The sequence below is a fragment of the Coenobita brevimanus genome, chromosome 78 (genome assembly GCF_032717465.1).
Source record: "Coenobita brevimanus isolate Jiangsu-jjx chromosome 78, ASM3271746v2, whole genome shotgun sequence".
In the NCBI taxonomy this organism is placed as follows: Eukaryota; Metazoa; Arthropoda; class Malacostraca; order Decapoda; family Coenobitidae; genus Coenobita; species Coenobita brevimanus.
Genome location: NC_137031.1, coordinates 14,790,361 through 14,862,449, shown reverse-complemented (window position 1 = coordinate 14,862,449; position 72,089 = coordinate 14,790,361).

The window sequence follows — 72,089 nt, the reverse complement described above, 5'->3', positions numbered from 1 at the left end:
TAATCAACAATACAACTAAGTCCCATTAAACAAGTAACAATTCACGAGTATTGTTCACGTAACACTTGAAATGTCACTACGATTATTACTCGTCAACTGAAGATAATACTCTCCTTTACTGAAATAAAACCAAGAGTATTATTGTTAAATACAAGGTAATACTAAAGGTAATATTCTCCTACACATAGAGTAACACTAAGAACAATACTGTAGCATACCATCATCTCACCCTAGCATTGTTACTACTAGAACATTAATCACTGTAACATTTATTCTAGTATCACTTCACCTCAAGTTACTTCAATATATTTCTGCAGAATTAATACCACTCTTTAACAAAGTTATCTGCCCTAACTCAATACTTCTCCATAAAGACACTTAACCCTTAAGTAATCTTTGTTCTTTTCACCTTTGAGCAAATAAGTTAATTTAACAATCATACAAATTATCTGGCCTGTCCTGTTATACCCTACCACGGCTGTACAGTATACTCTCAATATATTTCACAGTGTATTTCACTTTCTTCTCCTTTCTCTCTTTCCTACTCTTTGCAATGGCAAAGCTTTCGCCAAAATCCCGAAAGGAGGATGACCAGGAGTCTGAAAGGTAGGTGAGATGATCACCAGTGGAGCGTCCCTGACGGAACCCGTACTGACAATCAGAAAGAAGGTTGTGATAGGAAAGATGCCTTAAAATTTTTCTATTGAGAATTGACTTGAAAACTTTTGAAATACAGGACGTTAAGGCAATTGGATGATAGTTGGAGGGTTGAGAGTGGTCACCCTTCTTTGGGACTGGCTGAATGAGAGCAAACTTCCAGCAAGAAGGAAAGGTACAAGTTGACAGACAAAGGCGAAAGAGTTTGCCTAGGCAGGGTGTGAGCACAGAAGCACAGTTCTTGAAAACAACAGGAGGGACCCCATCAGGCCCATATGCCTTGCTAGTATTGAGGCCAGTGATGGCAGAAAATACATCAGCTGAACAAATTTTAATGTCAGCCATGAGGAAGTCAGAGGGAGGTAAGTGATGGAGGAACAGCACCGGAATTGTCTAAGGTGGAATTGGAGGAGAAAGTCTGTGTGAAGGGTTCTGCTTTATCAGTAGAAGAAATAGCTACAGAACCATCAGAGTAGAAAAGAGGAGGGAAGGATGATGAGGTAAAGTTGTTAGAAAGGTTTTTGGCAAGGTGTCAGAAGGAGCGGGAAGAATTCAAGTTGGAGAGTTGAGAGCATTTAGTACAGATGAAATTATTTTTTAGCAGAGCGAAGATCAGACTTAGCATGATTCAGGGCAGAAACGTAAAGATAATATGATTCAGAGGTGGGTTGGCTCTGGTACCTTTTGTAGGCCCTTTCCTTGTTGCGGACAGCATTAGAACAAGCATGATTAAACCAAGGCTTTCTTGTGTTAGTCAAAGGAAATGAGAAAGGAATGTATGCTTCCATGCCCGAGAGAATAACCTCTGTAATGCACAAGGCACACTCAGATGGCTCCCGGCCATGAAAGCAATAATCATTCCAGGGAAAATCAAAGAAGTATTGCCTGAGGGCCTCCCAATCCGCAGCTCCAAAATGCCACAGACGACGTTTCCCTGGAGGGTCAACAGGCCATACTGGAGTGATAGGACAGGTTAAGATGATAAGGTTGTGATCGGAGGAGCCCAACGGAGAGAAAAGATTGACAGTGTAAGCAGAAGGATTAATAGTAAGGAAGAAGTCAAGTATGTTGGAGCTCTCTCCAAGGGGGTCTGGGATACGGGTAGGGTGCTGTACAAGCTGCTGTAGGTCATTAAGGATAGAAAAGATGTAAGCATGTTCACCAGGTGGATCAGTGAAAGGAGTGGAGAGCCAAAGGTGGTGGTGAACATTGAGATCTCTTAGAATGGAGATTTCAGAGAAAGGAGAAATGAATAGAATGTGTTCCATTGTAGAAGTAAGATAGTTGAAGAATTTTTGATAGTCAGTAGAATTAGGGGATAAGTAAACAGCACAGATATATTTAGTCAGAGAATGACAGGAAAGCCGACGCCAGAGTGTAGAGAATTCAGAAGAATCGAGTTCAGGAACACGAGAGCAAGATAAGTCGTTGCGTCTATATACACAACAGCCACCTTTGGCTTTGAAATGAGTATAGAGAAAGTAGGAGGATACAGAAAAGGGTTTGCTGTCAGTTGCCTCAGACAATTGAGTCTCAGTTAGAAAAAGAAGGTGAGGTTTAGATAAGGAGAGGTGGTGCTCAACAGAGCAAAAGTTAGAGGAAAGGCCGCGAATGTTGCAGAAATGAAGAAGAGAGTCAGACAGTGGTTCCAGGCACCTCGAATCATCATCGGGAAAGGGGCGGAAGGTGGGGGCATTTATGGTCCCCCCTGCTGGGGACTCCGAGGCTGGGTGATGAGACGCCATAATTTTTTGAATCTTGGAAAAGGAAATGTAATGTGTACTGTGCATGTAGTTTGGTGTAGATAGTTAGAGAAAATTGTATTGGAGAGCATGCTGGCCTACCCTCTGTGTAACTGAGACACTGAAAAAGTTCAGCAAAGGGGGATGGTCAGGAACTAGTCCTGAGGGCTGATGAAACGGGAGCTCCAGCACTCCCTGTCATCAGCTTTCCATCCACCTCGGGAATACTGCCCTGCTTAACTGGTTCTACTGTATAGTCTACTCCTCTCCTATATATATATATATATATATATATATATATATATATATAAAGGTCATTCCCAAAACATGGTGTAATGCAATAGTTATTTTACTTTACAAAAAGGTGACTCAAAAGATCGTAGTAACTATCGACCCATTAACTTATTATCAGTCGTTAAGAAACTCTTCACTTAAGTCCTTATGAACAGAATAACTCATTTGGAGGAAAACCAATCTCGTGAAAAGGCAGGATTCCGAAGATGGGAGAACCGACAGACGAGAAACAAACAGTAAGAAGCAGACGGACGGCTATACCACCCACCCACCATGGCAGTCAAGACCGTAGGTCAAGTGAAGTGGTACAACGTCCGGAGGGGCTACGGCTTCTTGATATGCCATGACACGGGAGATGAAGTGTTCCTCCACTGGTCTTCCATCGTGGCCCCCCAACCCAGCCCACCTGTGCCTTCTGTTGTTGCTGGTGAAGTGGCGGAGTTTGTGGTGGAGGAGGAGGAGAATAAGGGCCCTGCAGTTGTCTTTGTCACTGGCCCTGCAGGCCAGGCAGTACGGGGCTCTCTCCACGCCCTCCCCCATCGTAGACGTCGTCGTCAGCTTCCACCTGCTGCTCCTGCATCCCTCCCTACCTCCTCTGCCTCTACCATCATAGCCATGTGTGTGGAGGTTGCAAAGGCTTTCTCAGGGGGAGATTTGACAGTTTTTGCCCAGCGCCTGCCCGTCATCTTCCAGGCCAATGGGCTCCCTGCCATCTCTCTCCTAGAGTCTTTTTTCTCCACATCCGTGGTGCAGAGGAGGCCTGGGAGGAGGGCTCCTCAACATCGTCCTAGGGCATCTGCAACCCCCACCTTTTTGGTCCCAAGGGTGCTGCCGCTGCAATCCTCTACTCCACCGATGAGGATACAGCTGTCGGGATGTGCTGTCTCTCGCCAGTCTGCCTCTCAGCCCCTCTCTGAGGTGCCCATGGAGGTGGGGGATGTTGCACTCTCCTCGCCATCTGAGGTCGCAGCTCCTGTGTCTTCCGCAGCACATCCTGCTGTGCCTCCACCTCTTCCTCTTCCACCACCACCACCACCAGAGGACCAGGCACCAGCGAGCCCGAAGCCTTCCCGTTCGTCACGGCATATCACTTGGGATGACTTTGCCTTCCTTCCACAGCTGGGCCTCGAGCTCTTCGAGGACCAGCTGAGCCAATATAAGGACCTGGCGCCAGAGGAGCCTGATGAGCTGGAGTTTACCAAGGGGGACTTCCGGTGGGCATTACTCTCCTTCAATGAGCTGTGCCGGCGGCCCCTCCAGACTGTTACCGACCAAAAGGAGTGTTGTATCATCTCCTACACCCTCAGGTCGTGCAATCACACCTATTCGCTGGCCCTGACTCCGACTCTCACTCTGGATCCCGTTCCTCGACAGTGTAACCAGACTATACCATCAGTCTTTCTGCCACTGCCTCCTTTTAGCCTTCAGCCACCAAGTCTCTGTGCCACTGCCTGCCTGCCCTGCTGCTTCTGCTCCATCTTTTGTATTATATTGTGAACTTTGTGCATGCAGATGCTTTTGCATATATGTGTATGTATATGTGTGTGTATATATATGTTTATGTATATATGTATATATATATATATATATATATATATATATATATATATATATATATATATATATATATATATATATATATATATATATATATATATACATGTATGTGTACGTGTATGTATATATGTGTATACTGTAAATAACCGTTTGGCTTAATGGCCACATTATGGCCGATAGCCATTAATCAAAAGAATGTAAGGAAAGACGAAGCGGGAATTCGACCGGTGATCATCTACACACAATGAATCAGCTAACTGAGAAAACTACAGAATATAACAAACCAGTGTGCTTAGGTTTTGTTGTTTACGAAAAGGCTTTCGACTCAGTGGAGCACACAGCAGTTATAAGTTCATTGTGAGAACAATGAGCGAATGAGAACATTGTAAAACTGCTCGAAAACATATATGAAGAGGGAAGTGGTACAGTTAAATTACATAAGGACTCGGAAAAAAAAAATTGAGAGGGACGTGCGTCAGGGAGATACAGTTTCACTAAAATCATGGACAGCATGCTTAGAAAGTATTTTCAGAATGCTAGGTTGGGAAAACAAAGGAGTGAACATAGATGGAGAAAAGATAAACCATTTAAGATTTGCAGATGACACTTTCCTAATCTCAGTAACAGCGACGGCAAGAAATGTTGAGTGGGCTGAACAGAGAAAGTCTCAATGTAGGGCTAAAGATGAACCGGAGTAAAACTAATGTTTAATGCACAAATGCCAAAGAGCGTCATCAGAATAAGCAAAGAAATTCTTGAAGAAACCTAGGAGTACAATTACTTGGGAAAAATACTAAAATTAACGAAAGATTATGATAGCTAAATAAAAAGATGCTGAACAATTTTATGGAAAGCTTTCGGTAAACATAGAGACAATATGATAAGTAGCTTGCCAGTTTGAGTGAAACGAAAAGTATATAACGAATGTATAGTTCCAGCTATGACGTATGGTTGTGACACCTAGAAACTGACAAAACTGATGGAAAACAAATTAATCCGTTCTCAGAGAGCAATGGAAAGGTAAGTGTTGGGAATATTAGGAGACAGGAAAAGATCAAGTTGGGTGAGAGAGCAGACTAATTATTTTTTAGCTGTTAAATACTGACTGGGACAGGGAACAGTTTGAGGACGTGAATTTCATAAAGCAGGTTTTACTGATCTACCAGAAGACCTGCCGACATGTCGTAAAAATTCCCTCGCTGATACCAGTACACATATCCTGTATTAGATAGCCCTAACATGTACTCAGTACGAACGGTGGGTGTTAGCTCCAAAGAGGTGACATGTGTATGTGGGGGGAATACTGGGCCTTGGGAACAGGTATAAAGCTTATGCCCAGAGTCGGACACATAAAAATAATTTTAATAATAATACAGAGCATATTTATTCCTTTTCTTTTCCTTGTTTAGAACATACACTAGTGTTTAGTTAGGAATATTTACTGCATTTGTGGTACTGCAAGGGTGTTGGCTATATCCGACCTTTCTCTAAAATTGTCATCTCACCAGCTAGATTTCTAAATTGCAACACTGGATTAACACTATAATAATATGATGCAAGTCATGAAGAAGGACTAGAGAACGGGTGTAGAATCATCGCATTGTCGTTTTCCATTACTGAGCTACATAAACCTCATTAAAGACGGACAAAGACAGGAGCCAAAAAAAGGCAAAAGAAGTAGGTTGAGAGTAAGAGTATCTTGGACTTGGAAGAGGAAAGAGCAGAAAAAGTTGAAATTGGTGAGGTGGATTCAAGAACTGAAAGCAAAACAAGGAAGGAAAATTGACTGTACTCTCTCTCTCTCTCTCTCTCTCTCTCACTTTGTATATATATATATATATATATATATATATATGTATGTATCTAGAGAGAGAGAGAGAGAGAGAGAAATAGATAGATAGATTCAACCATACAAACATTCATATATATACAGTAGTAGGAAGGGTACCAGCTTTCCAGACCAAAAACGCCAACACTCTAATTCTATTTGTTCTAGATCAATTTTTCTTTCTACTCCAGAAAGACCAAGTACTAACACGAGCATTAGCTTCTTTACCCTCGTTGACGATAGTGAAGTCGAAGTCACGGTTGGAGACGGGCCAGGCGAAGGAACACAGACAGTTCACAATGAGCAGATGTGATTCATTACGACAGAGTCGTTCACTCTCTTGGACTCAGCATCTTTCACGTCGGCTTGAATAGTTATAGCGAAGTTAAAAGGATGTTCTTATATCATCCTGTTGTTACCACTGCCACTGAGAAATAAGCTTCGAGGTTCGAAAGTAGGACACCTAAGACAGATGCTTGAAAGTATTAGACCGAAAATGAGTTGAAAGGGGACCTAGAACGATATCGAGAATTATATATAAACAGTAATGCATACACTGAAGGAAACACTTGTTGGAATCACTTTAAAAACAATAACTAATTCCATGTTGTTTATGGCGGTGAGAGATGAGGGTAATATTGAAGGAAGAGAGCCCCACCAAATCCCATGAAGCATAAACCGACTACTATTGACCGGCAAATGTTCGAATGCATGGCCCGTCCCCTACCGGGACTTTAGACTCCGCTCTTGCCAGGGGGGTAAAGAAACTAATGCACGTGATAGTACCTCTTATGCTTTTGAAGATGGATTATAAGAGGTCCTGGAACTTTCTATTTCAGCTTTTGCAGGCTAACGCACAATATTTGTGCACAATTGTTTACTATTACCTGTGACCTCAAATTACTTCCAACTGGGGACCTCAAATGACCTCGGAGGTCAACTTCACATAGCCTTTGTCACAACTGGAGGTCATGTGAGTCTCCATGCCCGAAATTGGGCTGCAGGGTCCAGTCGTTCAAACATGTATTATGGGTGACCTCAAATGACCTCAGACCGGTAACCTCAAAAGACCTCACATAGCGTATGTCAGAACTGGGGGTCACGTGAGTCTCCATGCCAAAAATTGGGCTGCAGGGGAACCCAGCGATGCCCGGGCCAAAAAAGCGAACACTCTACCGGTGACCTCACATCACCCAGATGTGAATTTTGCCCCCCCCCCCAAACCCATCTTTGGGTCACCCTGATTCAGAATATATATGGGTCTGGTGGTCTCTGGCCCTTGGTTTGGACGTGATTGAAGGACAAACAACAAACAAACAAACAATGTGGCTCATATATATATATATATATATATATATATATATATATATATATATATGAAGAAACCGGCAACAACTGTTTGCTTCCTTGAAGGAACTCACTGGGTTGAGGTGAGAAAGCGCAGGATCAAACCCAAGAAATTTGAAAATATAAACAAAAATTGCGACAGAATACTAACGGGAGAAAAGGAAAAGTTGTAGACTAAGAATGATGGAACCGAAGCAGTAGAAATCATGATTAGGATGGGTGGTAACCAAGGTAATGATTCTGATGCCCGAGAATGTTTATAGTAAAAGTGAAGATGGCTGGAAATAGATTGAAAGGATGCAAAGGTGTATGTACAAATGATACGAATGAACAGTGTGCATTGCACTTCTTCCTGGGAATATGACTTAAAGAACTGAATATGTGTGGCCTATCATCAGTGTGGTGGAGGAAGGCTGTGATCTTGGTCCTGTATTAAAGGTTACTGTGGGAAATATTTTCCCCCAGAGAGGTTGCACTCTCTACATTTTCTATGAGTCGTCCCTGGTTAAAAAGCAGAGGAAAACTAGAGACCATTGTCAATTGTTCAAGCGGTTTTTATAACCCAGAAATTACGTTTTCTTTAATAATTCTTGTTATTGTTAAATTAAATGCTACTGCGTTTAACCCTCGTGGACAACTCTATATTGTAAATACATGAAATTATATGGAATTTTCCACTGACCTAAACTACTTCTGCACATTAGATGACGTGGCGAGGATGAAAAGGTCTTCGTGTAAAGCAGATGTGGAGTTATGATATTCACATAGTTAAAGGGAATATTTGGTTTAACTTTAGTTTAATTAAAACTAAGATTAATTTGTTAGATTCGCCCTGTATATATCATGATGTAATCTAAAAGTATTTAGTACTGTAATTTATTAGTAGTTGGCAACCCTCATTTCTATGAGGAACTGGGGCCTGCCACGTTCACACACACTGCTCCTAGACAAGGTTCAAGTAGCATGTTGTATATACGCACCTTAAGCAATTACACAAAGCAGCCCCATCGTCATCGGCTGTCCGACACTCCCTCTTCACTACCTAAGTAACCTTTCCGAATTGGCCAATTCAAGGGGGGATTAACTAAGAGATAGAAGAGAAACAGTTATTGTATGTGAGTTAAGGTTAAGTTACGGTTCACCTAACCCGATGAGACTTGTCTGAATTTACTTAAGAACAATTTTAGGGACGAGTAATGACCTACGAGTTGTTTATTAGGAAATACCAGAAATTTCTTACATAGTGGTGCCCAGACAGGGATACCGACTTGTATACATTAAATATTTTTCACATTTTGGTGCCCAGAGTGAGGGCCCCGATTTGTTTATATATATATATATATATATATATATATATATATATATATATATATATATATATATATATATATATATATATATATATATATATATATAGATAGAGAGATAGAGAGAGAGAGAGAGAGAGAGAGAGAGAGAGAGAGAGAGAGAGAGAGAGAGAGAGAGAGAGTGGTTATGCAGTATTATAAACATACAGGGAATGAACAATGAGAAGAGGATATAATATTAATTATTATTCCAAATATCTTTTTATGAACATGGAGTAAAAAAGCTGTCACGAGGTCCTGTGGACCTTTTACTAAGCACTGATCACCAACAGTCCTCATAAGAAACTATTTAATACCGAGGTTGATGAAATAATATTACCGGATTTGTGTTTAGGAGATGACAGTGAGATCATACAAAACAACAAGGAAATTATAGTAAGAGTAACAGTCTCCTAGATATGACAGGCTGCTAAAGAGAGAGAGAGAGAGAGAGAGAGAGAGAGAGAGAGAGAGAGAGTAAATGTTGGTGAATATACGGGAAGATTGATGTATGAGTGAAGCACAATGGAGGAGGCGGGGTGAGAGAGTGAGAGAGATAACAGAGCGTGAGAGAAAACGCTGGTGGGGAGCACTGCAGTGTAAAGTAAGGGAACATGGAAGCAGAGGAAGGGAAAGGAATACTGCACAACGGCTGCTGTGATAATAACATGGTAAAACAGAAATTCCTCTTGTCACTATACCACTATTTATTTTTCAGTAGGTTCAAAGAGAATGAATGTATGTCAAAGTGAACAGAATTGCAACAAAATGAAATTAGAAGCAACCTTATGTCTGAGGAATGAATAAATGCTATCTTCAATTCTCTTACCACCAGGTGTATATTACCGAGTCATTTGGTGAAAATTGGTATGGTGTCTGTTCAAGTGCACAGTCAATGCTGCGAATAAAAACTGCATTTGGGAGGAGGAGATGAAGCAGAAAGTTTAAGAAGGAAGTATATAAAAGTGGCACGGACGTCGAAAGCAGCGGCGGGAAATGAGAATACTCGTAAGGGAAATATTGTGTGAACCTCTGTCTGGTAAAAGAGATCACTAGTATGAGTTGTTCAGTGAAATCACCCTAATTGTATCTGTGGAGTGACAGGGAGGGAGGTGTAAACGCTGATGCTTGGGAAGAGTAAAATGAAACATTCTGAACTGGTTTCATTACACTGAGCGGATGAGTGTGGGACACTGCGAAGAGTGCCTGAAAATGAGAAAACTGGAAAGAAACAGAGACCAAATGAGGGATAGATGAGGTTGGTGAGCACAAAAGGATGGTGTGTCACAAGAAGAGGAGTGGTTATTGAGTGGGTACAGTACATTAACTCCTGAAGGATTTTCTGTTGTAGGTAGAAAGATCGATTGGTATATACGTAGGCTGAAGTCGTAGAATAATTGGATATATTAGTTTCTGCCAAAGGAATTAAGAATCCAAAGATTACCATGTAAGGGAACAAATTACGATTTACATATTTGCACCCCTTTTTCTCTGTCCCCATGTAAAACTGATACATGTATTCAGTGACCCCTTTATAATTATATGTAATGAGTTTAACCTATTTCGCCCCAGTCTCAACCAGAATCACCACCATTACCAAGGCTGTGCCTGCATGAACGGCATAATGTTTACCTTGATGTCCCCACAATCATAAGTAGTGGAGACCTATAACTTTGGGAGCGGTTAGATAATTATAGTGTGGCAAATTATAGCGCGAATTAACTAAAGCAAGTTGCAATATTATTTATCATGTTGTACTACATGGTGACCAGTATTGAAACAGCACCAATAAAAATTTCTATACATATTGCCATACCAACAGAGATGGTCGAATATAGTGCTTGTCCTTATGCCAGTCAATCACCCAGTTAATTACTTGCTCACTTACTAACCAAGTTCCTATGCCATTGTGAGGAATGGGGTCCAGACCTTATTGGAAGCTTGTCTGAAAAACGGATATTTTGGACTCTGCTGACCTTACTCCCTCCCAAAAAGGAAAGGGGCTGGTACGAAGGCGGAAAATTACATACATACATACATTCATATATATATATATATATATATATATATATATATATATATATATATCCAGGGGCAGGATCACAATGTTACGTGGCGCGTCCCTGGGTGGCGGATAGGGGAAGGCCATGTAGATATATGAGGTACCGTCTTAGACGGCGTGGACCATGGGACCTCCTGTCGATATATAGGGCTCCACCGAATATAATGAATAAGGTGGCACAAAAATTACATCTCACCAGAAACTATGTGGCAGGGAGGTGAGATTTTTTGCCACAATCTTCCCAGCGAAACATGAGTTCTGTTGCAAATGATTTGACGGGCGTTCCTGTTGGATCATCGTCTCCTAAATGTCCAACCATACTGCCTCTTGTGCTTAAGGACAGTGTGCCACTGAATGTGAGTAGGCACTGTGTTGGAAAATTAGACTCTTGGATATTAAACAAACTGAAATCCATGAAGATCTATGCATACAATGTAAGAAGCCTCGCAGAAGATTACAAACTTGATAACCTAATGGCTGAACTGGAAAATATTTGGGTTATTGTAGGTTTGAGTGAGATCCACAGAAAAGAAGAAAAAGTAAATTCAGCTTAACAACAACCACCTATTTTACTACAGATGATGGGAAAATGAAAGAGTTAGTGGTGTGGGATTTCTAATTAACAGAAATCTTGCAGACAACATTGTTAAATTCAGCAGTGTATCTGACAGAGCAGCATTTGTTGTCATTAGACTGTGCAAGAAAATAACCTGAAAATAATACAAGTATATGCACCAACTTCTCAAAGCTCAGATGAAGAAATAGAAACATTCTATGATGACATTTCCCAGATTATGGAAGAAGAAAAGACAACATATACTATACTCATGGGAGACTTCAGTGCAAAGTTGGGAAGTCGAAGAATGGAGAAGCATGTATGTGAAAATTTGGAGTGGGAGAAAGGAATGACAGAGGAGAAATGCTCGCAAATTTTGCCGAAATGTTTAACATGAGAATATTGAACACATTCTTCCATAAAAGAACAGAAAGAAAGTGCCGAAACGTCAGTTGCCACTGAGAGGGAAGGATGTTAAAATGCAGGTTTTTGTTACACAGATATTTAATAAGGAAGATACTGACTACCAGTATATTTAAGAACACATTTTAAAACGATACGAAACAATGGGGTCAGACACTGGATTTATATCAGAATGGAATGTTGTGGGTAACTGAGGGGTGATAAGGTAACCCTGTCAACACCGAGTAGGACCACACACCACCTTTCCTATCGCCCTGTCCCAGTTGCCCTACAATAACATGTGGTATAATGACAATAGTGAATGTTTTACCAGAGATCTGGTGTTTTAGCCTGACTTACCCTGCAGAGTTAAAGGCTACGTTCAAATAATGTATTATCATCCGCTATTGCACTGCATATCTGATTGAATAACATTTAGAAAATAAGGTAATACTGTGTACTGATCATTAAATGCATATTTGCCATTATGGTTAAACTATAAATATCACTGTTATATGGCACAGTGGTCAATATTGAAAAAATGTTCCCCTGAACTTGCCTCTGTCCTAGCAAAATTATTCAGACTATACATACGTATTTCTTTATTCCCAAATTCATGGAAACAAGCTAATATCCACCCAATTCCGAAGAAAGGAAGTTCGTCTGACCCCTCCGATTACAGATCAGTAGCTGTCACATCTTCTTTTGGTAAGTTATTTGAAACTTTAATTAATAAGCACATTGTTAAACATCTTGAATCCAATAACTTAATTAGTGATAAAGAATATGGTTTTCGCCACGAAAGATCCACCATTGACATACTCAATCTCTTAACTCATACCATCCATCAATCAATTGATCTTTTTGGAGAAACTCATGCAGTAGCTCTTGATATCTCTAAAGCTTACGACAGAGTATGGCACCGTTCCCTGCTGTCCAAACTCCCTTGCTATGGACTAACGTCTTTTGTTCGTTTGATTTCTTCATATCTTAGTGACAGGAAAATAAGAGTAAAAATAGATGATGTATATTCCAATTTCCACTCAATTACCGCAGGCATGCCGCAAGGATCAGTTCTGGCACCAACCCTATTTCTGGTTCATATTAATGATCACTTATCTGTCACCCACAATCCCATTCACTCATATGCAGATGACTCAACACTACATAGTTCATTCACACTTAGACACCCATTTACAAAGTCTAATATCTCTACCTCTCAACTCAGTACAGCCATCTCCATAAATCAAGATCTATCTACGATCAGTGAATGAGGACAAAACAAACTTGTCTCTTTTAATGCTAGTAAAACTAAATATATACAGTTTACTAATAGACAGATATTGCCAGATTCGTACATTACCTTTAGTGCTAGTAATATTCCCATCTCCAAAAGTATTGAAATTCTTGGCGTCTCACTTAACAGTGCCCTCATCTGGACCTTTCATGTCAGATCACTTGCTAAAACCGCCTCAAAGAAACTTGGATTATTGTACAGAGTCTGTAACTTCTTCACTGACAAGCAGTTAGCTATAATTTATAAGAGTCATGTGCGCTCTCAGCTTGAATATTGCTCACCCTTGTGAAATGGTTGTGGAGAGGTTGCATTAAGACAACTAGACAAAATTCAGAATAAAGCTGTTAGAATCATTAACAACCCTGTCATTACATATAAACTACCTCCCCTGCAAGTAAGAAGGAATGTTGCCTCCTTTGCGTTATTTTACAGATATTTTTTTGGCAAATGCTCAGACGAAGTTGCGCCCATGGTGCCACCTCTCCATGCCTTCCCTCGTGCTACACGGGCATCTGGTAGCGCTCATGACTGGAATGTCACTCAGCCATATTGCAGAACTTCTGCCTATCAGAATTCTTTCATTCCCTGAACTGCATCTCTCTGGAACTCGCTTCCCCAGAGTTGTTTCCCTCCAAACTTCAACCCACAGCTGTTCAAGTCTAATTGTTACAGATATTTTATGAATGGAGGACGCCAGTAATCTGGTGTATGGATTGTTTTTTTTTTTTTTTACTCATTTGTTTTTCCTTCCTCCGTTCTATTATTTATAAAAAAAAAAAATATTGTCATGCACACTTCATGGTGATAACAAAGACGTGTTTATTAGAACTGGTGGAAAACACACACACACACACACACACACACACACACACACACACACACACACACACACACACACACACAAGGCAAAGAGGAGACCAGACACACGCCGAACGTTGTTTAGTCTACAATCTACCCCAGGGAATGAAAGTACCATATATACTTTAGTAAAGCAAATTTGGAAGAGAAAAGGGATAAAGGTACAAAGCAGGATGATGATTTCTAACAAGAACTGGTTGAAATGGAGACTCATAAGAAACTGGTTGAGCGAGTACACAGGCTTGAGACTGCTTTTCAAAATGAGATTGATGAAATTAAGAAACAGATGCACTTGCAAAAGGATGAAGTAGAAAAATTAGGAAAGGAAGTCAACAAGAAAGACATAACCATAGGGCAGCTAACAGTTGAAGTGGGTACACTCAGGAGGAAAATTAGTGAAATGGCAAGTACAGTTCAATAGTGATACAAAGACAATTAGGCAAGTAAGCAGTCTGATAGATCAGAGCAGTGGTATTGAGGATAAGATTACACAGGTGAATGAAGCTGTGCAAAGCTACAAAAATGATGTGGAAACCACATATGCTGAAATGGTGAAAGTAAAGAAAGACTTAGAAACAAGGGTGGAGGAAAAAAGCATTAAACAGGAAGTGAAAAGACAAATCCAAAACAATCCAAAGTTAGTCAGAGATTCAGTAGATATTAACAAATCCATAGAAATCACTGGTATAGAAGAGGAAGAAGTAAAAAACAAGATCCCAAGAGACAAAAAGGAGATGGCAAATGTAATGGGCATATTGAAAGAAGTATCAGAGGAAATCTGTAGTAAAGACATAGAGGAACACAAAAGGTTAGGGAAATACGAGAGAAGTAAGTCAAGACCCTTAAAGGTAACCTTCCAGAGTGTAAACACCGTGGAGGCAATACTAAAAAACGCAAAGAATCTAATGGAAAAAGAGGAGTTCAAAAATGATCGGATAAAAAGATATCTAACACAAGAGGAACTGGAATTACTGAAAGAGAAGAGGGAGGAAGCAAAAACAAAAAATGAGGGAAGATCAGAGGAGGAGAACACATTTTTTTACAAAGTAATTGGAATGCATGTACGACAGTGGTACATAAACAGGAGGGAATAAAATGGAGGAAGGTAGTAAAACCATGTCATGACTAGTATGTAAATTAGATGATTAAGTTGATGTACTCAATTATGGATGGAATCATATCTAAATTATTAGAAATGAATGATTATATCATAGAAAATGAACCACATATAATATGCCAAACTGAAACAAAATTAACACCAAGGATATCAAATGACATCCTAAACTTAAAGGAATACAATATATGGGGAAGAGATAGGAACGTAAAAAAGGAGGATGAATTAAAAAATTAACAAAGAATAATCTAAAAGTCAAAGAAATAGAACTAGATATACCCTCACAAGTAGAACTGATTGCAGTAGCGATCAATACATCTGAAGGGAATGTAATTATAGCCAATTTGTACATGCCACCCAGATCAAACACGTGCGAAAGAGGCGAATACGAGGATCTGGCAGAGAGTGCAATTCAGGGTGTAAGAGCATTAGTACATAGAATGGAAGAGAAATCGGTAAAAATTGTACTAACTGGAGATTTTAATACAAATATAAATTGGAATATTCTAGATATAATAAGCCAAGAAAGCTGTTGGGACCAAAAGCTCCTGGATCTCGTGAACGAGTTTTCACTAACGCAACATGTAAGGGAAAGCACTAGAAAAAGAGGACTCGATGCACCCTCAGTGCTAGATCTCGTCACACACACCCCAACTCAGCCAGGAGACAGGGCGTGTGTGCTGGGCATTCCCCAGGCCCTGTCTTCCCCCTTACCTTTACTCAAGACAACCACCAGCAACCGGGCTACAGCAAGGCCCGGTCTCCTCGAATTGAGGAGAGAATCAACAACAACAGCTAGATCTTATATTTACTAGGCAAGAAAACGATATTGACAATTTAATGTATCCCCCTCCATTTGGCAAAAGCGACCATGCAGTACTAAATTGCAACTTCAGGATTGCATATGACATAGATAACAGCAATGAAAAGTTACAAAAAGAGCCTAAAATATAATAAGGGAAACTATCAAGACCTACATTAATACTTCTTAGAAACTGATTGGGAAAAGGAGCTTAGAGGACAATATTCAATGGTATACTGTATATAAAAAATTCTGTGAACTTTATGAAATAGGAGTCCAGAAGTACATTCCACAGCACAAAGAAGCAGAAAGAAAATAAAGAAATGGTTTAATACAGAATGTAAATAATCAAAAGAAAAAAGAGATTTGTTGTGGAACAGATACAGAAGACACAAGAGTGAGAGGGCATATAACAACTATAAACAGGCAAGAAACGATTATGCAGGAATAAGGAGGGAAGCCCAAAAACGGTTTGAGGAGGATATCATAAATAACAGTAGTGAACAACCGAAGCTATTTAACAGCTACATCAGAAGCAAAACCAAAGTAAAAGATAAAATACAATCCATTGCGGATGAGGGGATCACCTATACACAAGAGAAAGACTGTGAAGCACTAAACAAGTATTTCCAATCAGTTTTTACAGAAGAAAAAAAAATTGAGAGGGATCATTTGGAACAGGCATGCCCACACATATTACCAGACATACAAATAATAGAGAATGAAATACAGGAGGAGCTAAGGAAATTAGACAAAGGAAAAACAAATGGTCCTGATGAAATTTCATGCTGGGTGCTGCATGAATGTGCAAAGGAGTTAAGTAAACCATTATTTTTAATTTTCAAGGAATCCTTGGGACAAGGCAAACTACCTGATATTTGGAAGAAAGCAAACATTGTTCCCTTATTCAAGAAAGGGCATAGACAAAGTCCACTCAACTACCGACCAGTATTGCTGACCAGTGTTGTAAGCAAGTTATTAGAAAAGCTGATAAGAAAAGCTTGGGTAAATCAACTAGAAGAACACAATATGATAACAGAAAGACAGTTTGTTTTCAGAAGAGGAAAATCTTGTGTTATTAATCTGTTGAGCTACTATGATAGAGTAACAGAAACATTACAGATAAGAGAAGGATGGGTGGACAGAATCCATTTAGAAAATAAGAAAACATTTGACAGAGTACCGCACCAAAGGCTTGTATGGAAACTGTACCATCAAGGAGGAATTCGAGGCAAACTGTATTGTTGGATGCAAGATTTTCTCAAAAAAAGAGAAATGAGAACAGTACTAAGGGGAAATTATTCATCATGGAGAGAATTGACTAGCGGAGTTCCACAGGGCTCAGTGCTGGCACCAATCATGTTTTTAGTGTATATCAATGATACAGCTAGCAACATTGGAAATGAAAGCTATCTAAATATGTTTGCCGATGGTGCAAAAATACAAAGGTCAGTTGCTAATGCAGACTCTTGCAGAGCTACAAGAAGAATTAAATAAACTCCATGAATGGAGCAATATATGGCAAGTGGAATTCAATGTGGACAAGTGTCATGTAATTAAGTTTGGTAAAAGTGGAGAAAGACCTGATTGGGATGATAAGTTAGGCAATAAAACCCTACACACATCAGAAAGAGAGAAGGACCTAGGTGTGAATATTTATAATAGACTATCTCCGGCTGACCACATCAGTGACAAGGTACGGATCATGTACACACTGCTTGGAAATATGAGAATAGCATTCACATACATAAATGAAGACATTCTAAGAAAGATAACATCATTCATCAGACCAACCTTGGAGCATGCATCAGTAGTCTGGAGTCCTCATCTCAAAAAACAAATAGATTTATCTATCTATCTATTGCCAGACGCAAATAGATAAGATTGAAAAAGTTCAAAGGGCCGCTACAAAATGGGTACTAAGCTTAAGGGATCTAAGCTACGAAGAAAGACTAGAAAAACTGAATCTGCCTACACTACAGGAGAGAAAGAAAAGAGGAGACATAATTATGATATATAATTGCGTATCAATGAAGGAGAAAATAGACTAAATGATTACATAACCTCTGGGGATACAACAACAAGGGAACACTGCAAAAATCTGCATAAAAAGAGAGGTGATAAAGACATAAGGAAATTTAGTTTCCCAAATAGAGCAATTGATCAGTGGAATACACTACTGAATGAAATAGTGTGTGTCAAAACAAGTCATAAATTTAAGGATATGTACGATAAATATGGTTTAAGATACAGGACAGTACGAGCTTGACTCATTCCTGTAAAGATACAATTAGGTAAGAACACACACACACACACACACACACACACACACACACACACACACACACACACACACACACACACACACACACACACACACACTAAGGGTGGTGGCACATTATCACCTAATGCAAAATGCCTCATCTTATGTACTTGTATAAGTTTTCTCCTCTCGCTCTAAGTAACCTTTTAATATTTATGTTATGAAATGCACACGGTTATGAAACCAAAAATCTTTAGCAACACAATAGAACAAATGCATATAATTAATTGAGAAAGGTTTAAAGAGCAATGTCATTTATACACATCTTTACGTATTCCTGATTTTTATTGGAATGATGGAAATTTTTTGTTAGTACACCGTCATGTTATGCAATATTGCCGTACATAAGGAGGCACTCAGTAGATTAATATAACAAAGAAGTAGCTCATAAAAGAATTTACAAGAAATTTGCTTACTTTATTCTTTTTCTTCTTTTTTATGTGATCAGGTAGCAAATGATAAAATTTCAGGTCACTGTTTCAGCTATGAATATACATAACTGATCAGTAATATGGTTACTGATGAACACGAAAAAATTAACGGATGTATGTTAATGATGTAATAAAATCATAATACTGTAGACATGCTTAGTCCAGGCTTTCACACAGTCAAACATTTTCCAACGAATGCGAGTATCGGACGCCATTTAGTATTATAAAAAATAACCACTTATTCACGTTCATGTATTAATGCTAGAATACTATAAACAAAGATAAATCTTCATGAAACATCATGCCAGCGACTAGAATGATTTGCCCGAAAATTGAAATAGTTTGGGGAGCACCATCTCTCCAAGCTCTGTCAGACTCAAACTGAGTATTGTGGTGGGTGGTTTCTCTATTTCATCTTGCGGTAGTATCAGTGTCTGCTATGGCTTACCTCTCGTCAGCAATGAAAACTCAGGGGGCGATTTAAAAAATGAAAGAAACCAACTATCTGAATAACTAACCAGATATTCATTGCAGCACCACTGTGGCGTGTATGAGATTGAATGGGACTCGTCGTGTTTTTTGGGGAGACTAAAAGTGTTATTAACTGACAACAGATGCCAGATATGTTGAATTTCCTGCATGATTTATTAAACGTGACTCTGCAAGGACAATAGCACTGTGGTCACTGTACGTTATTTGCAAGGTTGACAGTCTAATACACAGAACAATTACCGCCTCTGACAGATTTGTTTAAAACTATATTATTCTTGTCAATGTCTTTTTTTTTTCTTTTCAGTAGGGCTAATAAGACTGAGCGAGATTGAGGGTTATGCTGGCTGATGTAGCTGAGTGATGGCACAGAATGGTACTAAAGAGAGAAAAATAGTGATTTAGTGTGGGACGACACTAAAAGGGAAACGGTGAAAAATAATGTTGTAGTAGGGATGTGTGAAATTGGGTCTCGAGGAAGTGTGGAGACCATGGGATGAATTGAAGGTTCTCAGACGAAGTGTGGAGTGGACCAGATGAAGTGGATGTTCTCTGAAAGTATGAAGTAGTGCTGGGATGTGACTGGATAGGTTAAAAATGGATTCCGTAAGACATATTGACGGAAAAGTGTTGGATCTATGTTATGCCAGATCAGATCACTTGTTTGTAATGCTTAGTTACCAATTTAAGGTTGTTATAAGCGAGGGAGGCGAGAGAACCAGCAAGTGAAATTTTATGGTGTTTAGGTGGAAAATAACAATAAGCGGATAGGTTAGCAATGGATTCCATAAGGCATATCGACGGAAAAGTGTTGGGTCTATGTCATGCCTTGTCAGATCATATGCTCGGTTACTGCTTTAAAGTTGTTATAAGTGAGGGAGGCGAGAGCAAACGCAAGCAAAATTTCATGGTGTAGGCTAAAAATAACAATGAACGGCCTGGCCCAGCCCGACCTGACCGTAACGCTTTTCAAATGCTAATAACTTTTTTCCAATAAAGGTAAATCAGGGATTTTTTCCCTTGCGCTACGTCGATTAATTCAGTTTCGTATTTTATGCTTGCACAAACCATTATCACACCATTACATCGTGGAAACTGGAAAACTATTGCAAAAGTTCGCTCGCTCTTTACGCGTGAAAACGCGCTTCATGCTGGAGTTATACTTGTGCATTTCACTCAGAGCATAGCTGCATTTACATATTCGTAACCTGTGCCACCAATCCTGTGTGGATGTTGTAAATCCTCTTTCATATGTTGCATTCATGTTGCCTACTCTATACAGTGCCTAGTTACATATAACCCAGGATAAAGTTATTTCATTTTGAGAGGAACAGATCAAACGAAAAGGTCAGAGTCTAGTCAAAGAGTCGTAATCCAGTTTAAGGCAAACAAGATGAAGGACTGAGCTTCAGGCAAGAGTGAAGTAATTTGATTTTGAAAACAAATCTGGCCAGGTTTAAGTCATAGGATGAGGTCAAAGACTCGGCCCAGTAATTGGAATATTTTTTATTCGGTTGGGATCAAATTTGGTGAAACGGTTGAAGGTCAGCCAAAACCAAACATGGTGGAAGTGTTGTGGATCAAGCAGGGATGAAGTAATTCAATTATGAAAGAAATGGGTTCAGTGTCACGGTGACATGGCAAGGCCATACATTCGACCCTTTGATTGTTGATCCGAACACTTGCACTCTCAGTGCTTCTGCTTTTCAAATCTGAAGGAGTTATTAAAAGTCCCTTAACAGTCTTCTAGAAGTCCTACCAACAATATGCAATGTCGTTGTATTATTTATTATGCCACTCTGATAATATAATTTACTAATTTATAGGCATTTAAGAAGGCTGCCTAAGGGCAAAGGCTCAGCATCTGGATACCAGACAATCACCATGCAGAAGAAGACCCTTGGCCTCCAGATAAGCATCTGGTCCAACCTTTATGAAGAGTACATTGCCTTCCCCAAGGATGAGCAATCAGCAGTTTGGCAGTTCATGCCAACTAAGGACCAGATCTAGTTGTATGTTCCTAATTCTGCAGAAAAGCACCCAGAGACTATATACAGCAGTACCTCTTCATATTTCCTCTTTAGGCAGTGCAGGCTCAGCCACAGACGTCATCTGCCAAGTGCCATGATGTAACCTGGCAGGTACTTGTCGTATTTGTGAGTCTACCAAAAAATGTAGACTTGCGGTGATCGGGATGCAATCCCTATGCAGCTGTATGCAGTAGTCTGTCAGATGCCACACGTGTCAGTATTATTATTATTACCAAAAAAGCCACTGGAAATTTGCCGCATGTGTGGCATATGCACTGTGGCACAGGTGTCAGAAGTGCTTGCATAATAACAATAGCATCGAAGTAAGTAATGCCGTGTGTCCCAGCTATGACGGAAGTCACTGTGCATGGCACGTGGGGTGCCCTGCATTGCTGTGGAGAATGCTAGGTGGGGAAGTCCTAGACATCAGAACCTCATCATTTTGTGCCTGCCCCACTACTCTTCTGCCCAGTCTAGGGTTAGCTTCACGTTGTTGAGAATCCATCACCATCACCATCCTTACATGGTGCCATCACCACCAAGGCTAGGGTAGGGCATGTGATCCATCAGCAGCTGTCGGATTCAAGAAGGGCTAACTTTCCTAAACTACTGCATGAGAGTACATACCAGCATCAAGAAGATCAACACTGTCCCAATCAGGCAACCTCAGCTACCAAAGTATTATTCCAGACCACTTCCACTGCCACATTCAGTTGTCAGGTCACCTCTACCCTCAGCCACCAAAGTGTAGTAGTCACTACAGCCAAACTCTGTCATATAATGGCCAGATGACTCGCTGCTGATAAGCTGTGTTCCCTGCTGATGCACCACTATTGGCTGTTGATGTTCCTGGTGGATGGTGTAGCGTTCACTCAGAGCGCTGAACAGTCATGCTGGCAGCTGATTAGAAGTTTGGTTGGTGGTGTTCCTGCTAACATGGCTTCAGTGGAGGACAGTGCCAGCGCCAATGACATTTCATCGACTAATCGATGACACCCCAATCTGCCATGACCTTTTGCTTCTCACCTTACATCCACAGGAATCTCCAAGCCCGGCAGTTGAGTGTGCAATGAGAAGAAAGAGACTTGAAATCCACGATGATATCAGAAAAAAGATTAATATGTCACCCGCACAGGAGACTCTGGCATTGGATGATTCGGCTCCGTGGGTACTCTCTGATAGGAAGTGCTTTCTGATGGGAGTCTGCTCTCTCATTTCGAGATCCATTTTCCTTCACACAGTGTTAATGATGAGCGATATAAAAATGGTCTGAGAGGTAGGCCAGCATCCTTAGTTTGTGTGACAGGAAGGGCATAGAGTAGATGGTTATGGACCGATCTTTTGATTTAGAGTGCTTTATTGTTGTCTTTTGTACCATGACTAGACTGAGAATGCAGATAATAACAGGACGAATATTTAGTGAAAAGACTAGAAATGAAATAAATAAATGAAGTCATTAAAAAATACAACATAAATCGTTTTTAGAAATATCTGTTTTACTTAAATTTTAACGTCGCCTTTACTCAGTATACACCAACATCTCATTTTGTTTTTCCATCCTCAAGTACAGTGAAGGTGTAAAGTTTGATCCAAACAAGATCAGGCATTCATTCGACAATCTCACATTCTGAAAACTGTTCTAGACTAATGGCCTTTGTTTGATCTGTACCAATATGGAATTATTTCTTCCTGGATTCACACGAAATGTATGTGCCAATTAACAAATCTGACGGCTGAAATATTTTGGTAATATACATTAATATACATATCATACATACATACACACACATACATATACATACACATACATACATACATTGATATATAGGTAGATACATACATATATGGAAACCAACTTGATCGCAGTAGTTACGTCGTCGGTGTCCTTAAAGAAAACCAGATAATTATGAAGTAAAATTAAAAGGCGATATAGCGTCATTTGGCAAAAAAAAAAAAAAAAAAAAAAAATCAGTAGTTGAGATACTAGAAATATCAGTCACAAAAACCGAGATCAAAAATAAAATGGGTTTAGAGCTTTTTCAGAATTTAGAAGTTTAGGAAACTTTTATTAAATGATGGTAACATTGAAGTCCCACAGATCCGCAAGAATATGACAAAATATCAGCCAGTACTGGGTCTTTTGGCAACCTCAGGAAGTTGTTCACACCCCTACCTCCTCCGCTGAAGAACCACTAGTTTAAACTGTTAGTATATTGACATTTCCATTACACAACTTTCATGATGTTGTAAGTCTCAACTAAGTAATTGCTGTTACTATCTCCAGATCAACATTTAAGCAGATGACAGCCAGAAGATATGGCTAGGTCCTTACTTCTGTATTGCAAATTAAAAATAAAACAGAATGCTGTAATCACTCCTTTATCTTTCAAATTATATTTTCCATATTATTTTTCTAACCTTTTTTCCCTGCCAGAAATTGAACATTTCTTTTTCCTCCTTCCTCCACTCTTAGCTCAGTCCCGTATTTCGTTTCTTATACCACGCATCCCCTATTACTTGCATATATTCCACTCCACATTTCATCCTTCCCTCACTCTCCTACCCAGCTAATCATCCTATTCATTATAACAACAAAAATTAGTCACTATCCAGAACACCTATAATTAGGATCTTTCATTTTTCCCATCCAGCCTTAACAGTTCCTCTCAACCATCATTTTCTCCTTCCCCCCCCCCTCTCTCTCTGTTTCTCTGTTCTACCCCTCTTTATTATGAACCATGTCTTAGTCTGTACAGTATGCAGTATATAATTAATTTTTCCCCTTATTTTCCCTTTACTGCACATTATCCCTACTCTCATATCTGCCGCTCCCTCCCAACCATTAGTTCCAATTTCCTGCACGTTCAGTGTCTTCTACTTCCCTCTCTTTCCTGCGCTTCTCTTGCCATTTGGTACCCTCTGATCAGTGGTTCTGCCAATAGCCACACAGTAATTCAACAGTTGCACCAAACACCTGCAGTATACTGTAGGGCCGGAACTCAGTACAAGTACACAAGTTAAGCCGGTAATGAGACTGGAGAGAACTAGAAACAGAATACCAATTCTGCCTTACTGCTGATTCTGCTCTGCTACTAAATCAGGGCACAGCTGGTTCACATTGGGGACAGAGCCAATTACTGAGAGAGAGAGAGAGAGAGAGAGAGAGAGAGAGAGAGAGAGAGAGAGAGAGAGAGAGAGAGACAGACAGACAGACAGACAGAGAAGGATTTTCAAGGACAAGTTGTATCTCAAATGGTATTATGACTCATGCCAAAGAGGCATGAGGTTGCAAGGTGCACGTTGCTACTCTGATAATGAGAAGAGATAAATAAAAGATGGAAGCTCTCCTTACTCACTTCTCCCAGCCGTTGTGCGAGCACTGGATATGATGTGCACCCAGCTCATGGGAAAGAATAAATCTAGGATATTTACAACCGAGAAAGGAGGCATTGATTATAGCATTATAATATGCTAAGTGAACCATTGTCCATCCGTGTCTCTTACTTCATTGTCGAGAAATTATGAGTTACATATGATGGTAACCGATATCAGGCACTGAGGATATTGCTTTTGAATCAGTTACCTTTTGTATCATGTTAGAAAAGTTTGAAGTCAAGCATCCATCCTTGAGTCCGCGTTATTTTTGTATTTAAACTGTATTTGTGTCAACAGGCAATGTTTTCAGATCCATGAAATGATTCGGAGAACCTCATTAGGTGTCACTGCAAACACCTAGTCTCCAACAAAAGAGGTACAGTTCTTGTGGTCTTCTGTGGAATTCTATTCCTTGGATGGATGGAATCTGTTTAGCAGCCAGAACTTGGTTCCATTAATTAGCTTTGATATTTTTTTCATGGTCGTTAACCAGTGCTAAATAGTTTATTCCAGGTTCGATTGTAGAAGAGAACTGTTTCTAAATTGTCTCTTTATAAAAAAGAATATGGTATGTTCTCTTTCACTCCTTAAATGTTGCCACTGTCTCATGTATGACCAATCTGGGTTAGGGTAATCGTGACCTAACGAACTTAGACGGGAAAAACATTGTTCCATCTGCGGCGAAGGACCAGGATTCATTAATGCTGTGCATCATATTCAAATACGTCTGTAAGGTAATTGAAGGCCGCCCTCCTAATGTCAGGTAAAATCTACTACGTTGCTGAGCTTTTCGGCTTCGAATTTAGGTACACGCAACAGTGATCTAATTAGATTATGGCCACTTTCCCTTAATGGCTCGTCTAGTCAAGCTGGTTATCTGCAGTGGTGATCATAATATGTAACATGTTCTTTCTCCTTATGGCCTCTGAAACCTACTGGGGCAAGAAGGCAGCAAAGTCGATAAATCTTCTTGCTGCTGCATCTCCTGTTGTAAGTGTCCAACTAGTAGGGGTACCCGGCATTGCCGGGCCAGAAAGACGAACACTCTAATCCTATTTCTTCCAGTTCAATCTTTCTTTCTACTTCAGAGAAGCCGTGTATGAATAGGGATTATAAGAGGTCCAGGAACTATTTCAACTTTCGCAGACTAACACAATATTTGTGCACACTTGTTTATTATTACTGGTGACCTCAAATGACCTCCGACTGATGACCTTAAATGGCCTCAGAGGTCAGCCTCACATAGCCGATATCCGAACTGGAGGTCATGTGAGTCTCTATGCCAAAAAATTTGGCTGCTGGGTCCAGTCATTCGAACGTGTATTAACGGCGACCTCAAATGACCTCGGAGGTCAACCTCATATAGGCTATGTCAGAACTGGCGGTCATGTGAGTCTCCCTGCCGAAAATTGGGCTGCGGGGTCCAGTTAGTTGTTTGAGCATGCATTACTGGTAACCTCAAATGACCACCGACCAGTGACCTCAAATGACCTCGGAAGTCAACTTCACATAGCCTATGTCCGAAATGGAGCTCATGTGAGTCTCCATACCAATAATTGGGCTGCAGGGGTATCCAGCATTACCCGGGCCAGAAAGGAGAACAGTCTACTGTTAAAGGGTGGCCGAGATCTGATTTTGACACCCCAAAAATCATCCTTGGGTCACCCTGATTCAGAATATATATGGGTCTGGAGGTCTGGGACCCTTGGTTGAAAGACAAAGAAACAAACAAAGAACGTGGTTCTTATATATATTGTAAACATTCAGTAGAGATTACGTATAATTTTCAAAGTATATTGTTGGTAGATGCCACGTCAAATTGTTTACAGATTCATCAAGACAAAGCACCTAGAGAGAGGATCATCCGCGTTCAAAGGACTGTAAGGATCGAGTATTTGACTTTGCCCAATGACCTTGACTTTCGACAAAATGTTCACAAAGTCGAATTTCTTTACTCTTCCTGGAAGTACAACCGTTTCACTGAATTTGGTCCGAAGTGGATCAAAACAGTTTGTGTTGATCTTACCCTGTTACCATGACCATTGAATTAGTCACTTCCTTGGCCTACCATTAACTGAATTAAAAGTAAGTTCCTTTGTTCACACACACACACACACACACACACACACACACACACACACACACACACACACACACACACACAGTGTATTGATGACAACATTTTTTTTTTTTTTTTTCACAAAACGCCTAGCCTATAGTATACTGTAATAACAGTTTGCACATATTCACGTGAACTTGACTCTCCCGAAATTGTTCCATTTAAAATACAGACAAGATACGTAAAATCCATCCTAGACAATTTACCTACCAACAAAGCTCCAGGCCAAGATGGAATTCTGGCAATTGTTTTGAAAAAGTGTTCCCCTGAGCTTCCCTCTATTCTAGCTAAAGTATTCAGACTATGCATACGTACTTCTTCATTCCCAAATTCATGGAAAGAAGCCAATATCCACCCAATTCCGAAGAAAGGAAGTTCCTCTGACCCCTCTGATTAGAGACCAATAGCTGTTACATCTTCACTTGGTAAGGTATTTGAAACTTTAATTAATAAGCACATTGTTAAACATCTTGAATCCAACAACTTAATTAGTGATAGACAGTATGGTTTTCGCCACAAAAGATCTCCCATTGACATACTTAATCTCCTAACTCATACCATCCATCAATCAATTGACCTAAATGGAGAAACTCATGCAGTAGCCCTCAATATTTCTAAAGCTTTCGACAGAGTATGGCACCGTTCCCTGAAGTCCAAACTCCCTTCCTAGGGACTAATGTCTTTGGTTCCTTTCATTTCCTCATATCTTAGAGACAGGAAAATAAGAGTAAAAGTAGATGATGTATATTCCAATTTCCACTCAATCAATGCTGGCGTACCACAGGGATCTGTTCTGGCGCCAACCTTGTTCCTGATTCATATTAATGATCTCTTATCTGTCACCCACAATCACATCCATTCATATGCAGATGACTCAACACTACATAGTTCATTCACACTCAGACACCCATTTACAAAGTCTAGTATCTCTACCTCTCAACTCAGTACATCTATCTCCATAAATCAAGACCTATCTACGGTCAGTGAATGGGGACAAAACAACCTTGTCTCGTTTAATGCTAGTAAAACTAAATATATACAATTTACTAATAGACAGATATTGCCAGATTCGTATAATACCTTCAGTGCTACTAATATTCCCATCTCCAAAAGTATTGAAATTCTCGGCATCTCACTTAACAGTGCCCTCAGCAGGATCTCTCATGTTAGATCACTTGCTAAAACTGCCTCAAAGACTCTTGGATTATTGCACAGAGTCCGTAACTTCTTCACTGACAAGCAGTTAGCTATAATTTATAAGAGTCATGTGCGCTCTCAGCTTGAATATTGCTCACCCTTGTGGAATGGATGTGGAGAGGTTACATTAAAACAACTAGACAAAATTCAGAACAAAGCTGTTAGAATTATTAACAATCCTGCCTTTACAAATAAACTACCTCCCCTACAAGTAAGAAGGAATGTTGCCTCCCTTGCATTATTTTACAGATATTTTTATGACAAATGCTAAGACGAAGTTGCTTCCATGGTGCCATCTCTCCATGCCTTCCCTTGTGCTATACAGGCATCTGGCAGCGCTCATGATTAGCATGTCACTCAGCCATACTGCAGAACTTCTGCCTATCAGAATTCTTTTATTCCCCGAACTGCATCCTGGAACTCGCTTCCCCAGAGTTGTTTCCCTCCAAACTTCAACCTACAGCTGTTCAAGACTAACTGTTACAGATATTTTATGTACAGAGGACACCAGTAATCTGGTGTATGGATTATTTTTTTTATTCATTTGTTTTTCCTTCGTCTTTTCTGTTATTTAAAAAAAAAATGCGTAAACATGTACGGAGAAATGCTAAACCATTAAAGAGTTGCAGATAACATGGTCCTAATCTCAGAAACAGCAGACATTGCAAGAAATGCTAAATGACCTGAACAAAGAAAGTCTCAGAGTAGGGCTATGGGTGAACCAGGGTACAACTGAATTAATGCTTGATCCAAATACACCAAAGAACGTCACAAGAATAAGCTAAGAAATTCTTGAAGAAGTCGAGGAATACAATTACTTCTGGTAAATACTAAAACTAACAAGAGACCATGATGGCTAAATAAATAGACACTTTCACCAGCTTTCAGTAAACTTAGAGAAATCATGAAAAGTAGCTTGCCAGTATGTATGAAACGAAACAAATATAACGAATGTATAACTCCAGCTACGACATACGGTTGTGGGATCTGGAAACTGACAAAATCGATAGAAAATGAGCTAATCCGTTCTCAAAGTGCAATGGAAAGGTCAATTTTGGGATAATCTCTAAAAGACAGGAAACGAACAACTTGGGTGAGAGAGCAGACTAAAATGAAGACTTTACAGAAGTAATAAAAGAACAGAAGTGGAGTTGGGCAGGTCATGTAGCAAAAATAAGGGATAACCGATGGAGCAAGAGGCTTACTGACTGGAGTTTAAGAGGTTTTAAGCATAGCAGAAAAAGGTCAGACAGTAGGTGGAGAGATGAGATAGAGAATTTTGGAGGCAAAACGTAGCAGCCACTGGCTCAGTCAAGGAATTTTTTGGAAGAGGCTGGGGAAGGCCTTTGTTCAGCAGTGAACTTGCAATGGCTGATAATATATATATATATATATATATATATATATATATATATATATATATATATATATATATATACGGTTGTGGGATATATACGGTTGTGGGATATATATATATAGATAGATAGATAGATAGATAGATAGATAGATAGATAGATAGATAGATAGAAAATATAGATATATAGATAGATAGATCAGATAGATAGATAGATAGATAGATATAGATAGATAGATATATATATATATATATATATATGTATACTGTATATAGATAGATAGATAGATAGATATAGATAGATAGATAGATAGATAGATGGATGGATAGATAGATAGATAGATAGATAGAGAGATCGATCGATAGATAGATAGATACTGGTATATATAGATATATATATATATATATATATATATATATATATATACACAATATATATATATATATATATATATATGAGGTGCTACCCAAAAGTTCCAGTAATTTGATTATTGTAGGGAAATAAGTTACCTTACCTCCTAGTTCTCACTGTTCCCTCCGAAGTAATCCCCTTGTGCATGTACATAGTGGTCCCAGCGTTTTTTCCACGAGCCCATGCATCTCTGGAAGGCTTCAGGCATGATGGTCTTTAGCACCTCCTGTGATTCTCTCTGGATCTCCTCAATCGAGTTAAATCGACGTCCTTTCAGTCGTAATATCAGCTTGGAAAACAGGAAAAAGTCGCAGGGACAAGGGCAGGCGAATAGGGTGGGTGGGGAATGACTACCGTGTTAGTGGAAGCCAGGAACTGCCGGACAACAATTGATGTGTGGGCAGGGGCCTTGTCATGATGCAGAACCCAATCCTTGTTCTTCCACTGTTCTGGTCGTTTGCGGCGGATGTTCTCCCTCAGACGCTGCAAAACTTCACAGTAAAACTTTCTGCTGACAGATTAACCAGGTGGGATGAATTCCTTGTGAAAAATCCCTTGGATATTGAAGAAAACAATCAAAATCAACCTGACATAGCTGCAAACTTGACGAGCTTTTTTCGGTTAACCTTTTTGATGTTGTATTGTTTACATATTTCTTGTAAGATCTCAGAATTAAATTCTCCTCCATTATCACTGATTAATACCTTTGAGGTAGTAAAGCGACATATTACATTATCTGTTATTGCCTTTGCTACGGTCTCTGCTGTCTTATCTTTAATTGGAGCTAAAATGACATAACGGGAAAAATGATCCGTTGCTACGAATAAGTATAGGTTATTATTGTATGATAATGGCATCTTGAGTAAATCAACAGCGACAACGTCCCATGGTTGATGTGGTACTGGGTAATTACCCATCGGTGCAAGTGTGATTGGGTATCCTTTGTGTTTTGCACATGATTCGCATCTGTCTATATGATTGTTTTATATCTCTTCGTAATGAAGGCCAGTAATATAATAGCTGGGCTTGGTTGAATGTCTTATCCTTTCCAGGATGTCCTGCATGTGGGCTGTCGTGTATCAATCGTAATACTTGGGGTATCATGTCATTAGCGGTGGGATCCTAGAGACAGGTCACGGGAGAAGGGCTTGGCAATTTGAGAGAGAGAGACAGATAGCGAGACAGGGAGGTAGCTACCCAGGACTTATACTTCGTTCCGTGTGAGAAACTTGTTAATATTTCCAAGACAAATAAAAATAGTCCCATACTATTCTTTACCTCTCCTGTCACTACATGACAAATGGGGAAGCTACTACAAGATATAAAAGCCGCTCGACCACAAGTCTAAAATATAAATATATAACTCAACTACAACTCAAGCACAAAGAACCACAAAGTATTTTTATAAAACAAAGCCATTTATGACATTTGGTGGCAGCGAACGTATACGAACCTTGTCTACGAATCAACATTAAATTCCTACAAAATATCAAGATTGAAAACAAAAATAATACCTCTCTCAACCAACAACACAACCAGCTCCTGACAGTATTCTCTCCAACCAGCCCCCTCCGTCTCCCAGATCATCATGCTGATGCAGAGGTCAAGAGATCACACGACGCCTTGCAAGTAGTTTAACAAAATTGATACAATATTGCAATTTCTACGACGAACCAGCGAAACTACAGACATCGTCTCCCGATTAAAAGCAAATTTCTACAAAAGCAGGCGAGACTCTAAAAGATTAGCTTCAGTCTACAGTAAATCCCGACAAAATACAGCCTACAATGCAAATAGTCTACAAGTCTACGAAACAATCTATAATCTTCACGTAACTTCAAGCAGCAACAAGAAGAATATAAAACAAAGCAAGTAAAGAAGAGGAAAAAGGACCACAAATACCTCGAGGAAGAACAACAAAACAAACGAAGAGTGAGACACGACTCATAACCACCAGACCTCACCATCCTCTCTCTGCTACATCCACCCAACCCCCAACGCTTACGCAGGAGTGCAGAGGTCAAGACACGCAGCAAAACACCAAGTCCATATTCACACCTCGTCTTACTCGTCTTCACTCAAGTTACTCATCGCTACTCATTCACTCACCACAGCTACCAGTGTGGGAAGCCGACGTCGCCATGTGCTGAGACGACAACACGTCAATCAACCCGTGAAGAACAATGCTATCACCACGTGCAACACCACTCACACCATTTCGACCACGGTAAAAATTAGTGAGTTACATAGTTACTTCATTTATACAATACACAGTGATAAACAATAAGCTTCTGCAGAAACATATAAAACGTGCTGTATAGTTACAGCTTAAATACACATACTTACTTCAGTTATCTGCATAACTCAAACACTAAATAATCACCAACAATAAATATTCTACACTGTATATATTCATTCATTTATTATAACATTTATTTACTACAAACGAGTGTTACCATATATACCTACATAAAATACGTGTTTCATACATACAGCTATACATTATTACATCTACAAAGTAATAAAGAAAATATACCATCACAGTTACTCAGTGAGCGATTAAAAGAACTGTATTAAACGTTTATTAATTAAAGCTACCTAGTGGAAACATATAAATTAAGTTACAAAGTAAACTAGAAAAAAAAAAAAATGGCCAACACAAATGACGTTAGCAAGAGTGAACATCTTCAACACAATCGTGAAGACAATGATTTCCACACAGTGCTGACACACATATTACTCACGATAGATAAAGGTGAACAACAAGTCAGTGTATATAGTTAATACTGTATATAGTGTATATATTTTTTATATAAAATAATAAAATATGGGACTATATAATATCATTTTCAATAATATCTGTGCAATATAAACTAACCTTTAAACAAGTATCTCAAGGAAATTAGCCAGTAATTATGCAACCATGAACAACATGGAAAAAGCGTACACAAGCAAAGAAAAACAAACTATTGAAAATCAATACATACAAAAAAAAAAAAAAAGAAAGAAAAAGTAAGAAAGAAAAATGAGAAATAGAGTAAGATCACATAACAAACAAATGAAAATAAGTGTAAGTGTTACTATATATTTCAAAATACCACATAAACTACAAACAAAAAAGCAAATTGTTGTCTCCACAAACAAGTGGCATGGCACATCATCACTATCATCGACCGCAGCATATGTTAGGACTGCAATTATTACAATTATGTAAGTCCATATTATAATTATGTAACGACAAACGATTACATTATGTTACACTTATTACAATTATGTAACTACAAACAATATGTACCAATTTATGTGACAGTTGCATTAACAAGATGTAACTTTACTGTAAATTTAACTACAATTATGTAACTACAAACAATACTACAAACAATATGTACCATTTCTGTGACAGTTGCATTAACAAGATGTAACTTTTATGTAACTTTAACTACAATTATGTAACTACAAACGATATGTAACAGTTAAGTAACGACAAGCGATTGCATTATGTTACACTTTGCCAATTAACAGTTGCATTAACAAGATGTAACTTTTATGTAACTTTAACTACAATTATAAGGCCAAGACACTTACGTAATAGTTGCATTAACAAAATGTAACTACAATTATAAGGCCAACACAATTATGCATTACCACTATATTTTGTAACAATTCATAAAATGTTACAATTATGTAGTACCACAATGTTAGTACAATATTATAAGTCATACAATTATAGCATAATTCTGTATTACCAGTTTCATCATACAAGTTAGGTGAAATATTAGACATTACTAAAGTGATAACTCTATGTAATGTATAACCTAGCAGTATTACCATTCCACAATTATATGCGTACGTCTGTTGTACATGCATGTCTTACAAAGTGTTATACAACAACCATTGCATTTATTCAAATATGTATACAACTTGTTTAAAATGTAATATTACTGAATAATCACTATTTACTATGAAGAATATATGTATACAATATTCATACAATTATGTTACTTTTACAATATTATGTATTTCACTTAATTAGTTTATAAGTTCATTATAATGTATATATAATATGTATTAATATGTTATGACTATTAAATGTCGATGGTACGCCATTTTTTGCGCGGCTGAGCAGTGTGGTAGGACTCCATATTATAATTGCAAATCATAATAAATAGATAGATAAATAGATAGATAGAGAGACAGATAGAAGCAGGGAGTCAGATGATGAAAAGGTATTGTGTCTGCAAGTTACACTGAGGAAAGCTGACGACAGCGGCCAGTAAGGAGATGATGCAGTTAGCTGTCAGCAGTCCTCTCGTGAACAAAGACCTAGTCCATCCACGAGGAACACACGTGACACACCCCTGCTACACCAGAATTTAGGAAAGAGAGCTCAGACGGAGGTTAGCTATAGAACAGAGAGGTCGAGAAGGGGACAAGCGATCATAGAGACAGGTCACGGGAGAAGGGCTTGGCAATTTGAGAGAGAGAGACAGATAGCGAGACAGGGAGGTAGCTACCCGGGACTTATACTTCGTTCCGTGTGAGAGACTTGTTAATATTTCCAAGATAAATAAAAATAGTCCCATACTATTCTTTACCTCTCCTGTCACTACATGACAAATGGGGAAGCTACTACAAGATATAAAAGCCGCTCGACCACAAGTATAAAATATATATATATAACTCAACTACAACTCAAGCACAAAGAACCACAAAGTATTTTTATAAAACAAAGCCATTTATGACATTTGGTAGCAGCGAACGTATACGAACCTCGTCTATGAATCAACATTAAATTCCTACAAAATATCAAGATTGAAAACAAGAATATCTCTCTCTCAACCAACAACACAACCAGCTCCTGACACTTCTCTCCAACCAGCCCCCTCCGTCTCCCAGATCATCATGCTGATGCAGAGGTCAAGAGATCACACGACGCCTTGCAAGTAGTTTAACAAAATATTGCTGCGATCTTACAATTTCTATGCCGAACCAGCAAATCTATGGACATCGTCTCCGAATTAAAAGGAAATTTCTACAAAAGCAGACGAGACTCTACAAGTTCTACATTGAATTCCTACATAATACAGCCTACAATGCAAATAGTCTACAAGTCTACGAAACAACTCTATAATCTTCACGTAACTTCAAGCAGGAACAAGAAGAATATAAAACAAAGCAAGTAAAGAAGAGGAAAAAGGACCACAAATACCTTGAGGAAGAACAACAAAACAAACGAAGAGTGAGACACGACTCATAACCACCAGACCTCACCCTCCTCTCTCTGCTACATCCACCCAACCCCCAACGCTTACGCAGGAGTGCAGAGGTTAGGACGACGAAGCAAACACTAAGTCCATATTCACAACTCGTCTTACTCACCCGTCTTCACTCAAGTTACTCATCGCTACTCATTCACTCATCACAGCTACCAGTGTGGGAAGCCGACGTCACCATGTGCTGAGACGACAACACGTTAATCAACCTGCGAAGGACGACGCTATCACCACGTGCAACACCACTCACATCATTTCCTCCACGGTACAAATTAGTGAGTTACCTCATTTATACAATACACAAGTGATAGACAATAAGCTTCTGCACAAACATATAAAACGTGCTGTATAGTTACAGCTTAAATACACATACTTACTTCAGTTATCTGCATAACTCAAACACTAAATAATCACCAACGATATATATTCTACACTGTATATATTCATTCATTTATTATAACATTTATTTACTGCCAAAGAGTGTTACCATTTATACCTACATAAAATACGTGTTTCATATATGCAACTATACATTATTACATCTACAAAGTAATAAAGAAAATATACCATCACAGTTACTCAGTGAGCAATTAAAAGAACTGTATTAAACATTTATTAATTAAAGCTACCTAGTGGAAACATATAAATTAAGTTACAAGGTAAACTAGAGAAAAAAAAAATGGCCAACACAAATGACGTTAGCAAGAGTGAACATCTTCAACACAATCGTGAAGACAATGATTTCCACACAGTGCTGACACAAATATTACTCACGATAGGTACAGGTGAACAACAAATCAGTGAATATAATTAATACTGTATATAGTGTATATATTTTTTATATAAAATAACAAAATATGGGATTATATAATATCATTTTCAGTAATCTCTGTGCAATATAAACTAAACTTTAAAAAAGTATCCCAAGGAAATTAGCCAGTAATTATGCAACCATGAACAACATGGAAAAAGCGTACACAAGCGAAGAAAAACAAACTATAGAAAATCAATACATACGAAAAAAAAAGAAAAAGAAAGAAAGATAGAAAAGTAAGAAAGAAAAAAGAGAAATAGAGTAAGATCACATAACAAACAAATGAAAATAAGTGTAAGTGTTACTACATATGTCAAAATACCACATAAACTACAAACAAAAAAGAAAATTGTTGTCTCCACAAACAAGTGGCATGGCACATCATCACTATCATCGACCACAGCATATGTTAGGACTGCAATTATTACAATTATGTAACTCCATATTATAATTATGTAACGACAAACGATTACATTATGTTACACTTGCTACAATTATGTAACTACAAACAATATGTACCAATTTATGTGACAGTTGCATTAACAAGATGTAACTTTTATGTAACTTTAACTACAATTATAAGGCCAAGACACTTACGTAATAGTTGCATTAACAAACTGTAACTACAATTATAAGGCCAACACAATTATGCATTACCACAATATTTTGTAACAATTCATAAAATGTTACAATTATGTAGTACCACAATGTTAGTACAATATTATAAGTCATACAGTTATAGCACAATTCTGTATTACCAGTATCATCATACAAGTTAGGTGAAATATTAGACATTACTAAAGTGATAACTCTATGTAATGTATAACCTAGCAGTATTACCATTGCACAATTATATGCGTACGTCTGTTGTACATGCATGTCTTACAAAGTGTTATACAACAACCATTGCATTTATTCAAATATGTATACAACTTGTTTAAAATGTAATATTACTGAATAATCACTTTTTATTATGAAGAATGTATGTATACAATATTCATACAATTATGCTACTTTTACAATATTATGTATTTCACTTAATTAGCTTATAAGTTCATTATAATGTATATATAATATGTATTAATATGTTATGACTATTAAATGTCGATGGTACGCCATTTTTTGCGCGGCTGAGCAGTGTGGTAGGACTAATATTATAATTGCAAATCATAATAAATAGATAGATAACTAGGTAGATAGAGAGACAGATAGAAGCAGGGAGTCAGATGATGAGAAGGTATTGTGTCTGCAAGTTACACTGAGGAAAGCTGACGACAGCAGCCAGTAAGGAGATGATGCAGTTAGCTGTCAGCAGTCCTCTCGTGAACAAAGACCTAGTCCATCCACGAGGAACACACGTGACACACCCCTGCTACACCAGAATTTAGGAAAGAGAGCTCAGACGGAGGTTAGCTATAGAACAGAGAGGTCGAGAAGGGAACAAGCGATCATAGAGACAGGTCACGGGAGAAGGGCTTGGCAATTTGAGAGAGAGAGACAGATAGCGAGACAGGGAGGTAGCTACCCGGGACTTATACTTCGTTCCGTGTGAGAGACTTGTTAATATTTCCAAGACAAATAAAAATAGTCCCATACTATTCTTTACCTCTCCTGTCACTACATGACAAATGGGGAAGCTACTACAAGATATAAAAGCCGCTCGACCACAAGTCTAAAATATATATATATAACTCAACTACAACTCAAGCACAAAGGAACCTACACAGTCTTTTATGACATTTAGTCATTTATGACATCTGGATCATAACCATAAACCCACGATTCATCAACGGCTATGATCTTGGAGATGAAGGTGGCATCATCTCTGACCTAATTCTTGAGCTCCCTGCCTTTCGCTCGTCATTCAGCAGTCTTGGCACAAATTTTGCTGTGATGCATGTCATGCCCAACACATCCGAGAAAATGTGTTGCACACTCCCATATGACAGTCTAACAGTATCACAAACATCATGGATACTTCGTCTACAATCTGCAAGGATAGTCTGATGAACATTTCCAATGTTTTCTGGTGTTGTTGCCATTGACAGTTGTTCAGAATGGTCATCGTCATCGATGGACTTCCGTCCTTCCTTGAACTGCTTGTACCGGAAAAATGCTGTGCTTTGGGACATGGCATTGTCATTGCTGAAGCAACCGATGAGTTTCTGCAGCGGTCTTGTTGATCTTGAAGCAGAACTTGATGCAGGTTCTTTGTTCCATGAGGTTCGTTATCAGAAAACCGCCAAACCACCTACAGACCAAGTTACAATAGTAAGCGTAGCTCAACAACACGTCCGCTGACAGACACGGCCGAGGCCACACTGACGCACAAGGGGTGCTGCTGACTCCTCCTAGCAGCAAGAGGCAAAACTGCAAATGGTTGGCTCCCTCTGTTCAAATTACTGGAACTTTTGGGTAGCCCCTCATATATATATATATATATATATATATATATATATATATATATATATATATATATATATATATATATATATTTATATATATATAGTGTGTGTGTGTGTGTGTGTGTGTGTGTGTGTGTATGTGTGTTTGTGTGTGCATCCAGTTCTTTAATCCATGCTAACCACTTTCTTCTTTACTCACCACTTGGCAAAGTCAGAGGCAGATATTTTCACTGGGATCAATAGGTATCTGTCCATAGAGTTGGGCGACAGGGCAGCTGGCTGGGTGTAGAGATTTCGTTTCTGGGCCAGAGCTCAGGAAGTGAAATTTCACCTACTTATTTATCTTATAGTGAACTGGTGCCTTTGGATTGGTGGAATGCTCTGTCTTATTTTTTTTTTTTTTTTTTATAATGACCCAGTAAAAATATATAATTTTTTCAGACACTTCCTGCACAAGGAATCTGAAGGGCCCAGGTTATGTGTCCATAAGGTGTTCTCCTTATTCCCACTTTTAAAACAAAAGACTGTTGAAGAGGGGGGTTAGGGTCGTTAGGCACTTGGTTAGGTGTGCAAGGAGGTAGGGTGTGTATGCTTGGTTAGATTTACTGTTGCAACAGAGTAGCATTGCCTATGTTTTCTTCTCCAGCTGATCCTGTTTTCGTATTACACTGTGCCCTGCCTTTCATATCAGCAAACACCCTTGTAGTATCAAAGGCACTTGCAGCAACACTAACAATCACAAGCCTTTCCAAGTTTATTCTTTTACGCTGATTTCCCCCCGGTCACCTTAACGTGGTGGCGGGGCTTGAAGTGTAGCTGGCAATGCCACCTACTCAGGAAGCCTGCCTACCTTTGTAGGGTTCGGTATTTGTCGGCCTCATGGACCAAGCACCCACAGCATCACTGGTGGAGGAGGCCTGCTGGTGATGTTAGTCCCTGCCCATTCCCCAACTAGGGCAGGACTGTTGCCTCCCCACGTGTTTGCCGTGCGTGGCGTCCCATAATGCTGGAAGATGGGAGTCCTGGAGGTTGAGCGATGCTGCTCGATGCGCCCTGCAGCTAGGAGTACACCTCTTTGGCCCCTTATTCTGGCTAGATGGGTGGCCTGGTTGCGCCCAACCAGGTCAATCGGCTGGTCATGTATTGGCAGGGTCAAGTGGGCACTGGGGGGCCCGGTGGCTCCTATCGTCCTGGAGTCACCCTTGCCCAGGTCCCCCGGTGGTTACCTGCGTATACTCTCCTGCTACCTCTGGGGTCGCTAGTGGTGTTGTCCCTGGCATATGACCTCCCCTTGTTGGGCTCCATGGTGGGTGGAGGGATGGGGGAATGAAGTTAGTTATAATGATATTATGGCTGAGTCATCCCCAACTTTGGTACTCGTGTGGCAGGTGACCAGGCCCACGAATCCCTATCAACTGGCCACGTTGGTGCTCCTGTCGACCCTGTACCACGTAATGGGAAGGAACGCTTTCAAGGGAGCAACATTTAGCCCTCTAAGAAAGCCCTATCACCCTTCACTGAGACAATACCTGGCGTCTTTCTACATGACCAATATAAGTAATTCATAGTTTTGAAGTTGGCTGATGGTTCCTCTTTCAGGGACCACAATACGTTCAAGGTTCACTGTGACCTTGTCAAGGCTTGTGGGTCATCCCCAAAAGTTGTTCCACAGGCAGATGGGTCACTCCTTGTAGAGGCCAGGGATGCAGACCAAAGTGCCCACATCCATGCCATCAAATCTTTAGCCTCCTGTGATGTCACAGCCACCAGTCATTCCACTCTGAACCAGACTCAGGGTGTTGTCTTCTCTAAGGAGTTCCTTAGGTACTCGGATAGGCTGAAAGACCAGGGAGTAGTGAAGATGGAGAGGATAAAGAAAAAGGTAAATGGGATATTGACCGACACACCATCACTAATTGTCACCTTTGATCAGTTGACATTGCCTGATGTCTTAGGGGCAGCCTACTACCACCTTCGGGTTAAGGCATATGTGCCAAGACCTAGGCGGTGCTTTCATTGCCAGAGATTTGGGCATGTCAGCAGGTCTTGTCGTAGGAACATGCAAGGTCTCCCACAGGTGTGCGTTAATTGTGGTGCCAATTCACATGGCTAGATGGACTGCTCGAATCCACCCTCATGTATCAACTGTCACGGTGCTCACCCAGCTTCATCAACACAGTGTGACTAGTACAGGTTTGAGGAAGAAGTCACGTCATTTCAAACCCATGAGAAGATTTCTTTTGCAGAGGCAAAGGAAAGGGTCAGAGGGATGTTTATCCACCCCGGGGTCACTTTTGCTTCAGTTCTCTCAAGGCTTAAGGAGGTCCCACAGTACAACAAGACAACACTTCATGTTGTCCCACCTACTTCTCAGGATAAACAGTCATCACAGACGTCCCAGTTGGGGGATGCTGCTGTGACAGCAACACATGGGAGAGGTCCCATTCCAGTAAACACTCCTTCAACTTGTGATATACAGAATGCTGTTCCCGTGATTAGTACTGTTTGTGAGAAAGACGGTTGCCCAACCACTACTCCAACTGTTTATGCCCCCACTTCAGTGGCTGAAAACTTACACACTTCTGTGGTGGTGACAAATGTCCACATTGACCGGACTCCTCCTCCTGTACCTGGCAAACGTCATCGTTGTTCATCAGAGTCCTCTGAGCATGATGACCGGCCACCTAAGGTCTCTGTTGCTGAACCTTGTGTCGACACCTCTCCTGGTCCCTCTGCCCAGCAGGCTGAGGGATCTAGTCAGGTCACATCTGAAACTGATGGTTTACCTCTGGTCCCTTCCCCCCCTGGGGATGTTGGTGGAAAGCTCGTTGGTGCATCAGATCTGAAGCATGGGATGGTTCCCTCAAAAGATTCGAGTCCTGTGGACTCTACTTCCACTTCTGGGGCTTCTGGTGGGAGCACACGACTGACTTACATGTGGCCCCAAAGCTGCCTTCCAAACAAACTGGTATGCCCACTCCAAAAAGGAGTGTAGTAAAACTTATCCTCGTCCTCACGTTTGCCTTCGGATGTTAGACAGAAGGTGCTGGTTTTTGGTGCTGGGCAGGCTCCTCCAAAGGGCTTTCATAAGCAAGGCAAGGTTGTCTCACCCCTCATCCTGATTCTTCCTTCACTATGGGTAATATGGCATTCTTACCCAGTATATTACAATGGAATTGTAGAGGTGCCATGGCATATTGGGAGGAATTGCAGTTATTACTCTCTGCTCTGAACCCGTCTGTGTCTGTCTTCAGGAGACTATGGTGGGGGACAGACACTTCCCTTCTGTCTGGTGGTATGAGGCCTTCCATGCATCTCCTTTTGGTGGTCACAGCAGTGGATGTGCAATTTTGTGCCGTTCTGATGCCCCCTTGATATCCTTTGTGATACAGTCTCCCTTTCAAGTTCTGGCAGTACAGATGCACATTGGGAGGCACTATACCATCTGTTGCCTGTACCTTCCACCTTCCATTCCTGTTGTGCGTGCTGATCTAGAAACCCTTACAGAGTTGCCAACTTGGCGCTTTTGGCGCTAGATCTAGCACTTTTCATAATAATTTAGCGCCAAAAAATATTAAATTTTCTTCTATATCTAGCGTGTTTTGAAGTCCAATTTAGCGCAAAAATTTGAACTGTTTACCTATAGTTTAGCGCATTTTAAAGTTGAGCATAGCACTTTTGAAGATTTCTGCTTGGCAACACTGAACCCTTATCAGCCAACTTTCACCCCCTTTCCTACTCCTTGGTGACCTTAATGGCCGCCATCCTTTGTGGGGTGACTTACTTTCATATCCCCGGGGTGATCTTCTTGCCTCTTAGGTTGGGGATTTAGATTTGATTGTCCTCAATGATGGGAGGCTGACCCATTTTCATTTTCAGACTGGCACGTATTCTGTCATTGACCTTACTATCTCCTCCTCTGACTGTGCCATTGAGTTTTCTTGGAAGGTTTTGGATGATCTACATGGTAGTGACCATTATCCTGTGATGATCCACTCTACTCACTCTGTTCCTGCAGCCCGTATGCCATGCTGGTGTCTGAATAGGGCTGATTGGTCTCTCTTTGAGGAACTATGTGTATTTGCCAACAGGTTTACTGATTTTTCAACTATCAATGATGCCGAATGTTATTTTACTAAGATCATTCTCTCAGCAGGGGTTCATTCCATCCCACAGACTTCTGGTGTTTTTTCCCGGAGACCTGTGCCATGGTGGAATGATGACTGTTCCATAGCAAAAGGTGCTTACAAAGCAGCTGCCCATCGTTTTTTTTGCCAATCGTAATGTTGTTTTACTAAAAATCCAGTTTTGCAAAGCATTTGCTCAATATACATGGGTCATGAAGACTGCTCGTCGCAAGTCGTGGAGGTCGTATGTTTCTACAGTTACATTCTCGACTCCAATGCCTATGGTGTGGAAAAAGGTGCACAAGATTTCTGGCAGGTTCTCGCCCCTCTCTCCACTGGTGTTGCAACTTCATGGAGAACTTGTGTCTGCACCAGATGCAGTAGTGTCTGCTTTTGCAAATCAGTTTATGCTGTCTCAAAAAAAGATCCTTCTCAGCCGTTTGCTACCTTGACTTTCGCTCTCATGGTGGAGAGCCACATAATTTAGACTTCAGCCTCCCTGAGCTGTGTTCAGCCCTCTCAGAGTGTCGTGACACTGCTCCTGGGCCTGACGACATTCCATACGCTCTGCTCCGTCATCTGCTGACTGGTTCACTTCAGTTTTTGTTGGACTTCTTTAACAGGGTTTGGAGTGAGGGCTCTATTCCCAGGAGTTGGAAGTTGAGTATTGTCCTATCCATTCCCAAGCCTGGTAAATACCATTCCCAGGTCACCAACTATCACCTTATCACTTTAACATCATGTGTGTGCAAGCTGCTCAAGAAGATGGTAAATGTCAGGCTTATGTGGTTTCTGGAGAAAGGCTGCTTTCTCTCTGCGTCACAGAGTGGTTTCCGTAAATTACGGTGCACTTCAGACAACCTTATCAGGCTCGAGGCGTCGATCTGTGAAGCTTTTGCTTCTAAGCAACATCTTGTGGCAGTGTTCTTTGACCTTGAGAAGGATTTTGACACTGCCTGGTGCCATGGTATCCTCCAACAACATCATGCCTTTGGTTTACATGGTCGTCTGCCTGTGTTGCTTGGAGACTTCTTGTCTGATCGTGTGTTTAGGGTCCGTGTGGGTTCTGCCCTCTCTGCGCCACTGTGCCAGGAGGAAGGTGTCCCACAGGGGAGTGTCTTAAGTGTTTCCCTGTTTGGAGTGGCCATCAATGGTATCACTGACACTGTGCCTGCTGGAGTATCCTCATCCATTTATGTGGATGACTTAGCTATATGATTTTCTGGCTCCCACATGTCTGCTACTGATTCTGTAGGATGAGAGGGGTACACCCGGACCCTGATCTCCAGCTTTGTGGCAGGGGACTCCAATGTGTGACAGAGACGAAATTCTTGGGCCTGACGTTTGACTGCTGTTTGACATGGGTAAATCTCAACCCCTAAAACGCGGGGCGTCGCGTTTGTGACACTCACCAAAAAGAACGTAACGGCGGAGCGTCGCGTTTGCAATTCGAGTTAATTTTTAATAAACGTGGGCAAGGATGTTCCAGCTGGTATTGTCTATCAGTACCACCACCCTTTAGCTACAATTAGCATACTTTACCTTTGTACTACTGACCTCTGTTGTTGCCAAGTATCGCATTTTCCCCCCCTCCCCCCCCCACCACAGCCCAGCCAGCCTAGCTGTGATACATGGCAGCGCTCTGACTACTCAGAACTGTAAATCTGCGCTCTCCTCTCACAAGCAGTTTATGCTAATAGGAAACGCTTGTTTCCTCAGTTGTAACACTAGCTTTTTTTCGCACGGTTTGCCCCTGTTTACCGTCAGTTTACTGCAGGCTTTCAAAGTGACATTATGGCGAGTTCTAGCTCTTCCGAGTCAGTGCGAGTGGCCGACAGGAACGAGAATAAAGTGACGGGCGTAAGGCAGAATAAAAAGCACGCTGCAGTGATCTTTTGGGAAGTAATATGATTGAGAATAATGTAGTATACGTGTTTTTAGCTGTGAAAATGGAAATGTTTGTTGAGTGACGGGAAGACCGCGCCGCGCTGCATGTCAGCCGTATGCTTCTTTGATTTTAGCCATAATTTCAGTGCTTATTGTACAAATACGGATTCCAAACTACCTGTACTTTATAGTATAAAGTTTACTGTGACAGAATGAGGCTGTGGTAGAGAGGAAACCGGGTTGCTGGAGGTGTGAAAGTGAAGATTTTGTTACCCAACTTTGCAAGTCTCCACAAGTCCTTGGGTAGTCCATGAAGGCTCAAAACCTGTCTCTGGAGAAAGCTGAATGTAAGTACTATCTGCCATACCATGTATAATCTTCTAGGGTTAATCTCTGATTTTTGGCTAATATTTTCCTAAAGGTACTCAGACCGCGCTCGAACGCCGCCACCCGGGGGGGGGGGGTCGGCTGTCCATTGGCCGTGCATTAGGGGTTAAAACATCATGTATGAAGGCTCTCAATCTATCGAGGGTTCTGTCCCATACCTCTTGGGGTGCTGATTGGAGGATGCTCTTGCATTTGTTTCAGGTGTTTGTAACCTCCAAGCTGTCATATGGCAGCGTGGTATTATCCTCTGCCACAGAGTCCAGACTACAACCTCTAGATGCTGTCTATCATGTTCGTCTTTGCCTCGCAGCTGGGGCTTTTTGGTCGTCTCCAATTCCCAGCTTGTTGGTGGAGGCTGGTGTGCCTCCCTTAGATCTACTGCATCAGTCTGTTGCAGCATGGTGCTGGCTCCGGATTCGTCTCCTTCCAGACTCACTTGTCTGTGAGTGTGTGACGAAACAGTCTTGTTTTTTGTATTACAGTAGACACCCTTGCATGCCTCACCCATTTGGCTATAGGGTTCGGGATATTATGGAGGAGTCTGATTTGTCAGCAGTACATGTCAGTCCTGTTCGGATTCCGAGGGTTGTGCCATGGATATTGCCCAAGGTAACTTTCTGCAGTTCTTTTGCAGGCTCAAAGGATTCTGTCGCACCTCAGTGTCTTTTACAGTTATTTTTAGAACATTCTTCTAGTCATGGTGGTTCTGTACCTGTGTATACTGATGGCTCTAAATCCACATCTGGTGTTGGTTTTGGAGTGGTATTTCCCAGTTTTAGCCATGGAGGTAGTCTTCCTTTGGTTGCCTCAATTTTTACTGCAGAGTTGTCAGCTATCTTTTTAGCCCTGAAGTTGGTGTTTTTTCACCCTGACAATTATATTACTATTTTTAGCAACTCTCAAGGGGCACTTTTGGCCCTGGACTTTTAACTCTTCCCATCCTATAGTTTTAGCTATCTTGGAGTGGCTGTTCCTTATTCATCATCGGGGGAAGAGAGTGGATTTTTGTTGGGTTCCCGCACATGTTGGTGTGGTGGGCAATGAGAAGGTGAACGCATTGGCCAAGGATGCGGCTTCTCAACAGCCCCCACCCGAATATCCGCTTCCTGCTTCTCATGTAACACCTTACTTACAGTGCAGAATTCATACGTGTTGGCAGAGACGCTGGGATGGCGTTGTTCATAATAAGCTGAAAGAGGTCTTTCAGAGAGTGGTTGTGCCAAGGGTTCTCCCTTCCATGCCTCAGCGATTGGAGGTGGCTCTTGCTAGGCTTCGCATTGGGCACTCTCGGCTTACACATGGTTTCCTGATGAGTGGTGAAACTCAACCGTACTGTGATGATTGCCTTGTTCCCCTTACTGTCCATCACTTGCTGGTCGAGTGTCCAAGTTTGGGGGACCTTCTCCATAAGCATAGAGGGGCAGATGGTGCCTACTGTCTCTCCTCAATGCTTGATGGAGCCTATAGCGATTTTACTGATGTTTTTAGTTTTCTTCAGGAGGCGGGCCTCCTTCCACTTTTATAAGTAATTGATATTTTCCTTTAACTTTCTTTTATTATTTTCAGTGTTTTATTTCTAGTAACAGTTATTGACTTAATTTTGAATATGCACTATTTATCTGCTGCAACTTTTAGCTTGTTGCCTGGTGGCATATGACCCTGGCAGTTTTCTTCAGGAGGCGGGCCTCCTTCCACTTTTATAAGTAATTGATAATTTCCTTTAACTTTCTTTTATTATTTTCAGTGTTTTATTTCTAGTAACAGTTATTGACTTAATTTTGAATATGCACTATTTATTTGCTGCAACTTTTAGCTTGTTGTCTGGTGGCATATGACCCTGGCAGTTGCGCCGCCATCTTCTACTACAATCAGTCAATCATTACACTGATTTTTCTTCTTAATTCTGATTTAGAAATATTTAGAATTTTTAAAAATAATCATTAACCGGTTAACTGCTCATGGCGATTTTTTGGAGGTGTCCGTGGTGCACAGTAATAGGGGTAAAAATGAAATTTCCCAAAGACCAAATTTTGTTTTAGGAATTGAGAGAACACATGCCAAAGTATATAGTAAAGAAATATTAGCTCAATATTTATCTTGGTAAAGTCATGGATGAACATCCAAGTGTCTGATTCCCTATTGGAATGTATGGTTTTCATTTTCGTTTTCGTTCTCGGTTTCAGTTTCGGAGGCTCAAACATGCTTGGGTGGGTCGGCTTTGGTCACCATGGTACTAAATTCGAAATTCACCTGCGCAGCCAGAGCTGTATTGAGCAGTCGCACTTGGAACAGCCCAGGCTGTATAGAGCAGTTAGTGGGTTAAAAATATGTTTACGGAGATTTAGTAATGACTTTATAAAGTTGAAAAGACAAAACTAAATGAAACAGGCAGACAAGGATGATGTGTATATGCTCCATCTTAAGAAACCACTGAGGAAGAAATGAGAAAAGGAAGAATAGTCCAATATAGCAAGACCATCCCCCCCCCATGAAAATATTCCCAGCTGAGGGAGGTCACCAGGACATGGTGGCGGGACTAAAAACGTGGCTGGCAGTGCCACCCGCTGTGGAGGCATGCCTACCTTTGTAGGGTTCAGCATCTGTTGGCCTCGTGGACCAAGCACCCCTTACATCACTTGTGGAGGAGGCCTGCTGGTGATGATAGTCCCGGTCCATTTGCCATCTAGGGTGGGGCTGTTGCCTCCCCATGTATTTGCCATGCCTGGCTCCCCATAATGCTGGGAGACGGGAGTCCTGGGGGTTGAGTGATGCTGCACAATGCACCCTGCAGCTAGCAATACACCTCTTTGGTCCCTTATTCTGGCTACACGGGTGACCTGGTTGAGCCTGACCAGGTCAATTGGCTGGTCATGCATTGGCTGGGGTCAAGTGGGCACTTGGGGCCCTGGTGGCTCCTATCGTCCTGGAGTCACCCTTGCCCAGGTCCCCAGGTGGTTACCCATGTATACTCTCCTGCTACCTCTGAGGTGACCAGTGGTGTTGTCTCTGGCATAAGACCTCCCCTTGTTGGCCTCCTTGGTGGGTGGAGGGGTGAAGGAGTGAAGATTTTTGGTAGTATTAATGGCAAATTTTAAACTTCATCCAGTTGATGACTCTGACACTGTCCCTGGCCACTCTTCTATTGTAACTCTGGAGCCTTACCAGGCCCCTGGTGAGTATCCTGTGCTGCATTGTTCAGCTGGGACTAGGAGACTTTTGCATCAGGTTGTTGCAGCTCCAGAGTTGAGAGCAAATGAAATGGTGCTGGCGTCATATGGCAAATATCTAGTTCTGAAACCCTCCGTGGGAGGGTCAGTACTAGATATAGATATTTTTTAGTTACACCCTGCCATAATGTCAGCTTGTGGAGGGAAGCCTAAGATCTTTTCCCTGAAGAGAGCTCCCGTTTACTAGCTCTGACCTCCGTCTCTGATGCAGCCATTACATGTGTTCCTCATGGCACTTTTAAACAATGTAAGGGCGTCATATTTTCCTGTGACCTCCTCCACGGCTGTTGAAGAAACTGCAATCGTTTGGTGTGGTGAAGGTTGAGCACCTTTAGAAGAAAATTGATGGAATTTTTACCCCCTACCGAACCTTGTTTATGACATTATTTTAACAAATTAACGTTTCCTACATCTATGAAACTGGCATGGCTATCGCTTCCTATGAAGCTGTATGTGCCAGCCCCAAAGTGTTGCTTCCACTGCCAGGGGTATGGATATGTTAGCCAATTTTGCCACCGTGCACAGGCTAGCTTCCTGGTGTCTCTGTCTCCTGTGGCAGACCAAGTCATACCAGTGACTGTCCAGGACCTCTTAAATGCTATCACTGTGGGGGGGTCTTCATGCTGTATCTTCTAAAAACTGTCCTCACTACTGCCTGGAAAAGGAGATTTTATCAATTCGAACACTTGAGAAGGTTTCATTTCCTGAGGCTTAGAAAAGAGCCTGGACTCGCTTCTTCCAGCCCAGGGTTATTTATGCTACTGTCCTTTCTGGAATGCTAGTGCACCACCCTTGTCTCAGAGATGACCTCAGGCCATTCCATTGCCCATTCCATCACCTAGTGCTTTGAGGGATGCTGTCCCAGTGGTTTGTACTGTTTGTGAAACTGATGTTCGCCCGCTCACTACTCCAATTGCTTCCACCCCCACTTCAGGGGCTGATGGTTTGTGCACTTTTGTGGTGGTGGTGGATGTACTCGCTGGCATGACTCCTTCTCGCACCTTGTCCAGTATGCCTGAGGCTCCATCTGTATCTGGCAAACGTCACTGTGGTTCTTTAGAGTCCTCTGAGACTGAAGACCAGCCACCTAAGGTCTCTGTTGTCAGACTTTGTGTTGACCTCACTCCTGTTCCCTCTGCCATGGAGGCTGAGGGGTCTAGCCAGATGGAAGCTGCAGTTGATGGTTTGCCTGTGGTCAGGTCCCCACCTGGGGATGGTGTTGGACAGACTGTTGGTGCTTCAGTTCTGAAACATACAGTGTCATCCTCACAGGGTTCTAATCCTATGGACACTTTCCATTTCTGGAGCTTCTGATGTTGGCAATGGCCGTCCTATATCACCCAGGCTGGCCTCCAAGCCACTTTCCAGACCAAGTGTAATTCCACCTCAGAGGAAGAATGTTGAAAAATTTTCCCCTTCCTCCTCACGTTTATCCACGGATGTTCAACATAGGGTGTGGGTTCCTGGTGATGGGCAGTCTCTTCCCAAGGACTTCTTAAGCATTAATCCAGGAGGTGTACAGTCTCGCACCTATTCATCATCATCCCTCCACTATGGGTTCTATCATCCAGTGGAATTGTCGGGGTTTTCTTGCAAGCTATGAGGAACTGTCATCTTGCCTCTCAGTTTACTGTTTTATGCATGTGCATCCAGGAGACCAAGGTAGGTGATGCAATTACTTCCAGTCTTTCTGGTTACAATGCCTTTTATTCTGATACTATGCCGGACCAAGGTCGTCATGGAGGTGCTACTGTCTTCCTTCACCAGGATATTCCATACAGTTATCTGGACATCTCCACTCCCCTGCAGGCTGTTGTCGTCTCGATGTTTTTACATAAGCAGTATACGGTTTGCAGCCTTTATCTTCCTCCTAGTGCTACTGTTGAAAGGACGGATCTGGAACACTTTATTGATGGCCTTCCTTCTCCCTGTCTCTTATTAGGAGGTATGAATGGTCACCATCAACTATAGGGTAACAGTGAGGCCAATCTTCGGGGTGTTAAGCTGGCCTCTTTAGTGGGAGATGAAGAGTTTGGTATTTTCAGCTCTAGTAAGATGACTTATTTCTACAGCCAGACTGGAACTTTTACTGCCATTGATTTGTTTTTATGTTCAGCTGATGCTATTATAGATTTTACTCGGGATGTTTCCCAGACCTGTATGACAACGACCATTTTCCATTACTCCCAGCTGCTAGTGCAGGTGGACCTCAGCCTCGTCTTCCTTGCTGGCTTCTGGATAAGGCTGACTGGCCATATTTCAGAGAATTAGGTTCCATTGCCCTTTCTGTCAGTGAGTTTGGCTGTCTTACTGAGGCAGTGTTTTATTTCACTGATGTGTTGCACCCTGCAGCCCTATTATCTATTCCAAGAACGAGGGGCCAATTTCCTACACGCCCAGTTCCTGTGTTGAACTCTGAGTGCAGTTCTGCAGTGAGAACCAGACGAGTCACCTTCTCTCGAATTCACTATCAACGTGGGGATCCTCAGTATTTGTTGGCACATCAGAAGGTTCGAGCTCATATGTAGGGCAGGTTTTAAAGGAGGCCAGGCATTCATCCTGGAAGGGTTATATTTCCTCCATCAATTCGAGGATTTCCTTCACTCAAGTGTGGAACCGTGTAAGAAAAATTTCAGGATAATTTACCATTCCCTCCCCTCCTGTTTTATATGCAGCTGGTGGAACTGTGGCGGATCCTTTTGCTGTTGCAGAGTTGCTTGTTGATCATTTTACCAGTGAGTCACAGAGGGATTCACATACGCCTTCGGCTTGCCACCGTCGGCACATAGAGTCTCATGGTCTCAGTTTTGCCTCATCTGGGGGAGAATCCTATAATGTTCCATTTTCTGTTTCTGAACTCCAGGTGGCTCTGGTGCAGGGCCATGATTCCTCTCCTGGTTATGGTGACATTCCTTATGCCTTTTTACGTTACCTGTCTGATGAGTCCCTTTCGTTTTTGCTTTCATTAGCATTTGATAAGATCTGTTTTTTTGGTGACTCTGGCTTGTTGGGGTGTTGCTGTAGTTATTCCCATCCCCAAACCAAGTAAGGACCTTCTACAGGCGACGAATTATCGGTACATTTCTCTGACATCTTGTATATGTAAAGTTCTGGAAAAGATGGTGAACGTTAAGCTTGTGTGGTTTTTGGAAAAAGGTTACTTCTTATCCCCTGCTCAATATGGTTTTTGAAAAACGCAATCTACCTCTGATGCACTGCTGTCCTTGGAATCTTCTGTCTGTGAGGCATTCTCCACTAAACAACACCAGGTCCCGATCGTCTATGATCTGGAGAAGGCATGTGACACTGCCTGGCATCATGGCATTTTGCTTTCTGTTCATAATTTGGTCTTCCCGGGAGCTTGCCTATTTTTATTGAGCAATATATATCTAAAAGTTTTTTAAGGGCCAAGTAGGAGGAGTGCTTTCTAATGCCCGTGCACTAGAAGCTAGAGTACCACATGGGAGTATCCTTAGTGTTACTCTCTTTGCTGTGGCCATCAACAGCGTAATCAGTGTACTTCCTGATCATGCACGAGGCTCACTGTATGTCGATGACCTCTCAATTTCCTCTACTTCATCTAGAATGTCTCTGATAAAGACGAAGTTGCAGCTGGCTCTTAACAGAATTTCTGACTGATCAGAGTCTTGCAGATTCTGTTTTTCTTTAACAAAGATAGTGGCTATGCATTTTCGTCTTCTTTGGGGGGTTCACCCAGACCCCAACTTGTGTCTCTATGGTCGGAGAATATCCTGTGTGGAAGAGACCCGGTTTCTGGGTTCTGTTTGATAGACAACTGACCTGGGTTCCTCACGTTCATTCTGTTAAGGCAGCTTGTATCAAAGCTTTAAGTCTTTTGAGGGTTTTTGCTAATACCTCTTGGGATGCTGACCGTCAGACGCTGCTCCTCTTGCATAGGTCTCTTATTCATCCTAAACTTGAATGTGGGTGTGAAGTCTACTCCTCTGCAACAGATGCCCATCTCCAATTGTTAAATTCTGTGCATCTTGCTGGTGTACGTCTGTAAATTGGGACATTCAGGTCATCCCCGATTTTCAAGTTTGTTGGTGGATGCTGGTGTATTCCCTTGGATTTGTGACACCAGTCGTTGGTGACGAAATATTGGTACCACATCTTCACCGCTTTCAGGGCTCAATTTCTTGTGCCATTTTTTCCCAGGATACCCGATCTTCAATTTATGACACCCGCCCTAGTTTCCTGAAGCCCTTTGGTTAAAGGGTTGTAGTGCCAGGAAGTGATAATGAGTTGTTTCTAGTTCATTTTATTTGACCAAAAGTTCGGTTTAGTGAGAAAGTGTGGACCGGGACATAGTTGTTGCCATGCGGACGTTACCAGAACTTAGATAAGTTACCTAGTTGCTAAGTCATTTTTTTTCCTACTGTAATTTATTAGTATTAAGTCTCTTTATAATATAAGAACTCGAGTGAGATGGGAACATGTACCTTTGGTCACGTGATCCAGCATAATGTACGCGTGTGCAAAGTGATGTAAAGCACGATGATTTTCATTATTTTTCGATGTAAGAGTATAAAGAGAGAAGTTTTGTTGAGTAAGTATTGTAACTAAAGAATGTCATTTTTTGGGAGTAATCAATTGTAAGGAGAAAGACATCACATTGAGTCTATCACGAGTCTGTAATAATCAAAATGTTAAATTACATACGCCATCATCTCCCCCCCTTCCCTTTGCATCACGCAGTTTGACGTGTCTCACTCGCTCACCGGCCGTGATAGGTGGCAGATGGTCGGTACTGTCGTCATCCTCCCTCTCCCCCTCCAAGGAATTCTGTAAGTAATTTGATATTAATGATGTTTGATATGTTGAAGCGCGAATAGTGGTATCCCACGAGTGATAATAGTGACGAAATTAAGAAACAGACTCGGGTAGAATCGAAGTGTTGTCGTTCCTCAGGAAGTGTAACGGTGATGCCATTAGCCCTTGGAGAAGCAAGTCCTGTGTTCCCGCTCACCTCCCCTACATTATAGAGCTGGATAGTGAGGTATTTCCCACATATTTGTACTGTACTGTATAGTATTATTATTTAATAACTGGAATATGAGAATGCTAGCTAGTTCTGTCTGAGCCTCAGATAAATGTGTGATTTTTGTAGGCCAAGTATTAGGTGCCCGGAGACTGTGAATTATTTATTATTGTGTTGAAATGACTTTGCGATTCAGTACTTATTAGGGCTATGTTATGAGTTAATGTTCACGTAGTTACTTTGTGAGGCACAATGATATTGATGCAGTGATGATTTTCATGGTTAGAGTTAGTTATTCATGCTTACTGTATTTGTAGTACTTTTTCTTCCATATTATCCCTACAATAAGTATTATTTTGAGCAGACCTATGTGTCTGTGGTGCCATGTGTTATTCTCTTATTACTACTTTATATGTCGAGTGTTGTAACTCATGTTTCATTATTATGAGACTTTCCTGATCATGTGAAGGGATGGCTTGCATTGGGAAGAGTAGTTACTCATTGTTCATATTAACTTGTAGCAGGTCCAAGCGTGGAGGTCTAAGTATCAATGAGAGTCCAAGTTCAAGTCTGGAGATCAAGGTCCCAGTGTGGAGGTCAAGGTCGGCAGTGGCAGAGGACTGGACCAGTGAAATTTATGCTCAGAGGGACGATTATGAAGAAACACATTGGACTGGGACAGAGGAGCTAAGTTTTGTGGATTTGATATTAAGACCATAAAGAGATATTTTTTTTGAACAATGTGCCAACTGATTCAGGTATAATCTGTAAAGCAAGTAGCTGGGGAAGATTTCTACCTTTTGGTCTTGTTAATACAACTTTGCTCCAACTCGAACATTATTGTTTGTATAACCCTTGAGAACTGGTGGTATAGAGCTTACCTATTAGTTTGTTAATGTGCAACTTAGAAGCATTCTGGGAAACTGCGAAGGTTGGGCTTGGGTTGGTCTAGTTGGAGGCTGGCCCCGTCATTTTGGCATGCTACCACTCTTAACTTGGCCACTTGAAATGCAATAAACGCAACCGAAGGGGCCGCTAATGGGAACGACTCTCTATCAATCTGAGTTCCCGACCGTTCCAGCACACATTGGTCATCAATAGTGACTTGTTTTCTGCCCCTTTTGACCATATAAAAGTTTGGATCGCAGAGGTGACAGTACGAGTGGTGGCAGCGGTGGGATGACCTATTAATGTGAGGGTAATTTAACTTGAAATTAAGGTAATAATTCATTCCCCAGTTCTCAAAGGTATATGTACTTAGCATTATGTGTAGAATTATAAGGTATGTGTATTTGTAGTGTGTACTATCTTGGTGTTGCAGTTGAGCATTCACCTCCTGGGGTTGCTCAAGTTGCAGTTGGGGCATTTTAGTAGTTGAGCATTCACCTCCTGGGGTTGCTCAAGTTGCAGGTGGGCATTTTAGTAGTTGAGCATTCACCTCCTGGGGTTGCTCACGTTTACGTAATTCATGATGGAGTCCTGTGTTGAAAAATTGATTGACATTGAGACTGAGATGCCTGAGGGAGTAGAGGTGAAACAGGAACCGTCCGCAATTGATGAGTGTTTTGAGTGTATTAGAACATTGGTCAGATTTGCCTGTAGGAGGTATGCAGAGCTGTCAGGGAAATTCGGTACTTCTAGAGTGCAAAGATGTTGATGTTCTAAGGATGTGTGAAATGTATGGTCTACATACTAGGACCCTGGTGGATCACTTTTTAATGCAGATGGAGTCAGTGACTGCTAACTTAGAACAGAGGAAGGCGGTAGCGATTACTCGTATGGACACAGAGTTGCGTACACATGTTCTGGGAGAGCTAAGCTTGTGTGAGGCAGGTGGTACTTATGGGGACATTAAGACATTGTTGCAGTGTGAGTTCAGAGGTCCTGAAGGGTTCGCTGATGCATTCCATGAGCTAGCCCAAATGGAGTATAACTTTGAGGATCCACCTAAGAGATTTGTTAGACAGTTCAGGAGTAACTTTAGAGGAATTTGTAGAGAATATCCTCATATTAACCCTCCCAATGTGGAGCAGTTGTGGAAGAAAGCTGTGTTGCGTAATGTTCCGCAGAAAGTTAGGGAACGATTAGAGTTGTTTAACCCGCCCCATCCCGACGTTTTTGGACCTTTTTCTTTTTTGGCTCAAACATCCGCTTTTGGTGAGAAACATCGAAAATTCATAAAGAAATTGCTCACCTGAGGTTTAAAATACCAGATTTAGGTGCGAGTACTGCCTTACCTGACTGGGTTTTCTAACAGGCTGGCACCAAAGTAAACGAGTTCTATGGGAGGGTAACTATTTTATCCACTCATAAACAGTAATTATTTATTTACTTGGTACGAAATTATATGTAGTACAAGAGTATATTGGTTTTCAAATAGTAATATAGGCATTATAATCATTGTTTCACTCACTAACTCATCACCATTCATGACCTTTTTTTCCCCACATTGTATAAGTATAGGGCATAGGGCTTATTTCAATGGATGAAATCTGTGGAAAATCCGGGGGAGATTTGCTTAGCACAGCGCGGCCGGGGAGGTGAGAGGAGAGGGTTATGGAGGGGAGGTAGGGAGGGGAGTCAGGAACGGGGAAAAATGGCTAAAATGTCGACAATGGATGGGAGTACAGATGAGATTTGGAGTGCTGACTAGTGTTGGACATTGGTAGTACTGATAGATGATACAAGCCACCACTTGAAAGCCCGGGATAATTCAAAATAACACAGAATCACAAAAGTGACGCCCCGCGGTATGATCCATTGCGCCCGAGCATCACGAAAGTGACGCCCTGCGGTTAAGGGGTTAAGCATATTTTTAACTGAAAGCAGATTAATATGAAGGAAAATAACATTCACTAAAAAGGATGTGCACGAAATAAGAAAATCACTAAAAAAAATGAGTCGGCTAATTTATTATTATCACAGGGATGCAATGTGCCACTTCTAATCATGCAATGCACCACGTTTGGAGCATGCGCCATAGGTTGGCCACCCCTGGTTTAAAGGATACCTCACGTATGGGTACTTGATTCACTGGATAAGCGTTGTCACTAACAACTGGAGCTGTGATTCTAGTAGGGGTTGGAACATAATTATCAACAGACCTTAGTTCATCCACAACTTTTGCCACTCTACACCACTGTCTATAATCCCTTTCTCTCTCTAATTCTGAAATAAAGGTCTCCTCCATTCCAAGATCTTTAACCCACCCCATCCCGACGATTTCTGGGCAGTGGTACGCCCCAGTCCTGACATTTTTGGACCTTTTTTTTTTTAGGCTCAAACATTCGCTTTTGGTGAGAAACATCGAAAATTCATAGAGAAATCGGTCACCTGAGGTTTAAAATACACGATCCAGGTATGAGTACCTCCTTACCTGACTGGGTTTTCTAACAGGCTGGCACCAATGAAAACGAATTCTACGGGAGGGTAACTATTTTATCCACTCATAAACAGTATTTATTTATTTACTTGGTACGAATTTATATGTAGTACAAGAGTATATTGGTTTTCAAACAGTAATATAGGCATTATAAGCATTGTTTCACTCACTAACTAATCACCATACCTGACCTTTTTTTCCCACATTACCTGATCATCATTTCTGACTGTTTCTTCCTCTAATGCTATGTAAATTTTGTCCTCCACATTGTCATCGATTGGGGAATCACTCTGGCCCTGAATGTCTTTATTGGCCAGGTCACTGGTAAGGGGTAAATTGCCGAGACAATGACGTGCAGGGAGGGGGAGAGGTTATGCGGTGTAAGGCATTGTTCCTGCTTGGCATCTTGTAGAAGAATAGAGGAAGGTGTCCTGTGTATACGTGCCAAAAATCACTCGCGAAATCACTTGCAAAAATTGAAAATTGTGCAAATTAGGGACCTTGCAATGTTGCCGCGTTAATTCACGTCGCCGGGACGGCGCAGGTTAACCCGCCTCGTCCCAGAGACGTGAATTCACGTCCTCACATGATGTGCACTCATATCCCGGAGACGTAAATTAACGCGGCAACATTGCAAGGTCCGTAATTTGCACAATTTTCAGTTTTCGTGAGTGATTTCGCGAGTGATTTTTGGCACGTATACACAGGACACCTTCCTCTATTCTTCTACAAGATGCCAAGCAGGGACAATGCCTTACACCACATAACCTCTCCCCCCCCCTGCACGCCATTGTCTCGGCAATTCACCTGTTACCAGTGACCTGGCCAATAAAGACATTCAGGGCCAGAGTGATTCCCCAATCGATGACAATTTGGAGGACAAAATTTACATAGCATTAGAGGAAGAAACAGTCAGAAATGATGATCAGGTAATATGGGAAAAAAAGGTCAGGTATGGTGATTAGTTAGTGAGTGAAACAATGCTTATAATGCTTATATTACTGTTTGAAAACCAATATACTCTTGTACTACATATAAATTCGTACCAAGTAAATAAATAAATACTGTTTATGAGTGGATAAAATAGTTACCCTCGCATAGAACTCGTTTTCATTGGTGCCAGCCTGTTAGAAAACCCAGTCAGGTAAGGAGGTACTCGTACCTGGATCGTGTATTTTAAACCTCAGGTGACCGATTTCTCTATGAATTTTCGATGTTTCTCACCAAAAGCGAATGTTTGAGCCTAAAATAAAAAGGTCCAAAAATGTCAGGACTGGGGCGTACCACTGCCCAGAAATCGTCGGGATGGGGTGGGTTAAAGATCTTGGAATGGAGGAGACCTTTATTTCAGAATTAGAGAGAGAAAGGGGTTATAGACAGTGGTGTAGAGTGGCAAAAGTTGTGGATGAACTAAGGTCTGTTGATAATTATGTTCCAACCCCTACTAGAATCACAGCTCCAGTTGTTAGTGACAACGCTTATCCAGTGAATCAAGTACCCATACGAGAGGTATCCTTTAAACCAGGGGTGGCCAACCTATGGTGCATGCTCCAAACGTGGTGCATTGCATGAATTAGAAGTGGCACATTGCATCCCTGTGATAATAATAAAGTAAGCCTACTCATTTTTTTTAGTGATTTTCTTATTTCGTGCACATCCTTTTTAGTGAATGTTATTTTCTTTCATATTAATCTGCTTTCTGTTAAAAATATGCTTAACCCCTTAACCGCAGGGCGTCACTTTCGTGATGCTCGGGCACAATGGATCATACCGCGGGGTGTCACTTTTGTGATTCTGTGTTATTTTGAATTATCCCGGACTTTCAAGTGGTGGCTTGTATCATCTATCAGTACTACCAATGTCCAACACTAGTCAGCACTCCAAATCTCATCTGTACTCCCATCCATTGTTGACATTTTAGCCATTTTTCCCCGTTCCTGACTCCCCTCCCTACCTCCCCTCCATAACCCTGTCCTCTCACGTCCCTGGCTGCGCTGCGCTAAGCAAATCTCCCCCGGATTTTCCACAGATTTCATCCATTGAAATAAGCCCTATGCCCTATACTTATACAAAATAATATATACAAAAAAAAATAAGGTAAGTGATAGTGGTATACACCAGGAACTGGCTAATTATCACCTGACAACACCTCACGTGCATTCATTCGCTAAACTCCCACGGTAATTTCCCCTTTGAATTATGCCTTGTAATATATTTCTGTAATAAAAATATATATCAGAAAGGAAGGGAGAAGCCTAAGTGACATTTGCATTCACCTGGAGCTACCTATTTCTTTATGTATTGCCGAGATTTTCTACCAATAATTTATCAGCATGTAAGTTAGCAGCTGTCAGCCCCATTGTCACTGTCAACCCTTGCCTTCTCAGATAAGCCGCGCCATTTAGTTCCTTGTCCTCCTCTGTGGTCAGAGCATCTCGCACTTGCGCCCCGCCATTTCTGCCACTTCTGCGCCCATTGCAAAGGGCCCCGTGACCTTTACTCATACACCCAGAAAAACTCGTGGGGGAAGCAGGAAAGGACTAAGTGAATCTGCAGTGGAACGTGAACTAGCCGAATTATCAATGGTAATGATGGATAGTGACTATGACCCTTCGCGGGATTCGTGTGATGAGCCGGGTGAGGAAATCGTGCCAGAAACTACTAGTACGAGTGCTTCAGTGTCCCAAGTTATCCCTAGCTCCAAAGGAAAGGAGCTGTTAGTGCAGCAAGGGAAGGAATTTGGGAAGGGAATGAAAAGGCGGCGGGTTAGCCCCAGAATAATGGCCCCACGTGACCCAGCCCGCCATGAGTCCCGAGGTGATTCACCTCCCCTTTCCCCATGCCCCACTTCACTCATTTCTTCCTCTTCTGCTGAATTTTCTCCGGAGTCACTACCAGCATCAACAGTGAAGGCAGGCTGTAGAGGAAGAGGTAAATCCCTGACCCGTAAAAGTAGAGTTGCCAGTAGAGTAAGGGCTGCTAGTGCTGTACGGCAACCCAGGGTCAGTGCGAGTGACCTTGAATCTGATAAATCTGCCTCACAGCCACCCTCCACCCTCATCCACCCTACACAGCCACGACAGGGAATCCTGGACGCCTTCGCGTGGACGGAAGGGTCCGATTTTGTCCCTGAACATCTCCATTTTGACGAGAGTTCCTCAGGAATACAGCCTGCCTTCACTCTTCATGTGGATGCTAAGTGTGTGGACTTCCTTTTGGCCTTCCTCGATGACGAAGTCATGCAGCATATGTGATGAGACCAACAGGTATGAAACATAACGTGCTGCAAGTGGTACAGGTGCAGCCAAGATGCAACAGTGGTCCATGCTGGGAGTGCAGGAGCTATATGTGTTCTTCGCCCTCATGCTTCTCATGCCACACTCAGAGAAGCATGAGTTGGAAGAATACTGGTCCATGGACCCCTTACTACCCTCATTCACCTTCAATAAGTACATGGCCAGAGATTGCTTCCAGAACATCATGGGAAACCTGCACTTTGCCAACAACGATGTACCTTCCCAAACCGACCCACTCTGGAAGATCCAGGAGATTCTGAGCAGAATGAAGGATAAGTTTATGACAATCTTCCACTCCTTTCAGAAGGTTGTCATTGACGAATCCTTGGTTTTGTTCAGAGGACGTCTTAGGTTTGTGCAGTACATTCCAAGCAAACGCCATCGCTTTGGCATCAAGTTCTTTGTACTGTGCGACTGTAAGACGGGGTACATCCTTGACTTCGTCATTTATTCAGCCAGCACTTTCGATCTTGATAAAACACACCCCCTTGGCTTCTCAGGCTGTGTAGTGAAAGTGCTCCTTGAAAGGTATTTTGGTGGGAATCATGTGCTATTATACAGCACCGAAACTTGCCAAATACCTTTCAGAGCATGGCATCGGCTCCTGCGGCACTGTCAAGAGTAATCTTGCCCACTTCCCTATATTCCCAGAGGCAGGAACCTCGCAGCGAGAAGACGTGCATCTATGCAAGTCTGAGAAGATGCTGGCAATATGGTGGAATGACAAGAGGGTCGTGCACATGCTCACCACCGTACACAAGGGGGAAATGACAGATAGTGGGAAGGTCGACCGTAGGACAGGCGAACCTGTGATGAAACCTGATACTGTGTTAGACTACAATATCAACATGCGGCTGGTGGACAAGTCCGACATGATGATTGGAGAGATCGACTGCCTCATGAAGAATACTAGGTGGTACAGGAAAGTTTTTCTGCATCTCATAGACATGACGATGCTGAACGCCTTCATCCTGTACAAGATGAAGGTCAAGCCACCCAAGTCCTTCTCCCTGAGGTTGTTCGCCAGGACTTGTGTTCAGCAGCTGCTTGAAAGATATGGTAGGGTGACAGCAGCAACTCCAAGGCGCCATCCAGTAACACTTCCCGACAGACTTGAGTAGAGGGCGTACATGGATCGGCACAGACTGGTGCAAATGCCTGCCACAACCAAGAGGAAGGCTGCGATCTGCAGGTGCCAGGTATGTGCACATACCACCCGACGCACACCTGAGCACAAACACACCTCTTGGCAGTGCGCTAAGTGCCGGGTTCCCCTCTGTGTTACCTGCTTCTTTGATTACCACAGCCAGAAGCAGTTCTAAAAGTGCAAGTGGGAAAGGAAAATAATGTGTAAATAATGTGTAAATAGCAAGTGAAAGCAATGGATGTACAGTACATATGTTTGAACAGTGTAATATAGTTTTATGTTACTGAAAGTGACAATGAATAACATAGTGTAAGTAAAACAGAAGTGTAAATATTGAAAATACAATAGAAAATGTAAATAGAAATGTAAGTAATTAGTAATATAAGAATATGAGTACAAATACTTGAGGTTATAACAGTGAAAGTGAATCCGTGGCTCTCTACGTATTTTACTGAATGAAGAATTGAATGACTTCAGTGACAATAAACTAATACTACTGAAGGAAACTTATGGATGAAGACTGCAGATATATATAAGTGTTATATAGTAATAGAAATATAAAGTGTGAGGGGTTTTATGAATAATAAATAACAGAATACTAACAGAAACTAGTGCAAGTGGGAAGGTCATACACGCTCGTAATTTTCATTGCTTTCACAGTGTTTTTTTTTGGAGTATGGATCCCAAACTACTTGATAATCATGGAATAGTGTTTATTGTGATAATATCTGGCTGTGGTAATCATATTACGGGTTGTCGGGAAGTGTAAAGTGGAGACTTTGTTACCCAAATTCAGAGGTCTCCACAAGTCCTATGGTAATCGACGAAGGCTCAACAAAGATCCCAGGAGAAAGCTGAGGGTATGTGCCATATGCATATATAATTTTAATATTCTAGGACTAATAACTGATTTTGGGCAAATATTTTTTGAGAGTCTGTTGGAGTCCGAATATGCCCGCGGGACACACAAAACATTGGGAAACAAGCCCACGGTGTAAGGGTTAATTAATCAAACTAGGAAAGATGGAAAATTTCGTACTGCAATCGTCCCGTAACTGTTCAATACGCGTATCATACTTGTGTGACCGTGAGGTCCCAGGCGTCTGCCCCAGCAGTGAGTCATCACCGTTTTTGCCAGTTTACAACTGAGGCTCGGTCCGGTACAGTACGAAGTTGTGCTCTGTTTTTCGTTTGCGAACATTTGCAGTATTGTACTTTTCAAAAATTAAGCCTTGTTTTTATATTTCAGTTACCCATCACAGACTCACAGTGCAAAAGAAAATGAGCAAAAGAAAGGCAGAAAGTGACAGTAAGCGTGAATTCAATGAACAGTGGGAAAATGAGTTGTTATTTATAGCGGGTCCATCAGGAAAACCGTTGTGCATTGTGTGTGAAAACACTCTTTCACAGAATAGAAGACATGATCTTAACAGACACTATAAAACACAGCATCAGACTGAAATTGAAGGAAAACTGAAGCTTGTGCTTGGGTCTGAGTTATGGAAAGAATATGTGACTAAGAAAAAGGAAGAAATCAGAAGACAAAATGTATTTACTAAAAGAAATTGTGAAAGTTTGGCGATGACGGAAGCCTCCTATGAAATTGCTCTAGCGCTGGCCAAAAGAAAGAAAGCTTTCTCTGACGGAGAAGAAATTGTTAAGCCTTGTCTCCAGATATTTGCAAGACGTCTTGGTGATAAAAGAATTGAAAGGAAAGCAGATGAAATTGCTCTGTCAAAACAGACTGTTATGAGACATACCGAGGAACTCTCTCATGATGTGTCTCAGCAATTGAAAGACCTTGTCCATTCTTGTACTTTCTATTCATTAGCATTGGACGAATGAACTGACATATATGATGTAGCCCAGTTAAGCATATTTATACGAGGAATTGTTGATAATTTCAGTGTCTTTGAAGAACTTCTCATTCTCGACTCGCTTTATGAAAAAACAAGAGGATCAGACATATTTGACAAAGTAAAATCATGCCTGGAAAATTTACAAATAGATTCTAGTAAACTCATCAGTGTGTGTACTGACGGAGCCCCGTCAATGATCGGTAGAGTTGCTGGGACTACCACTTTGCTTGAGAACTTTTTAAATCGTCCTCTTCTAAAATATCACTGTATTATACACCAAGAATCACTGTGTGGAAAAACTTTAAATTTGCAGCATGTTATGTTACCAGTTGTGAAATGAGTGAATAAAATTAGAGCAAGAGCATTAAACAGACGAAAATTCAGAGAATATTGTGAAATGTTAGATTTGGAATATGGCGACCTTGCCCTTCATTGTGAGGTGCGCTGGCTTTCTAGAGGACAGGTGCTGAATAGGTTTTGGAAACTGAAAAATACTGTTCATGACTTTCTTGAAGAGAAAAATGAGCTATCCGAGGAAAGAGCCCTTTTATGTGATAACAACTGGCTATTTGATTTGGCATTTTTAGTTGATGTTACCAGCCATCTCAATTATCTAAATTTGAAACTGCAGGGCAAGAGCAAATTGTATCCAAGCTTAGTAAATGACATCAATGCATTCAAGATGAAGTTAAAACTGTTCATCTCCCAGTTGGAAAATGAGGATTTGAGCCAATTTCCACACTTAAAAGAACAGAGTGAATGTGCTGCTGATAATGGCAATTTGGCAAAATATACAGAAAAATCAAGTTATTGCAAGAGTCATATGAAAGTCGTTTTCATGATTTTGCTAAAGAAGAAGACTGCATACTAGCTTTTATAAACCCATTTTCACTTATTGAACAAAAAATAATGAAGATGCCAAGTAACACCAGTCGAGCAGGGCAGTACTCCCGAGGTGGATGGAAAGCTGATGACAGGGAGTGCTGGAGCTCCTGTTTCATCAGCCCTCAGGACTAGTTCCTGACCATCTCCCTTTGCTGAACTTTTTCAGTGTCTCAGTTACACAGAGAGTAGGCCAGCATGCTCTCCAGTACAAATTTCTCTAACTATCCACACCAAACTACATGCTCAGTACACACTACACTTCCTATTCAAAATTCAACAAAAATGGCGTCTCTTCATCAAGCCTCGGAGTCCCCAGGGGAGGACACCATAAATGCCCCCACCATCCGCCCCTCTCCCGGTGACGGCTCGAGGTGCCTGGAACCACTGTCTGACTCTCTTCTCCTTCATTTCTGCTACATTCGCGGCCTTTCCTCTAACTTTCGCTCTGTTGAGCACCACCTCTCCTCCTCTAAACCTCACCGTTTTCTAACGGAGACTCAGCTGTCTGAGGCAACTGACAGCAAACCCTTTTCTGTATCCTCCTACTTTCTCTATACTCATTTCAAAGCCAAAGGTGGCTGTTGTGTATATATACGCAACGACTTATCTTGCTCTCGTGTTCCTGAACTCGATTCTTCTGAGTTCTCTACACTCTGGCTTCGGCTTTCCTGTCATTCTCTGACTAAATATATCTGTGCTGTTTACTTATCCCCTAATTCTACTGACTATCAAACATTCTTCGACTCTCTTACTTCTACGATGGAACACATTCTATCCATTTCTCCTTTCTCTGAAATCTCCATTCTTGGAGATTTCAATGTTCACCACCACCTTTGGCTCTCCTCTCCTTTCACGGATCCACCTGGTGAACAAGCCTACATCTTTTCTATCCTTAATGACCTAGAGCAGCTTGTACAGCACCCTACCCATATCCCTGACCGCCTTGGAGAGAGCTCCAACATACTTGACCTCTTCCTCACAACTAACCCTTCTGCTTACTCTGTTAACTTTTTCTCTCCGTTGGGCTCCTCCGATCACAACCTTATTACCTTAACCTGTCCTATCACTCTGGTACGGCCTGTGGACCCTCCAGGGAAACGTTGTCTGTGGCATTTTGGAGCCGCGGACTGGGAGGCCCTCAGGCAGTACTTCTTTGATTTTCCCTGGAATGATTATTGCTTCCATGGCCGGGAGCCATCTGAGTGTGCGTTGCACGTTACGGAGGATATTCTCTCGGTCATGGAAGCATACATTCCTTTCTAATATCCTTTGACTAACGCAAGAAAGCCTTGGTTTAATCACGTTTGTTCTAATGCTGTCCGCAACAAGGAGAGGGCCTACAACAGGTACCGGAGCCAACCCACCGTTGAAGCACATCATCTTTACGTTTCTGCCCGGAATCGTGCTAAGTCTGTTCTTCGCTCTACTAAAAATAATTTCATCCATACTAAATGCTCTCAACTCGCCAACTCGAATTCTTCCCGCTCCTTCTGGCACCTTGCCAAAAATCTTTCTAACAACTTTACCTCATCATCCTTCCCTCCTCTTTTATACTCTGATGGTTCTGTAGCTATTTCTTCTACTGATAAAGCAGATCTCTTTGCACAGACTTTCTCCTCCAATTCCACCTTAGACGATTCCGGTGCTGTTCCTCCATCACTTCCCCCCTCTGACTTCCTCATGGCTGACATTAAAATTTCTTCAGTTGATGTATTTTCTGCCATCACTGGCCTCAGTACTAACAAGGCATATGGGCCTGATGGGGTCCCTCCTGTTGTTCTCAAGAACTGTGCTTCTGTGCTTACACCCTGCCTAGGCAAACTCTTTCGCCTTTGTCTGTCAATTTGTACCTTTCCTTCTTGCTGGAAGTTTGCTCTCATTCAGCCAGTCCCAAAGAAGGGTGACCACTCCCAACCCTCCAACTATCGTCCAATTGCTTTAACGTCCTGTATTTCAAAAGTTTTCGAGTCAATTCTCAGTAGAAAAATTTTAAGGCATCTTTCCTATCACAACCTTCTTTCCGATCGTCAGTACGGGTTCCATCAGGGACGGTCCTCTGGCGATCTTCTCACCTACCTTTCAGACTCCTGGTCATCCTCCTTTCGGGACTTTGGCGAAAGCTTTGCCATTGCATTTGACATCTCAAAGGCTTTCGATCGAGTCTGGCATAAATCTTTAATTTCCAAACTGCCCTCCTACGGTTTCTATCCTTCTATCTGTGCCTTTCTGGCCGTTCTATAGCCGCTGTTGTAGACGGCCATCGTTCTTCTCCTAGATCTATCAACAGTGGTGTTCCTCAGGGCTCTGTCCTATCACCAACTCTCTTCCTTTTATTCATCAATGATCTTCTAAGCTGTAAATCTAACCCTATCCACTCATACGCTGATGACTCCACCCTTCACCTTTCCATTCGGTTCCTGCAAAGCCCATCTCAACAGTTACTTCAACAAACAAGGGATGAGGCTATGGCACACCTAATGTCTGACTTGGCTCGTATCTCTGACTGGGGTAAAAATAATATGGTTGTTTTTAATGCATCTAAGACTCAGTTCTTACACCCATCAACCCAACAAAATATTCCACAGGTATACCCACTAATGTTTAATAATATTCAGCTTAATCCTGCATCATCCTTGAACATGCTTGGGGTTTCATTTACTCGGGACTTATCTTGGAAAGATCATATTACATCTCTTGTAAAATCTGCTTCTAAGAGATTGGGTGTGCTAAGCTGACTCCGCTCTTTCTTTACCCCTGCACAATTGTTGACTCTATACAGGGGTTTTATCCGCCCCTGTGTGGAGTACAACTCTCATGTGTGGGGAGGCTCCTCACATACAGCTCTTCTCAATAGGGTGGAGTCAAAGGCTTTTCGTCTCATTAACTCTCCTCTTACTGACTCCCTTCAACCTCTGTCTCTTAGCCAGACTGTTGCATCTTTATCTCTTTTCTATCGCTACTTTAATGGTCACTGCTCCTCTGAACTGTCTGCTTGCATTCCTCCACCTCTACAACGGGCGCGTAGCACCCGCCTGGCAGCAAACTCTCATCCCTTTTTTGTCCAACTCTCTAATGCAAGAGGTAACCGTTACTCCCAGTCTTTCATTTATGCAACAGGTCAGCTCTGGAACTGTCTCCCTCTGTCTGTATTTCCTGCTGCTTATGATCTCCAGTCTTTCAAACGCAGTGTGTCCAGGCATCTCAAAATGATCGGATCTTGAATTTGGCTCTCTATTGTATTTTGTTTTTCTCTTGGAGGGAACTGTTACTGCGGGCTCATGGCCTTTGGTTCCTTCTTCCTCGCATAAAAAAAAAAAAACATAGAAATGGAACTTATTGACCTGAAAACAAATTCATCACTGAAAATGAAATTTGATGAGCTTTCCTCAGTCCCAAATGCCTCTGACATGATCAAGTTCTGGCGATCATTACCCTGTGAATATTTCCCAGAACTAAGAAAATTTGCCCAAAGTTTTATATGTCGTTTTGGAATGACATATAGAAGTGAACAAGCATTTTCAGCCATGAAACTGATTAAAAGCAAAACGAGGTCGCGACTGACTGATTCATATTTGAAGAATACAGTGCTGCTCTCAGTGACAAATTTAACTCCAAACATTGAAAAACTGGCGAAATTAAAACAACCTCAAAAGTCTCATTAAGATACGTAAAGTTGATCAGCTTTATCAAATATTGTTTTTTTGTTTTTTACTTAATATCTTCATCATGTAAAAAATTATATATATATAATTTCTACAAGAAGTAGACGGGGGGGGGGGTTACAAGAGATTTATGGCGCATCTGAAACCGTATGTTAAAAAGTTGACGTATGGTATGTAAAAGGTTGGCCACCCCTGCTTTAAACCTAGATCTACAATGTGGCCTTGTGGGTGGTGTTCAGATGGCAGTAAACATGACAGGGCTAGTTGTCCAAGGAAACCAGAGCGAGGAAGTTGTTCTGATTGTTTGACAGCTAACTCTAGAAGGGGACATGAGGGATGCCCTGGTAGACTTAACTTGAGTAGGAGACAGAAGAGAAGCGTGTCAAGTACACCTCCCACAACAGCTAGTTCCCTCCCACAGCAGGATTCTCAGTTACATCCAGACTCACAACCGCCTAGAGAATGACTAGAGGACCCTGAGGTAATGCAGGCTGTCAGTCATGTTGTGAGTAGTGTGCAGGATGTAGAACAGAATGAGGGCTGTCAGAACCTTTCAGACGGTGAGGTGGAGGAAATCCGAAAAGTTCGAGGTGAAGTAGACACTCCAGTGATACGCTTGATTTTGGGAAAGTATCAGGTTTCAGCTTTTGTAGATACTGTTAGTGTAGCAACATTAATGAAAGAAAGTACAGCAAATAGATTAGGATTAAAGATTAGCAAGTGCCGATGTTCATTGCATTCAGTATCCAACCATAGGTTAACTGTTATTGGCCAGGTTTCATCGGTAGTGCATATTGCCCCCGAGACAAGTGTAGTGCAGCAATTTATAGAGGTCCCAGACTATTATTTGTCAACCGAAGTGCTCATGGGTACGGACTTAATTGGTAGGGCGATTTTCACTTGGGATGGAGAAGGTCAGGTGATGCACTGGGGTGGTCGGCAGTACGAGGTCCGAAATAAGCTTTGCCAGACAGTGAACAGAATAAAGTTCCAGACTAACCATACGAGAAAGGCAGAAGGAGAGCTAGTACAAGTGAAGTGTAGGACCGTGGTACCTGCACAGACATTGATGTCAGTACCCATTGCGTTAAAAGACAGAAAACCTGGAGATGTCTTACATGTTAGTAAATTTCAGAAGGTCAGGGGTAAAGCTTCATTAACACCAAATTGTTGCGTGAGAGTTAGTGAGAACGGGACATGCTATTTACCCATTGCCAACGTAACCAAGGGACCGTTTTCGTTTTCGTTTTTAAAGGTTTCAACATGCTTGCATGTGTCAGCCTTGGTCACCTAATGGCGGCTCTCCACACTGCACGATCCATTGCAGCCTCCCTGTTCAGTCCCTTAACCCTAAGGTCACACTTAATGACCTCATCCCATGTCTTTCTCGGTCTACCCCTCATAACCCCACCCCCAATATTAACACTTCTCACCTTCCTCACCCAATTATCATCCCCCATCCTCTCCACATGTCCAAACCACCTCAATCTACCTCTCCTCATCACAACACCAATATACTCTATTCCCATCCTACCTCTCAACTCTTCCATTGTAAACCCAGCCCCTCCAGGCCTTGGACGCAGGGACGCACTGCACATCCACCTAATCATTGTCATTTCTGTACATCTGAGCCGGCGAATATCTTCCTCCTTCACTGCCCAGGTCTCACTGCCATACAGCATTACACTCCTAACACATGCTGCATACAAAGACCCCTTAGCACGTAGGGAGAGCCCTCTCAATGTCAGGAGAGGCAAGAGCTCCCTGAACTTCTTCCAACCACTTCTCACCCTAGCCACTTCTCTCCAGCCCCACCTCCAGCACACATGTCTCCCAAATAACAAAACTCTTCCACACACTCAAGAGATTCAACAGCAAGTTCAATCCTTTCACGTCTAACAATCTCCACCTGCTCACCCCGGCACGCCGTACACATAAAATCAGCATTATCTCGCAGTCTACCTCTGATACCACTACATGTCTTATGCACCCATTTATCACACACACCACACAAGATGGAATTACTTCCCATGCCCTTGTGGCAAACTGCACATGGCCACTCTCCCTCGTCTTTGACAGTACTGCCACCCACCCCAGATATCATCACTTTTGTTTTATCTGCATTTACCCTTAAACCCTTTTGCCCCATACCATCTCTCCACTTCCTAAACCTTTCCTCTGCCTCCCTTTCATTCTCTGCAATCAACACCAAATCATCAGCATACAACAACTCCCATGGGAGTCCGTTTCTAAAGTCACGTGAAAGGGCTTCAAGTACCATGATAAACAACATGGGACTCAAGACTGACCCCTGATGCACACCAACATTCACGGAAAACTCATCACTCAAATCTCCATTCACTCTCACCTGGGTGTGAGCACCCACATACATGGCCATAACCACCCTAACCAGCCACTCCTCCAAGCCAAGCTTTCTCATTGCCCACTTCACCACCTCTCTAGGGACTCTGTCAAAGGCCTTTTCCAAATCAACAAAAACAAAATAAAGATCCCTTCTCCTACCAATATATTTTTCCTGAAGCTGTCGAACAATGAATATGGCATCAGTGGTCCCCCTACCTGGCATAAACCCAAACTGCATCTCATCAATATTCAGTCTTTCTCTAATCATACCTTCTAAAACTCTCTCCATTACCTTCATTATCTGATCTAAAAGCTTAATACCTCTATAATTTCCTCTTTCCAGGGCATCACCCTTCCCTTTATACACATTTACAATTACACTCTTCAGCCAATCATCTGGGACAACACACTCATAAATAATCCTATTTATCAGGTCAGTGACTAAACTCACCCCTATATCGCCTGAGGCTTTCAACATTTCGGCAGTCAACCCAGACACACCTGCTGCCTTCCCCACCCTCATCCTGCCCATTGCCTCACTCACAGTAGCAGTATCAATCAAAGGCCAAGGGCCAGACACTGGATCTGCTGGCTCCAAACCTTCCCTGTCCCAGTCAAACTCCTCATTCAACAACCGGTTATAATGCTCTCTCCATGCATCTTTAATATCCTCACTGTTCACCACTACCCTTCCTTCATCATTCTTCACACACTGCTCACCTATGATATCCCGATTATCCCTCTTCACCTGACCTGCCACCCTAAATGTATTTTTCCTTTCTCCATGATTTAGGTTATCAAGTAATTGTATCTGTGACTCAGACTTTGCCCTGTATACCTCTCTTCTAGCCCTCCACTTGGCAGCCAAATATTCCTCTTTGCTACCACCCTTCTTCCATTCCCGAAAAAACCTTCTTTTCTCCTTAATTACAGATTCTACACCCTCATCCCACCACCAAGTTACTTTATGTCTTGGTGGTCCTCTTGTCCAGCCGCATGTTACATCAGTAACTCTCAAGAAATTGTTCTTGAGAGCTCTGTACTGTTCATTAACGCCTCTGTCTACAGCTCCCTGTTCAGCCACCACTCTCCTCAACTCGCTATAGAAGGCATCCCTTACTACTTGGTTTTTCAGCTTCCATATTTTCCTCCTAGGTACATAAGTCCTCTTTTCCATCACTTGTTCTTTAAGCACCATATCACAAATCAATAGTTTGTGCTGCTGCACACACTCCTCACTTCCTATAACTTTAACATCCCTCACTAACCTCCTATCGGCCCTCCTAACCAGAAAATAATCTATCTGACTGAAGCTAAACCCGAGACAAGTGTTGGGGACGCACCATGTTGTTGACGAGTCGAATATTACTTATCTTAGCCCCAAGGAACAGGACAGAAGTCCACTTGAATTAGTGCAACCAGTAGGTGAGGAAGAAGGTGACCCTGTGGCACCAGTAGTTCGGGTTGATAATGCATAGTTACCACACATGGATCAGGCACAGGATGGGAGTGACCAATGTGCTGCGCTTAATTCAATTCTCAGAGAGTTGAAGTGGACACATTTGTCTCAGTCACAGAGGGACAAATTGAGAGACTTGATATTAGATAATAATTCACTGTTCATTCTTGGTCTGAAGGATATTGGCACCCTTAAAGTACCTAAAGCCCACATTAATACCATTGACTTTGAACCCGTGTGTATGTCCTTGTATCAACATCCTGAGTAAGCAAGGAAGATAATTTCTGAGATGATTGACGAGATGATTGAAAAGGATGTGATTGAGGAATCAAGCGCTGCATATTTAGCCCCCATAGTCTTAGTCAGCAAGCCGGACGGCAGTAAATGGATGTGTATTGATTATCGGGCTCTTAATAAGAAGGTCAAGATAGATATCCAACCCCTACCCAGATTAGACGAATTAGTAGAGGAAAGCGCTGGGAAAAAGTTTTACTGCACTCTTGATATGAAAGATGCCTACCTCCAAGTTTGGTTGGATGAGAGCTCTCGAGACTTGACAACTTTTTCTGATAGAGTTAATTTGTTCAGATACAAGCGCTTACCTTTTGGATTGTCTGTGAGTCCAGCCATTTTCACGAGGATAATGCAGCAAGTGTTAGCCCCTTTAGTTAGAGAAGGTTGGTGCCGTAACTACCTAGACGATGTTGTGATTTGGGTAGACTATTTCGATCAGATGCTAGACCAATTGAAGATTACCTTTGGAAGATTAACCGAGTTTGGAAATGCTCTTTCATAAAGTGAGAAATTAAGTTCTTGGGACATGTAGTGTCGGAGAAAGGAGTACGCCCTGACAGTAAGAATCTTGAAGCCATTGAACAGATGTCACAACCAACAAAGGACAAGGGAGTGAGACGCTTTGTGGGCATGTGTAACTTCTATCGCAAACACATTCCTGACTTTGCTGCCATTGCCAGTCCTCTCACAAATTTGCTTGGGAAGGACACAAAATTTGAATGGTCAGAGGAGTGTGAGAATGCATTCTTAGTTCTTAAACAAAAGTTAGTGTTAGCTCCAGTACTAGTAAAGGCAGATTTAACTAAGCCGTTCGAGTTACACACAGATTCTAGTGACTCGCGTGTTGGCGGAGCTCTTATGCAGCTGGAGGACGAGAAAGATTTGAGACCTATTGGATACTTTTCAAAGAAACTTACCCCAACAGAGAAAAGATAGTAACAGACATGAAAGCTATGGCAGTAGTGAGTACATGTAGATTTTTCTGTCACTAGTTATGGTGCAAACCCTTTTCCATCGTCACTGACCA